The sequence below is a fragment of the Saccostrea cucullata genome, unplaced genomic scaffold, assembly GCF_032062105.1.
Source record: "Saccostrea cucullata isolate Sc308-1 unplaced genomic scaffold, CSIRO_AGI_Scuc_v1 ctg806, whole genome shotgun sequence".
NCBI classification, from domain to species: Eukaryota; Metazoa; Mollusca; class Bivalvia; order Ostreida; family Ostreidae; genus Saccostrea; species Saccostrea cuccullata.
The window spans coordinates 70,618-142,706 of record NW_026919417.1 but is presented as its reverse complement, the minus strand read 5'-3'; the positions used below and the strand labels follow the sequence as shown (position 1 = coordinate 142,706).

Below are 72,089 nucleotides of genomic sequence, written 5' to 3'. Positions count from 1 at the left end.
ATTTTCATCTTGACTTCTTTGCAATTCTCAGAAAAATCTAAACTTGTTTACAATTGTACATGTTGTATCTTGAAATACAAAAAAGTCTAGTATCAGATGAATTTGAGTTTACCGTCGAGATTTTACGAGCATAGACTGTATAAACAGATAAAGGGTATTAAAGGCACAATAAACCTTCTCCCCCAAAAGAAAAATAAACTAACATGATTGTAAAAACGAAACAAAACATCTTGTGATCTCGTGTTTCTTTTTTAAGGGGGGGGGGGTTAATAAAAATTAACCTGATTTTTCTTATGGAATGCTAAAAGTATCGTTCATTAAAAGGAAAAAAAACATAGTATTGTAATTAAATAAAAATCACTTATGTAATGCCATTTGTTGTCCTATGCAATTTTTCTTGTGCGATTTTTACAATACAACCATGGAAATGTGAAAACAAAATAACTGACGTTAACCGATAAAACACAGCGTCATGACAAAGAATTTGTATATTTTATTTGAAAAATTTCACTTATATTTAGTCTTTAAAAAACGACATGTTTTGTATCATTTGAAAGAGAAGAAAATTATTTATCAGGATCACTAAACAGCTCAAAATGTCAGCATTTAGATTTAAGGGTGGTTTTTGCTTGACGGTCATCATATATAATTAGAAACTTCATTGCAGCATTCATAATATATTATATAAATCGTGGAAATTTAAATGTTACCAACACTATAGATTGTACTGCCAAAACCAAAGTTCCGTGTCGCAGTAGATGTCCGAATTATTAAAGATCCCCCTGCTCAAATGACCTAGTACCCACTAAAGGCTAATATTAAAAAAAACTTGTGCTGGAAGGAGTGACGTCGTCATTTTATAAAACATTGTCGAAAATGGGACCCCCCCCCAAAAAAAAAAAAAATGGAAAACAAAACTAACACTAAAAATAGAATTTTAACTGATTTTTTTTTAAAGTAAGATAAAAAACATAATCGAAATTGACAATCCAGAAAAAGTAAATTGCTTATACTTTAATTCTTTTGATATATTTTTCAAGATCATTTAGGGGGCAACTTTGTTTCTCTTAATGACATATACTTCTCGAAACATTTTTACATGCTAAAATTTTCATTTTTTCCTTTAGCAACAAAAACAAGGGACTTTAAAATGACATCAAACATAAATGATTTTTACCAAAAGACTTTCCTAAGATAGTTGGATGGGGAGGAGGTGATGAAAGATAGATTTACTGTATATTGCTTAAAATCCTATTTTTCACTCATATGAATAAATTGTACGTTATGATGTGTTTTCAAAAGAAATTAATAAATGGAAGTGAGCACGTCACTATTTTGCATCAGAGCTATGGTTCTTCAAGATATATAATTAAGTTTAAATACAAATAACACATTTTGATGTAATCTAGCTTGCATAACATCTAGCTACTTATCTAGTTATGCTTGTTATCTTTTGAACATTGGACATAAAAATATCCTTAAACTCACTAGAGTCACGCAATAACACGTGGATATTTAAAACAAGTCTTAAATGCATTGTTCGACAAAGGGAACTTGTTTAATCATAAAATAAAGATTAACAGACAGTCACCCACTTGTAAAAAATAGGAGGGCACAATCAGTATTCTTACCACGAATTAATAATTTGAAATTGTGTTGCCGTGCGATACGTATCAGTTTCAAGATCTAACAAACATCTTGCTAGTGCAGCTGTAATTGGATACAACCGTGTCCCATTTTTCATAGTGGTGTAAATAAATATGTCCTTGATCAAATTCGAGATAAAGCAAGTCAGGGGTATTCAGTGCTTGGGTGCACTGAAAGAATAATGTTTAAATAAGGAGAAGTAACTGTTTCATACTTAGGTGTTTTGTTGATTTTCAGTTGTTCCCACTTTGCCGTACACGGCTTTTATTTAATCGAGCAAAGGGTTGTTGTTATCATTGTGTGGTTCATGTGTTATATATTTACAATTTAAGAAAAGTTTAGTTTCATTCCAACGTAAAATATATTTAAAATGTATACAGTATATAAATCACAGAAACACAAAAAAGCAAAGGTATTCATATTCTTTATTTTTAATAACTTTGATTATTTTTTTAAATTTTAGACTTTAGTTCATGGCGTTTAATTGAGAAATAAAATAAAAAAAAAAAAGATAGTTTGAGATTCTTTAAATAGGGAATTCGTTCAGAAATTTGAGGACGATCAGAATTTAAAAAAAATCTTCAAGGTAAAAAGGTATTTATAGAATTACGAAAATCATAAAACAAAGCCAAAAGTGTAGCTTATAAACTTATACAGAGAATTCAACTTGTAGGAATGAAGTACATTGAAAAGTTGGGCAAATGTCTTAGTTAAGGGTCACTAATACTGTAATGACAGTAATTTAAGAAAGCTGTTAGGTCAAGCAATATACATGTATCTGTTAAAGAGATATCAAATCCATACTTTTTACACTAACAGAGAAACAAACCTAGAGGCAGACAGTTATACAGACAGACGGTGGGTAAAGAGATCCTTATTGCTGTTCTGCTCTGCAGGCACACAGAAAGGAAGCCCTAAACATACAAAGAGCAACTACAAAGGTTGTCCCCAAAAATCGTAGACAATGTTCATAACTTTGTTAACATGCAACCAATACTGATCAAATCTGGCATAGACATAAAATATTCAATTTTCTTAAAAATTGTGAATTCTTAAATATATATCGTTCATAATTCTAATATTGGGACGATTTATATGAAGGCTAATATAGTCTGTCGCGCACGAGCAAAATCCGGCATAACTTACGCATATCACTATTACATTTGCTTTAATGTTTTTGGTTCTATGAAAAACATAGAACTCAAATTTAAATCAGTGAAACCAGAATCAAAATCTAAATAACATGTCAATTTTTTTTATATAATTAGCATTAGCAAAAACAATTTTTGTTAGAATTTTCAGAGTGTTGCTGGAATCGATTTGATGAAAATGACGCGTTATTCGCATAACCGGCGCACGGAGATGTAATTAATCGTTAGGGATTTGGTTTATATACGTACATCATAGACGGGAAAAGAGTACATAAGTGACTATACACACTAGATTCTACTGGAAAAGTTGTTTTTAAATGGTATGCGATTCAATGATAGTTTTTCTTCTATAACGAAAATAATTACAGCAGGATAGTTACAAGATGTAAAGTACGGTTTGTTTAATGAACGCAGTGGGGAACGTTCTGAGCCACGAACGACGTGTGCTCCTTGTCATGATAGGGAAATAACGTTCGTCAATTCATTGTTAAAATAATGGATTAACAATTAACTAATGAAAAACTTCAGTCGGCATTTGACTCAATGATAAATCATATTTGCTGACAAGATTATGATATCGACCATTGAACTTTCGAAATGATACCTTAAAACGAGACTGTTGAAATTCTTGTTTGTACGCTGTGTTTTTTTTTTCATAATTTACCTTGTTTTAGAAATCTTTCATGCGTAGAGCATGCCTTTGCGTATTGAATCAACTGAGATATATAAACTCAGTATGCAGGTTTATCGTATAGCTTGGCTGTTTGATTGCCATTATTTTTTTTTCAAGTAAGATATCCAAATATGAAAAGAAGTGTCAGACCCTGTTGTACCTTAAACTCTCCAGGATATATCGTTTCGAAATGAAATAAAGAAATCATCATTGTTATGGACAATACGTCGTCGATATATCTAAAATTAGAAAACAGTGCACTCAGTGTATAGTTAATATTAACATCTATTTAAAACATAAAATAGATGCATTTATTTTATGAGAAAAAAAGTCGGATTTGATGTAGGATATGCAGACTTCAAAATTACGATCTGGTTTGGGCTTCCTTTTATGCCGGGGTTGCTGAACAGGAAAGAGGTCATAGATTAATCAAGAGCTTAGATTGTTAAAAATACTCAGGATTAGCTGTTAAGAAATGTTAATTTTGAAGATTTTTGCAATTTTACACACATTCGATACAATTTTTATATCAACGAAAAATATTTTGATGTTATAACAAATGATGATTTTGAATTGTCGTCTACTGCAAAAACACATGGTAATGTTTGGAAATGGCTGGCTCATGGATTGTATAAAAGTTACTAATTCTGTAGTCAATATATATGTATGACGTCGAAACCATTGGGCGAGTGCAGTTATTTAACACCCTTTTTTATAACTCGATACTCTTTCTAGATATTGATACTATAATAGGTAAATATCCTGTGATGATACAATTTAAGTCCAATAGTTTGCGTTTATTGCCTATGCTAGGTAACTTCAGTATATGCAAATACATTTAAAATAAATAAATAAAATTAAAAAGAAATGTATATATTACTCCCCTAGTGTCAGGATATAAATTCGAACCTCAGAATTTTTCCACAAAAACGGGAGTACCCGAGCCGTTTTGGTGTTTAATTTATACATCACATACAAGCTATGTTTACGACAGAAGTTTTGTGTCATATAAATTGTAAATTGTATTTTTTTTTCAAGTAAGTTATAGCAGTTATATCGAAGAAGCCCTGATGTTATGCACCCCAAAGAATGTTTAGAATTTTCACATCATGACATGATTCATAAAAAGTTTGAACATTGTAAAGTTGTTCACATGACTGATAAAAAAGTCCTTTGAATATATGCAGATTTAAATCCAAATTTTCTCCCATTTGTGTATGTCTATAAGCTCGCTGTGCTCTCTATTATGAGTATCAAAAAAAGTTATAATTAGTTATGTATAAATTCCTGATTATTCATGTCAGAGTTGTTTGAAAGTCATTAATGCATTATTAATAGGTAAAAAATAATTTAGTTGTTAAGTTTATATTTTGCACGAGAAATGCCCCCAAAAAGGTGGAATGCAACAACAATGTTGGTACTGCTACTAAAGAGAGCAACTTCCCCTTCTGTGTCCAGTCAGATGACAGTGATGATGCATCAACTAATCATCAAACATTGATGTGCATGCAAGACCCATTGCCTCAGGCTTTTTCAACCGAATCTTTAATGGGACAGGTATCAGGAAATGATTTGACATCAATTAAAGGGGCTTCTGTAGCAGGCAGACATGTGTGTATTGTATATCTGCATGAAATATAACAATGGAAATCCCATAGCATCATGTCCCTCACAAAAAGTATCAAAATATTAAAAGGATTACCCTGATCAAAATACAGCCCAATTTATAAAGAAGCATTATGTTTTTAAGGGTATTAAATTACAATATTGGTCAACTTCCTTTCCCATTAAATATTCATAAGTTACCAGTTTGTAAAATTCCTAAATCTATGCAGGTAAAGAGGATAATTGCTCAATTCTGATATCCTGAATCAAATAGCATATGACAAGATTTCATTATTAGCTATAGAGAGCTGTGTACAGTATTTTAGTTGTAGTTGGACAACCTAGTAGCCATTATTTCTGTGATAGGAAAAGAGGCTGAGCTCTTTCACCAAAAGTTGAAAACAGAAAACTGCTTGCAGATTAATCAATACTTAAACATACTGTTGATTTTGATTTGTTTGGTTCTCAGTAAATAGGTTTTAATATATACACAGAAAATTGTTACTAAGACGCTCTGCAATAAGATGTTAAATATAGGAGACATTTACTACAATTTTTCATTGGTTAACAGAACAACAAACTGTTTTTACACATTTCAGATCACAACATAGATGTGACTTTATTTTTACTGGGAAAAGGGTAAAAGAATATATATCGCCTATTGTAAAATGAAAAATATGCCATAGAGTGATACATGTATTATGTCCCATTAGAGAAAGATAAAATTGCAGGCCCTACAACAAGAATCACATATGTAGGATCTGAAATATACTCTGGTAAATAATTGTCATACAAGATTCACAGCCCAAAGTTCCTTTGTTAAAAAAAATATGGTGAAGGAAATGTTGCAGAAAGAGGTTACCCTTTTAAGAGTTACAATTAATCAATAGTTAGATAGTCAAATTTCTGCAGTAAGGCAATTAAATCATTCTTGGCAATAGGAGAATTTTCGATGCATGAGTGGTACGTCCAAACCTTAGGTCTTATCACTTCATTTCAATATCAACAGGCATGAAAAGTGACTGGGCAGTTCTTGCAAAATTTCAATGGTATACATGTATCACATTTTAATACACATTCATAACATTTCAGTGGTGAGTGTTATTGTCAAACTTACAAATCAAGAAGGACTATGGATTTATTAAGATTATGTGTTAAAATTATGATCAGTTATTCTATAATGTTAATTTTGAAGGTAATCAGATTCCAGGTATTTTCAAAAGTAGGCGCAATTTCTAAAAAACTGTAGAGGCGTTTCAGGAACCTGGCACCAATGACAAAATGAGACTTCACAAATCTTACCAAGGACTTTGTGAGAATGAACAAAGGTTTAAGTAAAAAGATTAATGGAGGTATCTTTGACCACAAATACCAAATTTTTGTACTATCACTTCAAAAGTGTAATTACTTCGTTAATTAGGAACAGGGTGGTCTCCATTTTTAAGTGACATAGTGCAGCAAATTACATTATTGTCATGTTCATGGTCTTCATATTCATCTGATAGGCCATACAATGTACATGTATGTTGCTGCCATTAGTTTTCACTGTAAGTTCAAAATCTTCAGAGTAAGTCACTAGTTCAGTTCATTTATTCACTCAAAACTCTCTAACTGTATGGTACATGAGGATAATGTAAAAAAAACAGTATATAAGTACAGGTCAGAGGTACAGGTAGCAAAGTTTAAAAAAATGCAGTACATTCAAGTACACAATGGAATTTGCTGGCCACATGTTTAGTTTTTGACACATTTCAGCCAAATGATTATTAAAATTGTGCAAGTTGTACCCATATAAGGTACATATTATTTATGTATATGAATATAACCTTTCTTATGCTTCCTTTACATTAATTAGTCTTTTTGCTTGGATATGATTTGTAGTAAACATTGCTTTTACACCCAGAAATGATGATCATTGCAGTTTTAATTAAGATTGCAGACACCAAAACTGAATCTAGCCAAGGTATAATGCTCTTGAATCTAAAGTCTGTTCAACAGGGTAAGTGATTAACTAGGTAAGGATTCAATGTTGTACAGTAATATATAAATAGATGTCCTCTTAGGTGAATGTTTAAGTATTTGTCTCTTAAGTGTGGATAAAAATTGAAAAATTGTTGTGTCACTCTGGGTGAAAGCCTATTATTCGGTATCATTTTACTTTTCTGGAAAAATAAAAAAAATATAGGGATTGGGGAAATTTAAAACACGTTCCTTTAGAATAGGGGTAGCCACTGCTCTTTCAAAAACAAGGGGGGCAGGTAGATGAAAATCTCAAAGGTACGAATAATACAGCCAGTGTCCACTTGCTAAATTCTAAATCCCCAATTAATTTGCAATAAAAAAAAACACAGTGATGTTAGTTTGTTTATTGTTCTAATCTGAACTATATATATAGATTACTGACTTCCATAAAATGAAACGGTTTGTTTGAAGAGTATATTAATGTCACCAAAATGTACTAATACAGTATTCACTGTGGAGGAAATGTTCCACATAGGATAACGGGGATAAAACGCAGTATAAGCTAATAAAAGAAATAAAAAGGACAAAGTCCTAATTACATGTACAGCATTTCCCAAATTCAAATTTGTATGGTCACAGGTATTCCTTGTTCAGAATGTAAGTATGCTCAATATAATTAAGCAATGCCAATGGAGAGATCCTGTGAGATGTTGCTAAACATGACCATGTTTTGTGTGTTTGTCAGAATTTTACAGAATATGTCCTCCTTTTGGTTCTAAGATGGTGTACACCTTTCCAGAAGGGGGTATACTTCCGGATAATGTTAGAATCAGTCCATCTGGAAGGAAATAAGTAGGAAAGTTCAGTATTGTCGTGGGTCAGTTGAGTTTGTGCTCCCTTGTGGGGTGACTGCAGACGTTAAGTCGTTCGCAGCCATTTGGAGTATGCGCACACTAAAGTCAACTTATATTTTAACTACATACTATTAATGGGAAATAATTGTTGACTATAAGTTGACACTGATCGAGTGAACATATTATGCAGATGGAAAATACATTGCTGTCTGACTGGCTTTGAAAAATTGGAGAAAAACTGCATTTTGTATTCAAATATTTATTGCAGATTGTGTATGTAAACAGGGACCTATATACTTAGTATATACTTAGTATATAGGTCCCTGATGTAAATTAGTGAAGATTAACTATTTAACCTTCTGCGGATTACCAGGGATGGTCAATTTCTTTATATTTGCTGAATTTGATTACGCAACTAGGTTAAGGGCAACCCAAATGTAGATCAGTGTAGGCAGAGCCCCAGGAATTTGATTATGACGTCACAGTGAAATTGTACAAATTAATCTCGGCGAATAAATAATAATTTCCTTTTTCATATACTCTTACATACTTTGATTACTCATAATTATTGTAAATAGAAATCAATATGTGACTTATCTTGTCATTTTAACACTATTTGAATGTAAAATCAAAGTCAACTTGATCTTGCTGTGCTTACAGATATGACGTCATAGGCCAGTTTGACACGCAGTTTCTTTGTACTTGAGACGCAGATAAAGCTATTAGTGGAACTGAAAATATGCAAATTAAAACTAAATAATCATGATCTGACTATAATTGATTCACATTTTTGAATGCATTAATCAATAGTTCACAGTCTTATTTAATTGTTATTAGGTCTCTTATAAAGCCGCAGCCATGCACTTTTATATTAGGAACGTACTACAATCACAAGTACTACCCCTCCTAAATCTCAAAAGTTCAACGATATCCGCTTGATTATAAATTATGATATTTTATACACATGTAGCTATTGACCCTACTATTTTGAAAAGTGCTGGGAGTAAGTTGTGTGCTGTTGATTTTTTCCGTAATTTTACATTTCTTCAATGCATATAGTGTAAATGCACATTGTTTATCAACAGTCGGCTAAATTTTATATAATTCCTGGGCATGGAGAAGTTGCACTTTTTGGGTTAAGGAATTTGTCCTAAAAAAAGTGCAATCTATTTCATAGTGAAAAATTATTATATCCTTGAACTTTTACGATCTTTTTATCCCTACATTTTTTTCTAATTTTAATCATGACACGTGACAAACAGCTGATGTTCGCGAAGTCGCTTTGGTCAAACTCGGTTGAGACCCCATACATACATATGCATTAGTATAATTGTCATCAGATTAAAACTCATGTTTATAATAAAATATCTACATTATATTGATTTTTTCGGAATATTTTAAGACATATTTCCTATGGGCGGCCTTAACCTAGCTGCATAATGATACATTGGTTTGTTGTTGATGCTGAAGTGGGTCTGCCAATGTCGGGTTGATTTGGGACGACCCACGAATAAATGCCACGACAATATTCAACACATACAAATAAATAATCATTATTGTTTGTTGGTGTTGAATTTTCTCTATATAAATAATTATTTGAAAAAGGGTGAGACTTACAAGAAATATTAACTCTGAAAAGGTATTTTCGACTTCATTTAATATCATTACATGTAATAACGACAACCATTTAAAATAAACAAGGAACCGTACTTTAAAATACCATACTACCAAAATATCAATATACATTAGTGATCCATTTATGATAAACTGTATTTTTATCCCAAAAATACATACATTCCGAAGTTAAACCTGTTTACTATATATATAGCTAGTATTTATAAATCAAAATTCACGACAAGTACAGAAATAACAACAATTTCCATATCAACAACTGATGTGGATTTGAATTGGTTAAAAGTAGTAATATTTCAAAGAGATTCTAGAGAAGAATTACAAAGAAGGGCAAATTTACATCAAAAAGACACAAAACCATGTGATGTTGATCTTATATTTGGTATAAAAAGAGAACTGATTGAGACCCAATGCGTAAAAAATGGATAGTATCAGTTAACTTGTTAACAATTCTGATGTTTAAGAATTTTCCTCAAACATTACTCATCTAAAACAAACTGTTGAAAAAAATAAAACTAGGTTCTTTTGTTGACTTTAAGAAAAGTTTCAGATAGATTTTTTTTTTTTAAATAAAGGTTCTTCAATTTAATGTCCTGTTATTTTTACTGTCAAGATTTATAAACATACATATGTCCTTTTTTGCTGATGAAACCATTTTTTACTTAGTATTGATTTAAGGTTTAAATAATGATATTATTCAAAATTATATTATGAATAAGTAGACGGATAATTTTATGAAGACAAATTTCAGACAAAAATGATTTTTTTAAAAATCTGACGAGGAAAGAATTAAAGGCAGGAAAAAATTGTAATGACTTAAACATTCTTTAATCTTTCAACAAAAATTATTAAGTTAATTTGACATGAAATTGAATAATTGCTTAGCTCCAATTAATATTAAACCTTCTTGAAATGTGCCATGTATAAAGCATGATTTTTTGTACGTAAATGTGTATTTTTTTCAAATCTTATGTAAGAAATTAATATGAATCGTCGAACAGTTAAGAAATGTATTAAGAATTCCATAAAATCCATGGAATGAAGGACATATAATAATGGTTGAACACGATTAGCGGGCATGGTACGAGGAAACTTAACTCTTGCATATTTGAGGCAATGTTCAGTTGTTCCCACTTTAGCGTATGAGCTTTTTTAATTTTTTCATCCTCAACTGATGAAAAAAACATCCCCAATCTCTGAACCTAGAGAATAAAATTTTCCGATTGGGTAAATTCTAATTAAGAGCCAAAAATCTCACTCAAATATTTGTTGCTTAGACCTGCTGTTACTAGTACAATCACTCTATGGAGATACATGTAACCTATTTATCTAACTTTAACCCTTCTCCACTTTTACTCACTGAAAGTGGAGGATATCAATATTCGTCTGATTACCATGACTTTCCGACCGCTAATTTGTTTTGTGCAATTAATAAACTATTGATGGATTCCATAATATATAACGCCTGAAAGTTTCTCCACTGAAGACTTATTGAAATGAAATATAACCAATTATATTAGATTTAACTGTTTTTCACCTTTCAAATCTCATGCAATTATTAAATATATATGAAATAATGAACAAATTAACAGGACATGAGTACAATCATGTAATAATTGAATTATCTCCAACTCGGAATATAAAGGTCTGTGAAAGCAAAAATACAAAGCTCGCAGTTTCAGACCTATACCAAAATGCCCCAAACATCCACTTTCCTAACAAATAAATATTTTGCTAAAATGCATTTCTAGTGTATAACTTTTTTATCCAATGAAGGGCGTGTATTTTTTGAGTTTGTTCTTGCTCAATTTTTGTATCAAATAAAAATAAATATTACATTAACACCATTGTTATTACCAATATTCAATAGAAATACCTTTCAGAAAAATGCTGAACGTAACCTTACAAAGCTTTTTAAAATTTACTGCATTTTATCGGTTGACCTACTTTTAATTCTACAAAGGCGTCAAAACAATCTGTCATACTATGGATTTAGAAATAAGGCTGGCTAGGGCATTTAAATCGGGGTCCTTGTGTACATTGGTATGACTAAGAAAAAGAACGCTTGCAAACTTAAGTATAAGGTTGATAGTCAGTTGCTTCCACTTTACCTTATACATGTGATTTCCTTCCCTGATAAAAATATAGTATTCATAAAAATGTTTTGGATAAGCTATTCATGAAATAAACATTGATATGGAAGGCATGTAAAATTTTTCATTAGGAGTTTGTACATTAAGTTTGTAGACCGTGCACATCATTACTAGAAATACCTGTATAAAGTGTATTTCTTTACATCTACACATGTGATTATAGTCCATTTCCATAGGTATAAAGCATATACTACTGAAGTTGGAAGAATCTGTCACTTTAATACCCTTTTGTAGCCTACAATGAATTGAAATTTTGATTTAAATTGTTTTCTTTAAAGAAACCATGATCAATACTTAATGTAGAAGCATTCTGTATCTTTGAGTGAGGGCAATGGGAAAATGCAAGAAGGTTAGTACGTTTGGATGCTACTACACGACAAAACAATCTCAAAACCAAACCAAAATATGCATGCAAACTTCTTATTTATATAGGCTTTTCTGTTAGAAAAGATAGGTGAGCTAGAATATGATAACTTAACCACATTTGTTGATATTTAGGGGGAGGGGTTTTGTTCCGAATGGCTAATCTATGATCAATAAAAATCAGCAACAGCATAACTCATTTAAGATTTAATGTTCAGCAGTTCAATTTTATTTCAATATATAAGTGAAAATAAGAAGATTTATTAATACCAATAGGGACCGATTAAGCCATGCAAGTAAAAAAGAACACATACTTGAAAAATTCAAAATTAATAGCAGCAACATGTCGACATTTAAAGAGTAGAAACTATTAAAGGAAGGAAATGATGATCATAGCCGCTGAGAATTGATTGTCATTGTGTATAATTATTTTCTATTTAGTTAAATTATTATATTTTTACTATATTTGGCAAAAATCTAAATAAAAATCATCTATATCATGTTCATTCAATCATTAACTGATTCTTGTCATAAACACAGTTCATGTCACACATTCTACAAGCCTTCTCATTTCTTGTAAATTTGGTTACATGTAGCTGTACTTCTCTGTTTACATTTTTTTTCATATCTTCCGCTTTCAATTCTGAGATTATATGAATCTATTTTAAATTAACATATAATTTTTCTTTGTTCAAATAGAATTTCAAAACATCTATTTATGTAGTAATATGTTTTTTGGTTTTGTTTTCTTTAAGTTATTAGTTTCATTGTTTTACATGTAGACCTAACAGACATCTGTAATATTTGAGTACATGAACCAACTATTTAAATTACAACTGGCCAGGATCATACATCCTGTACTTTCTTTGTATCCGTTGTAAAATAAAAAATCAATTCTAAGGCATGTTTTACAGTTTGTACCAGCAAGAGGTATTTGCTATAATGGTGGATTAAATATTGGTTAAATATACGTTCGACAATTTGTTTTTGCAATTAATAAAGTATAGATGATGAGATCCATAATATATTTTGTATAAAGACTTAAAGTTTCTCCACTGAAAAATTATTTCATTGAATTATAGCCATTTATATTAGATTTAAGTGTTTTTCATCTTTCAAATCTCATACAATTATGAAATATATGCATAATGAAGACATTATCAGGACTTGAGTACAATTATATCATTATTAAAAGATCTCCTACTTGAAGTTGAAAGGTCTGTGAAAGCAAAAATACAAAGCTGCCAGCTTTAAGAGCTACCAAAATGCCCCAAACATACACTTTCCTAACAAATAAATATTCATGCAAGCTTAAAATATAATGTTGATAGTCAGTTACTTCCACTTTACCTCACACATTTGATTTCTTTTTCTTATAAATTTATAATAATCATAAAAATTATTGGTATATGCTATTCACAAAATGAAAATTGTTGGGGAAACATGTAAACTTTGGGAAAACTGCACTTTACCGGTACGTACAAATTACATGGAAATAGCACGTGCTCTCTCTCTATAAGAGAGTCACGCGTTAGCGAGATGATTTCGCTGAAACGGCAATAAAATGCAAAAATAACCCATTTTTTTAATTCCTCGTCATTTTTTATGTTAATAAACTTCGTTTAATTAACGAAGTTATTAATTAAAAATGAAAGCATGTTCAAAACAAACCATTCACTTTCATTCTGTCGGCCACATTCCAAAGTCGTGACGTTGTTAAGCACGTGACTTATTTCAGTGCTGTGATTGGTCAGGGTAGGTGACGTGAAATAGAAAGTTTGACTTCCACTCTTTATGATTGTAAACAGTGATTCAACGTGCACCTTGTTTACGATGATTTGCATTGTGTTTTCTATGAATTGATATTTTTAATTGACTGACTGCAACATTCTAGAATTTTTGGAATTTTTAGCGATAAATGTGCATGATCCTTAGTTTATGGAAATGTTAAATAAGTGGGGGGGGAGGGGGGCAAAACTTGTAAACATGCGGTGAGGAAGTTCTTGTTTCGAGAAACAGCAATCGACAGTATAAGAAAAAGAAACGTAAGAGGCACATCTTAGATTTCTGGAAAAAGAACTGCAGTTAATCTAACATACTCCTGGATTTACGAACTAAAAAATCTGGAGATTTCAATTTGCAAAACACTGGATACTTGATAATCATTGAGACTACATGGAATGCAGTTAGGAAATCTCTACTAAAACAAGAATGCATTAGGATTGTAGCTATAATTAAAAATTGACGTTTATCTCCTTTATCACCCATAAAAAAACGTATTTACAATACATTGCAAAAAAGACACAATAGTTCTACATGTATGTACCATGATGTACGGTGACACGTATGGCTCTGAGTCTTAGCGAAGATTTATTTCGACAAAGGTAAGTTTATTTTATTCATTGTTTATACGTATTGCCCCCCCCCCCCCACCAAAAAAAACCCGCTTAAAAAAGTGAAAAGCCATTTAGATATCTGTTTTCTGGCTTCGAGAGTTTCTTACAAAACAAAATGGCGTCACCCATCATAGTTGATACGTTGCTAAGTTTTTACGCCGCGCACTCTCACGCGCGGATCTAGAATCAAAATGGCGACCGTACCGGTAAAGTGCGTTCTATCCTAAACTTTAGTGTACATAAAGAATTTGTACATTTAGTTCGTAGAGTGTGCACATCATCACCAGAACTACCTGGATAAAGTGTATTTCTTTATATCTGTGATTATAATCCATTTACGTAGGTATAAAGCATGATCTACTGAAGTTGGAAGAATCATTCACAATAAGACTCTTTTGTAGCCTACAATGAATTAAAATTTCGAATCTTATTGTTTTCTATAAAGTAATCATGATGAAAAATTTTTAAATGGTGAAGGATTTTATGTTTTTGTCTGATATTATGTGGCAAAGCGATCATACTATTGGCCCTTCCTAACACTAGGGCAATGGTAACACGCAAGAAGGTGAGTACATGTCGATTCTGCTACACGACAAAACTATTTCCAACTCAAACCAAGATTTGTGTGCAAGCTTCTTTTTTATACAGGTTTATCTAGGTGAGCTAGAAGTGTGTATAGTAACCATTTGGTGATGTTTAAGGGGAGGGGTTTTGTTCCGAATTGTAAAAATATTATCACTTCAAATCGGCGACAGCATAAGTCATTTACTAAGATTTAATATTCGCAGTCCAGTGTCATACAATATTTAGGTCAAAAATATACGGAAGCGTAAATGGCTCTACACTTGTTGTGTTATAATTTTGTATATTGTCTTATATTTTATCGACTTATCAACATATAAAGTGTTATACCTCCTTATTTATGCCCATATTTTGAATTGTATTGAGGTGTATTTACATAATTGAAGGCAACTTCTTATGTTCAATAGATTTTATTGCTTTAACTTTTATCGACTGAAATATAATACTAATTTTCAAATATCGATCTAAACAAAATATTTATTCATGTCAATATAGTATTGTCGATTTGAAGAAATAGATATGAAGTTATATCGATAAAGATATATGAATATTTTCGAGAAGAAGTCAGAAAAAGATGTTTTTGAATTAACTTGGCGGGGGCGGGAATTCTAATTACTCTTCACTTCACTTCGGAAGCTTATGTACGATGTATTTGCTATTGTGTACGATTATAGGCTGAAACAAAATTAAAAAAAAATATTTGAAATATGGAGATGGAGAGACATCAACAGTTAAATTATATGCATTGTCATAGGAAATTATTGTACCCATCATTTTGAAGAGGGAATATGATATATTCTATCATGTTCACCGCTTATATCTCTTGAGTTCAATGGGGATTGTAAATCGCTAATGAAGCGAAAATAGAAAGTATCGGGTAACACTATTATGAAAGTAACACTGATTATATATGTACTTTGTAAATATTTGATGTTTCACTCTGTGATATACATAGGATCTGACACATGAATGCGAACCTCCACAGTCTTTAAACCTCCCAGCTTCCCCCCCCCTTGCATAAAAATATGATAACACCAGAACTAACTTCGTATTGCTTTAAGATTTCAGCCAATCTGTATAAGCTTAGTCACAAAGTTTAAAGGAGAAAAGTGTAGTGTCAGCCAAAATAAATTGATAACAAAAAAAAAAAAAAAACCACACCCAAGGGATTTTATAATCTAACTGCGAGAATATTCTTAAATTTGGAGACATATCAGTGGATCTCTGCTGTACTCAGTTTTGGGGTTTTTTTTATAGGTGGATGGGGGGCACAAAGATACTCTTGTCTCCCCTCTTCAAAAGTGGTGATCGGTGCAATAGCCCACTATGGATCTATAACTTTTATTGTGTCTCCATCTCCCCTTTTCAATATACAATTTAATTTGATTCAGCCTTTAATCGTACATGCTGACATGACGCATAAGCTTTCACTGAATTCCGAGTGAAGTGAAGGTTCATTAGAATTCCCGCCCCCGCCAAAATAATTCAAAAACACTTTATTCTGACTTCTTTATCGCAAATATTCATAAATTAAAATTGATATAACTATATCTTTATTTTATCATATCAACAATATTATATCGATATGATTAAATATTTTGTTTTAATCAATATCTGAAAATCAATATATTATTTCAGTCGATAAAACTTAAAGCAATAAAATCTATTGAACAAAAGAAGTTGCCTTCTATCATGTTAAGAAATCCTAGAGCAATTTAAAATATGTACATAAATAAGGAAGTATAACACTTTATATGTTGATAAGTCGATAAAATATAAGACAATATACAAAGTTATAACACAACAAGTGTAGAACCATTTACGCTTCCGTAAAAATAAGATAAGACTTAATAACACCAATAGGGAAACATTAGGGCATACAAGTAAAAAAAGAATACATACAGGAAAAAAAAATCAAAATTGATAGAAGCAGCATGTCGATATTTAAAGAAGATAAACTATTAAAAGAAGATAATGATGATTGTAGCAGTTGAGGATTGATTATCATTAATTGTTTTCTATAACAGTTTTACTGTACTATATTTGACAATAATCTAAAAATCATATATATCATGTTTATTCAATCAGTAACTGAATATGTTCCTCTATACAGTTCAAAACCTAACCCTAACCCTCATGTCACACATTCTACAAACTTTCTCATTTCTTGTAAGTTTGGTTACATGTGGCCGTCCTTCTGTGTTTACTTTTTTCCATATCTTCCACTTTCCATTCTGAGATTATATGAATGTATTTTAAATTAACATATGTGAATCTATTCTAAATTTATGTATTAAAAATTTTTCTTTTCAAATAGAAAAAAATAAATACATTTTAATTTCAATACATTTTTTAAAATAGTAATATGCTGTAAATGTCGGTTGTTTCTTTAAAGTCATTCGTTTCATTGATCATGATTTATATCTAGACTAAAATATGCTTATTTTCTAACAGACATCTGTACCATTTATGTACATGTACCAACTATTTACATTACAACTGGCCAGGATCATACATCCTGTACTTTCTTTGTATGCGTTGTAAAATAAGAATTCAATTCTTCGGCATGTTTTTCAGTTTGTACCAGCAAGAGATAATTGTTTTAATGACGAATTAGAATATGGGTTGCCTACCCAGCTTTTATAGATCTGCAATATTGGTACTTTTCCACTGACCTTTTGATAAATTTAAAAAAAAGTTCATATGGAGAGTTCGTTCTCCCAATGTTTATATGTACCATATAGGCATTTGATAATATGATGAATTTGATCTTGAACAACGTAATATAATCGATGAAATCATTATCTAATGACGAAAGTTTATTTTTTCGATTCCTATCAGTAAAAAGTATTTTTCAGGATAATAAAAAGAAACCCACATCGAACCATATACAAAAATACTAATAATTATATATTCATAAAGCTCAAAAGTAATGAAAAACATGTTGTATGTTTCTCAAGACCACTGCAAATTTAAAGTAGTTTAATTTTAAATAATTAGGCCACATCCTGTTGATGGGAAGAGAAATACTTGATACCAAATGTGCAAACTTCAGATTTATGCCACATAAATAATAATATACTTCGAATTTGGTATACATTTCCGCATTCAGTGCTGATGTTTTATATTTAAAAAGAAATATGGATGATACTGCATATCTATATTGTTTTTGTCAGAGGCAGCACTATTTCACCCATATCCGTACTGTATCGAGTCACAAAATCCCCAAAATAGCATTTCATTGAAATCTTTATTTTATGGCATGTTCACACTCGGTTTCGGCTTTCAAATACTACTAAGAGAACATTGTATATATATCAGATAACATTTAGTAATATTTAAAAAAATGGAGTAATTAAAAATTAATCTAATACATATCTGGTTAATATACCAGACAGACCGGACGTATTTCATAGCGGTTCAACAACCTTGTCCCTTTAACCATGACCTAGGAGATATCCCTTCTTATGAAAAAAACATTAACCTTAGCCATAACTTTTGAACAGTAACGGCTAGGGCTTTCATTTTTCCCATATGTTATCCTTGTGAAAAGATCATTAATTGGACACTTAGAATTTACTATCCTTTGACAAATTCTTATTTGTGAAAATTATTATTGTGTAAATTCTTATTTGTTCAAATCATGGCACCTGGCGGTAAGACTGGGCCACAAAATGGAATCAAAGTTAAACGAAGAAATACATAGGAAAAATTTTCAAAAGTCTTCAAAAGAACCACTAGGGCAGAAATTTAAAAAAAAATATGTGGAAGCATCCTTGGATAGTGTAGATTCTAAATTGTTCAAATAATGGCCCACGGGAGTAGTGTGGGTCCATAGTAGGGAATCAAAGTTTAACATAGAAATATATAGGTAAAACAACTTTTAAAAATCTTCATCTCAAGAACCACTGGACCAGAAAAGCTAAAACTTATGTGGAAGCATCCTGAGATAGTTTAAAATTTAAATTGTCCAAATAATGATATGTTGGGAAGGGTTTGGTCACAATAGGCATTTCAAGAGTGCAATCTGGTAAATAACAGATGTTCATCACTTCTCGAGTGAGCGATGTGGCCCTTGGGCATTTGCTGTTTATTTCTATCACCGTTTAAATGTATTACTATTTATTTGTATCACACTCCTGCAAATTAGTTCTTTCCACTATTCTCTTTAGAGTTTTATTGATGTAATATCTTTTTTTTAAATTTTCGCAGGTTTTTTTTCGGAAATTACGTCGGAGATTAGAAGGCTTTGTAGCATCTGTTGCATAAGTGGGACTTCAGACGACCAGATTTTTTCTCTGATATAGGACAGGGGATGAACAGATGCGTCGAATTCGCGTGACTACACTTTAGGCATACCCTTAAATGTGTAAGGACTGACATCTGGTCGGCATAAAATATAGATGGGAATCTGAGGGTTTCGTGTGGAGACTTCACTCTCAATCAGAGTAGATGTAGTATCTAGGAATACATTTTTCGAATTAGATATGTCTACTGTAAATCTGATAGACTGATGAAGGATGTTGGCAAACTTAATGAATATCTCGAGGTTCTCGCAACATTCAACCTACTTCATCTCTATATCGTCAATGAAACACAACCAGCTAAGGGTCTTAAATAGTGCTTGAAATAACAAGTTACGTTTTAGTCTTCCCATGATACAATTGGCATAAGCGGTGCTATTTTTGTACCCATAGCAATGCCATTAAGTAATGTTCTCCATTAAAAATGAAATTGTTAAACTTGAAAACATTTTCAAGGAGCTTGGCAAGGGACTCGGTACGCAGCACTGTTAAGGCTTACTATAAGAAATCAACGGAAAATAAAAGTGCAAAAAAGGGGAATTATTTAAATTGAATTTGTTTTTATTCAGAAATTCTATTATCACAGAACTTAAATACTTATGGAAATAGCATAGTATAACATACTCTGTACTGTGTAGAGTTTGGTCCCATCGATGGACAGTCATGTGATAAACGCATCAGCAGGTACGCGGAATGTAGGTCAATAACAAATTTCAATATCGCAAGGGCATACCCTAATTGAAATTAAAAATTCAAGCTATTAATTGTTTTTCTGTACTTTGTAGTTTCTGAAAAGTGCTGCTGCTTTGAATAGAATTCGCGTTTTAATACTTAAATGTTTAAGTAAATAGGCCAATGTCGAAATATGTTAGAATTTTACCAAATATTTTGTGTACTTATAAAATCACGGCCTCGATTTAAAGAAAGCAGCAGCACTTTTCAAGTTAAGGAATATATCCTTTATCTATATTTAAAAAATGGTTGAGATCTATGCAGTGTATGCCCTTGCAAAAGTACGATTTTATGGGGCACATCGATGTAAAATATACGTAACCTGTACATAAAACAGGACATAATTAATAAAATACATTCTCTTTGTAGTTAATTAACAATCGTACTAAACAAAGGCTATACCTTGGTATTAATCGATTATTTAAAATCTGTAAATAATAATCCGTTTAATAATAAAACACATTTTTCATTGATAAACAATTTCTCAATTTGCCTCTCACAGCACACGAAGTACGTCATTTTTACCAGTATGACGTCATGTTTACAAGTTCATCGCAATGAGTGCTTAGTTTTTAACCAGCTACAAGAGATTTAACTAGCAACTTTTTTTAATGCATTGATAAGTTATAATGTTGTTAATTATGATAACACTGTTCAGCGTTGCAAATTATTTCATTTACACGTATTATGAGAACTACAAAAATGTCATATTTCTGTGTGACGTCATAGTATACTTTTCCCGTATAAATTAGGCCCCGCCCCCTTATTCAAGCCTTAACAATGCTGCGTAGAAGGAATGTGTATGGATCTACTATTCCAGACTTCTCTACAGGCATCGATACGCTCATCGTGCGGAATGTTAGTGTGAGCAGATGTGACGTCCATAGTCACGAGGTGGATATGATCTGGGAGGCCAGTAGAGAGCGTCTATTTGATGTAGTCTGTGGTTTACTTGAGATAGAGGGCAAATCATCTATGTGTGGACGGAGATGTAAATTAATGTATTCAGTGATTTTCTTCGTGGGATGTCCAATTGTGCTAACTATAGGGCGACCTGGCATGCCTTTTTTGTGTATCTTAGGAAGGAGATAAATTGTTCTGGTCTACAGTCAGTAGGATTTAGCGTCTCATAGACTTTGATACTAATCTCGTTTTTCTTCAACATTTCGTCTAGAGTTCAAATAATAGCGGTGGGGAATTCTTTATCAGGGTCAGAGTCCAGTTTCTTGTAGAGACGTTTGTCCGAGAGTTGTCTATGGGCCTCCACCATGTATGTCTCTTTATCCAGTACTACAACTGTACAGCCTTTGTCTGCTTTCTTGATTACAATGTCATCCCGATTCTTTAATGATTGTCAGACTTAACGGTGTCAATATACGACTCAAGGGCGCCGCCTTTGCCCGGTGCAGGTTCCAAATCACTCTTTTGCCTATAGAGTTTGTGTTCATCCTAAATCGTGTTCATCTGGCTGGAATGAGTCATGAATTAACGTTAACCGCGGAGTCTTTTCTAGAAAAGTGCTCCTTCAAACGAAGTTTCCGAAGGAATGCTCGGGTGTCCTCTCTGACTTGATTCTTGTCGACTTCATGTGGCGTGGGCAGAAACTAAACCCCTTGGAAAGAAGCGAGGTCTCCGATTCGGAGAGAGGAGCACTAGATTATTTTAGCACTGGACGGACGTCTGGATATTGTAAAGGTCCGTTCCTCGAGATTTTCTTTATGCGTTTGCAGCGTCTCGAGTGTGTTTTGTTAAATCTCACCTCTGGTCAGTTGTTCCTAGCCAGTCTGTGGAACACTGTCTCGGAGAAATTTCTTTGAGTCTTGTTAACTTTATTTGTTAGGACCATGTTATATGTATCAATAATCTTATGGGCTTCATCAAGATCGGTCGGGGACATGATATCATTTAGGGATGATTCTAAGGACGTGATCTAACTCTCCGATTGCCCAAACTTTTGGATATCCCAAGAAAGACCTCAATTGTTTAGAACATCTCTTTGTAATTACGTCCCAGAGTTCTTTAAAGCGTTTGGAGATTAGCCCTATGTTAGTCGGAACACTTATCTGGAAACCTGTTGGTATAATGTCACACTCTAAGTAGGTCTGTAAATTCTATACTAGGTGTTCAATTTTTATTGATTTTTGGTGTTCTTTCGTCAGAAGTTTGAATGTTTAGATATCTTTAATACACATATTTGAAACGAAATAAACGTCTAAGTGCCTAAACAATATGACTACTTTTTAGCTCTACTGGTCAGATACCAGAAGAGCTTATGCGATAGTAATGCGTCCGTTGGCCGTCCGTCTGTCTGTCCGTCTGTCTGTAAACAATTTTTCAAAATGCTACTCCTCAATGAACGGTGTTGCTATGGTTACTAAAAATAGAAATGTCGGTGAAATTCTTTCAAAATGCTCCTCCTCCTGAAGTTTCGGTCTGATATTAATGTAACTTGACACACAAGTAGACTACACTTAATTACATAATTCTGTGTATCGGATGAACTATGTTGCCTTGGTTACTAAAAAATAGAGATTTTGGTGAAATTCTTTCAAAATGCTGCATCTTCTACAGATTTGGTCTGATTTCAATACAACTTGGCACACAACTAGACTACACTAAGATGCATATTTTTAATATCGATGATCAGTGTTGCCATGGTTACTTAAAATAGAAATTTCTGTGAAATTCTTTCAAAACGCTACGTCTCCTACAGTTTTGGTCTGATTCAAGTATATTATATAAACTTGGAACAATAAGACTACACTTAGATATATAATTCGTGTATCGGTTTTTGATTACAATGAACGGTGATGCAGTGATTACTAAAAATAGAAATTTCTGTGAATTTCTATCAAAATGTTACTCCAAATACAGTTTTAGTCTGATTATAATATAATGTGGCATGCAAGTAGACTACACTAAGAATATATACAGACTGAATCAAGGATCATTGTTCTATTTATTGCTGTTGTAAAATTTCAATTCCCATCTGCTTAAGTAGTTTTCTCTTCCGTTGCAATATGTACAAACCAGTAGAGCTTCAGTCTCGACAGAGACTTATGGTTTAAAATTTAGCTGTATGAAGTCAAAAGATTGAAGTCAAAGAACGATTGATCTAATTTTTACGTATGAATAATTATTATTGTCCCCACTTTACTGAAGATTCTTAATGAAAAAAATATATTTTTTTAAATTTTACTGAAAATTAACGATGTTAATTTGGGTCTGACAGTTCGTGACTGTCTGTCATACAATAGATTTTCTTTCAATTAACAAACTATTGATGAGTTTAATATTTTCATTTTACACTTTGAATGACAAGTAAAAGCAAATAACAACCCGACTACACAAATTTGTAATTGTCTTGACAAAAATAGTGTTACTGTTTTCCTACATTACAATTACAATGTTCCTGAGTACGTTTTTGTTAATATTAAATGATCCCTCAACTGGAGTTAAAAGGTAGATGCGAAAAAATTAGATTTCTAAGCCTTCGAATTCAGTCTCAAATTTTCATCCAATGCATGTTATGTACCGTTTTAATGTTCATACTCAAGTTTTGTATCACATAAATGTACATAATTTAGCAACTTTACTATTCTCTGTTTTATTTTTTTAAATCTTTGTAATAAGAGATTTTTCATCAATCACTTTGACAAAGCATTATGAATCTGCAATTTTGTACATTTTCTAAAGAATTAATTGTTAATGCAAATATATAATGGAATTCAAGCACTACCATTCGATTTAGAAATATGCTGACCTTGACCCTGAAAAGCTCTAACGATGTTTTACAGCATTTCATCGGTTGACAAACTTTAAATTTTACAAAGGTTTCAAATCAACCTGTCAAACTATGGAACTAGATATAATTCAGGTAAGGTAATTTAAATTTAGGGTCGATGGGTACATTGAAAATGAGTATTAAATCTGTATAATCAAGAAAAGTTAACTCTTGCAAGCTTTAAGTGTAGCATCGACGATTAATTGCTTCTTTTTTTCCTCACATACTTCCCTGATAAAATGAAAAATGGAATAAAAAAATGATTAAAATAATACAGATATGCTACTTTAACTCCTCCATGGCACCTGATCTAACCTATAATATTTAAGAAGTCCGTGTTTGCTCTGCTTCTTTTTTTCAAATTGTTTTATGGAATTTTGATCTTGAATACTGTTTGTTATCTGCATATGATTCATTCCTACATATTTCAATATAAATCATTTTCCATTGTTTTTCCACTCTAACATGTGGTTCAGTGGTTTGTGAGAAGGAAATAGGGAATGTTCTATATTTTTTAATGTTAAAGTTACATTGCGTCTCGTGGTACCACTTTTCCCTTGGGGGCCATGATTTGAACAATTTGGAAACCCCTCTACCCCAGGAAGCTTCCTTATAATTTCCAAGGACTAAAATGTTTCGTAGAAGAAAGGTTGAGTGACCCAACCACATTTTCACCTTTTCTTGATTATCTTCCCTTGACCAATCTCTTTAGCAATTTGGAATCAATTCTGCCAAGGGCTGCTTTGTACCAATTCTTGCCTAAGGGATCCTGAGAAGTTAGACGACGGACAGCATCTGAACTGAAATGCTCACTTGAGGTTTCAGTTCAGTTGAATTTAAAAAGGATATGAATAAAGTAATAGGAGTCAGAGTTTCTACTACAATTCCGGATGTGTCATATAACTCTTGTTGCCGATATCTACAAAGCAAAGGACTAATTCTTCAGTTATCACTGTCAATAATGAGGAATGTGGCAATTGTCTTATTAATTTATCAAATTTATTAAATTTATTAAACTGCCATGCGAAATCAAACTGAAATGTTAGCTGAGAAAATGCATATTGTAAAAGTCTTCATTGGAAGTCGCAGAATCCCGTAGTAGACAAATGAATAAATTAATATCCAGTATTCGCTACTTTTACAATGCACGCCGCCATGTTATTTAACCGGTAAACTGCATTTACATCTATTTCTTACGCATTAACTACTCAGGGTAAACAGTTTTTGTCTTTGCATAGAAACATATATGTTAATGCATCGATGGATATGAACCTTAAAACCACAATTGAGATCATAGTGAAATCTTTAAACAGATACCTAATTCCATATTTATCCTAAGTTAACTAGGATTTGTTGCTACAAAAATTAGCTTTTAATCAAATAATTACGAAAAGCATATAGTAATGGAGATTAATTTTACTTGGCAAATTAGTTTAATGAAAATAATCAATTGTATATATAGAAAAAAAAGTTCACAGAATAATTCATTGTATAATGAATGATTTTATCCAAGCAATATGCAAAAATTGATAATTTTGACCGAGTATCTTAAGAAATATTTAAAACCTTCGTGTTTTTCTGGGACATCTATACTAACACTAAAGGGATTGTTCCATTATATGTTTTTCATTTATCGTAATTTACTATCAGTTTGCAAAGAAGACTTCATGCTTTTTCTAAAAGCTACAGAGTATGATTTCTTTGTTGAACCTTATCAATTATCCTTTACTAGTTTTTGGTGGTTTTTTTTCTGAAACAAAAGGACAGACATTAAGTGGAAGAGCAATGGTGATCAATTTTCACTTTATAATGTTATTGCAACTAATTGATTTAAATTTTATTTCACATACTTGTTATATTATTAACAAGTAGTATTTTTGTTCGAAATGCATGCAATTTTGAGCAAATTGTCTATTACATTTTGTACAGTTTAGTGTTGTCTCATCTATCTCAACAAAATATTCATAATCGGTTTGTACTTCTAAAAATTTGTATGTTGTTGAGTCTTTTTAATGAAGCTGGTATCTTTTAGAAAAGACGGGAAAACTAATGGTGAAAATTCCAATGTACTTGTAATGTGAATATTGATTATGATAGAGTACATGCGTACTGTGTTTACGTCGACCTTCAACTGCGCATACTCAGAAATTTTAAGGTGACGTTGGCCATACTGAACATATCAACATTGAGGTATTTTCTATATTTTTTCACCCCTTTGCCCCCAGTTCGAACACTTTCTTTTAAATTTTAATTGATTAGTATAGATTTAGCTGGTTAAAAAAGTTAGATTTCTGTTGACTTCTATTTTAAGTCAGAACTACTTTCGTTTTCATTGAAAAATATTTGGTAAAATTCTCTTCCTCTTTCTTTCTTATTTGTATTTGGATATAACTTTTTTACAATGCTGGAGACGAAAGGAAAAAAAAAAGATAAAGATTACATGTAGAAAAAATTCTGTACAAACAAAATGATTAGATAACATGAAATTTTATACCTTCTTTGTTCATATTGTTTATTCCGAATTTCCGTACTCGAAATAAAGCTAGAGGAGAAAAAGAGGGAAAATGTAAAGATTACCTCTTGAAGAAACTTCCAGATTTTTTCCTGTTATAATCAAAATGGCATGCGTGATCAATTCAGCAGATTTAAAGCTGTTTGCATGTTACCTACTCTTTTTCAACTTTCGTTTTGAAGTATAGTATTTAGATGGTTATAAAAGAGAAAACAATTAGAAATAGAAATATTTAAATCAACCCTCATATGTATACGAGTACATAACTCAAGATCATATATGAACAAGGAGTTCTAAAACAGGTATAATAATATTATACTTGTTTTTTAAAAATATATTTTCTTTAGCAAATCTTCAAAGATAAATGACCAAGTTAAATATGCTGCTCCTACGTTCTTAAATTACAATTAAATGGTAATTAAATAAATCTCAAACTAAAAGCTATTTTAAAGATCTTTTGTGTGTCTTTTGATTTATTCACCTTGCTGTTGATCTATTTCACAAACAAAAAAATCATTTGTCACAAAAAATTCTTACCTTAAATGTTACAAAACTGTATCTGAATTTCTAAACTATACACATGATACATGTATTAACAAGGTACGGAATTCAAAATTCCTAAAAAAAATTCCAAAATGCGAAATTCCTATAAAAAGTTCAAGGTGTGTATATATTTCATCATTTTCATGCCCCCGTAAACGACGTTTCGGGGTATATAGTTTTTATCGTGTCCGTCCGTTTCTAAAGTTTTTACATTTCGGACTATTAGTACTCAAAAACCACTGAACAAATTTCAACCAAACTTGCCATAAAGTATCTCTTGGTGATTGGCATTCATGTTTGTTATAAGGAAGGGCTACACCCTTTTCCAAGGGGAGATTATTAATAATAAGGGAAAATTAATGACAACTTCTACAAACCTTCTTCTGAAGAACCTCTGGGCCAGGAAAGATAAAAATTAGGTAGAAACATTCTCAAGTAGTGTAGAATCGAGTTTATTCAACTCATGACCTCGGGGGTAGCAGGGGGCACAATAGGGAATCAAAGTTTAACATAGGAATATATAGGAAAAAGCTTTAAAAATTTTCTACTCTAGATCCACTGAGCAAGGAAAAAAAACTTAGATGGAAGCATCCTCAAGTAGTGTAGAATCCAAATTTGTCAAATCATGATCGACTTTTCAAAGTAGAACTGATTTTTGCTATTTTTTAACCAATATACTCAGGTGAGTGATGTGGTCCATGGGTCTCTTTTTCAATTGCTTTTACATTTGCAGCATTTATAAACATTTTGTTGACTTGATGTTGATCCTCCATCAATGTCCGTGAATAGTTTTTTTGCATTTAGTATTTTTAAATTAGAGGCAACAGCATTACATGTAGTTTGGGGAAAACTAATTTAAATTGTGTGTTTAATGTGGTTTTTAAAAGGTTGTTTATGAGACAGAAGGCTTGTTTGTAAGTGTTTTTAAGAGAGTGTGTTGAAGTTTGAAGAAATTTATGAAGCAATGGACCAAATTTTACTTCTCATGAGCATTTTGATTTTTTTTCTCCTTTCAGATATGTTAAAAAGAAAATGGATATCAAGATCATGTGCATATACATCACAGTACTTTTGCAAAAGGTATGCAATTACTGCAATTTTGTGAAACATACACACTCATACCTTCTCTCTCTCTCTCTCTCTCTCTCTCTCTCTCTCTCTCTCTCTCTCTCTCTATATATATATATATATATATATATATATATAAGGGGTTATCAAAAGTTCGTGGACTGATGCTATAAAATAAGTACTATGTTGTGTGAGCTTACAAAATTTATAAGGAACATAAAGCAACAAAAAATAAAGAAATCTTAAAAATTTTAGCTCGATACGTTCATTATTTCCCAAATTATTATAAAATAAAAACGACATTATTTGATCACCCGGCGCCGTCGCTGTTTAATTTTATGACGTCCGACAACGTCATTATTATCAATATCGGCTTCTTCTACATGAGATTCTCTAAACTGAGTAAGTAATTTAATCCCTCTTGTTTTTATGTCTTTCCAATGTCATGAACACCGACTTTCAATGCATATATTAATGCAAATGGTTTCATACATTGGGAGACTTTCTCGCTTGATTGTGCCAGCATATTTTGATTTTTGGAGTTCTATATGGCTAAAAAACATGATCAACGCCATTATTTGACGTGATTGATTTTTCAACCCTGACTACAAATCGACATTAACTGTGCATCCCTTTTCTCTCTACACTTTTTTGGCATTATAAACAAGTAATGTGGATGCAATTTATATCTCCGTAGCCAGTTTAAAATTTCCTAAGTGTATACAAGTTTTTCCAGGGGCAAAACTTTATAAATTGTTGGAAAAGGAAACCCCTCCGCCCTTTTGACGTCATTTTCAAGGCAATATTTGTTTGGATACTCCATGTAAAATTTACCATAAAATTTCATAGAACTTCCAGAATGAGGTAAACATTTAATATTCTATGTCCTAACATATACCTGAACAAACGGGATTTTTGGATGTCAAATGTTCATATCAAAATAGTTTTTCTTATTTACACTTGGATCGGAAAAAACGTCGTTTTCGAGGTTGCGCTGCATGGACCTCCCATTGCTTACAAAGCATTACGTATTTATTAAAAAAAAATTATGATTTGGGATTTATTCTATACGTAGAAAAGATTATGATAACTAGATTTTTTAAATTCATTGATGTAGCTAAAGCGGTTTTAATTTTATGGCGCTAGTCCATGAACTTTTTGTTAGACCCTCGTATATATATATATATAAACATACATAAGTTCGCGGACAAGTTCTATTGTGAGCGCGCTTTTTAATGTCTTATTGAAATTAAAAATTGCACAGTTGAAGCTCAAAAAGATTTCTGATATTTTACCTGTCGATACAGTATTCACGAAACGTCACTTGGCAAAATTTTGAATTAAATTCGAGAGTATATAACTGTAATAACAATTTATGAATAATGCACGCGTAAAAACTAAGCCAAGAATGTGAACGTCATTTAACGTAATGGAGACCGGGCTACTAAAAAGTATGTGTGCAGACAGGAAAACGTCTAGAAAGAGATTAAAATGCTTCTAGATGCTGCTGCAAAATTGCCCACGCGCACAAAAGACAAACATATTCAAAAGGTGGAAGCTTTATAAGAATGAAAGGATTAACATTTTCAATGATCAACTAACCTGCTATATCCCAATACCCCTCTTGTTGCACTGGCATTGCGCTTATGGAGTTTTTGCATTGTTTTCGTACGTGATAGCCTAACTGCGCTGACATATATTTGAAGATCTCACTAATATCCTAAACAACACAAAATGCGTTGTACATGTAGGAGAAAAGTGACATGTCTTGATAAAGATAGATAAATTCTAAGTTAAAAAAAGAAAAGTCTATAGATTGAATGATATTTAAAATTTAAAAAAAAGCTTAACGAGTTTGAAATCTGATAAGATTGTCACGTCAGTTAACGTCAAGTGATTGCTCCGTGAATCCTATGACTATAAAGTAAAAATCTTCGTAAATTTTAATAAATGGACCCGATTTTTTACATACTTATAAATAAAACATATAGGAATTTCATCATGACATAGGTCATGCTTCACTTTAAACAATAGATTATATGTATCCTTAATCCAACGCGTCCGCGAACTTTTCTAACAACCCTCGTAAGGTTGTGCCCCTGAGCATGTCATTGCTTATAAAAACATAAACAATATATCAATGTTGTTTTTGGAGACTAGGTCTTCCAAAAATTTATTTGAATTACCATGAGTACCAATTGCACCCCATTATAAACAAACTTTTTTTGTATTCATGTGAAGCAGAATTTGTGCAACATGTGCGTGAAAAGAAAAAAAAAACACTTGCTATGGCCTTCAACTCGACACGTACAGTCCCTGAAACGTTCTACTTTCCCACTTGAACGGTGATCGAACGCTGAACAAATCGTGAACGAACAGTGAACAAAGGCAGAGCGAATGAATGAACGATATGCGAAAGCTGAACGCAACTTGGTGAACGATGTGTGAACGGTGAACGGTTAGTGAACGCAGAACTCGATTGGAGCGCGAACGCGAGCGCAAAGTGAACGTTGAACGAGCAGTGAACGCAACATGAACAATTTATTCGGAATGCCTCCGATTTTTTACTTGTATTGAAATTATTCTACTATTCTATATTTCTTATTTCAGGTGCTAGAATATAAATAGATAAATAAATAAATAATAAAAACAATTTTTTTCTGCACATACCTACGTTTTAAATCGATATCTTAATAATATGATATTAATTGTCGTAAAACATGTGTATTTGTTAACGAACTCGTGTAGTTTAGATATAAAACTAATCTGCTTATTTAGTGAATATGCTTATTCTTTTAGCTAATAAAATAATGTGGACTTTAGAAGATAAAACTACTACTTATAGAATGAATGAATTACATTGCACCCGAAAAAAACCATACATGTATTTCTGTGCCAAGACGGGTAAAATAACGTATTTTGTACGAGAGAGAGAGAGAGAGAGAGAGAGAGAGAGAGAGAGAGAGAGAGAGAGAGAGAGAGAGACCCTCCAGTTTCAGGGCACCGTGTAATTCATGGACTGGAGTCTTGGAGTGGAGTTATGGAGTGGAGTTTGGAGTCAATTTTTGGAGTCAAGCAAAATTGCGTTTGTTAATAGAAATAGAGATCAGAAGAAACTAGTTTTTTCACCTAAAGGATAAACATTAATGGAACACACGTCTGTTTGTCCATAGATAACACCTTATCTTGAACTATGGGATGAATAGACATATTAATAAGTAGTCAAGACAATTAAAAACACACATATTACCTCATGACATAACCTTTGATAGGTTTTTTAATAATATTTCTTACTTTCATATATGGTGATATTTGAACCATGAGGAATAAGTTTTTGATATTTAGCATATTCATTTTTTGTTAAAATAATTTTTTTACGTATTGCGTATCATTTAAATTTGGCTGTAGATATTATATGAATAAATGAAATAATAGTTATTACATTTTTTAATTTATCGTCTTATTATCCCTCTGCGCCTTTTCTTTTCATGCCCTCGTAATAGAAGATTCCAAGAGGGTATTTAGTTTTTGCCTTGTCCATCTATCTGTCTTTTAGTCTGTTTATCAGCACAAACTTTAATCCTATCCAAAGCTTTTGAGTGGGTAGGGCTTAATCCCTGTTGAGATTCTGTTAGAGTAGATATCTGGACTGACGCCGTCGCAGAGTCCCTGGACAACTGTGAATAATTCGTGTCTGGAGATTAAGTCCCAACTTCGGTCGACTATAGCAAGAATTATTTACCTAGATCACACTGCCGTTCGCTTCAGTTAAGTCATTTAGTTGTTTATTTGACTCTCTGTCACTATTATTTCTACATAGCTTACCGTTTAGGCATGTAAATCCCAGCATAAAAATATTCAATGAAATCTGCTTTCAAAATATGGCTCCCGTGACGAAATTGTTTACCTTCGCGAATAAAAGAGTGTCGTATAGTTTGTTTTTACCCTATGTGATGTTCAATAGCCACAGTAAATTTGGTTCAGAGTCACATAGTACTAATGCTTTCATGCTTTTCAGGTGTATTCCTTATGACAAGACCTTTATTTTGTATGACAATATTTGACCTGTTGACATTGACCTTAACGTTTGACCCACTTAAAAATACATTGACCTAGACTACTTGAGAAACTTCAACCCTCGCCATAAGCTGCCATACAGGGGCATCAGTGTTTCATAATTATATCTTGTTGATAAATTATGATAATTACAAAGAATATTTTTAAACATCTGCTACCATTGAATAATTCTGTGCTTTTCCTTAATGATAAAAGTCATTGAACTGTTCACCGAATATAAACTAATATTTCCATTTCTATTTTTTTTCTCTGTGATAACCCTTTTACAGATATCGGAGTTAATTTCTTGACAATTCTACCGGAATGTAAATTAGGCAGGTCGATAGGTCAGGAGGTAAGAAGGCATGCAAATCTCGTGCGCATCTGTCTCTGTGCTTGACGCTAAGGAGGCCAAATATGCATGTAAATCTCGTGCGGCTTCCTCTGTGTCTGGTGTCAGTGGGCGAGGACTATTGAAATCCACATGGGAGTCCTTGTGTCATTTAAATCTATCTCTACATTTTTAAGTCTAAATCTATAATTTTATTTCACTATGAAATGGAAATATAAGGAATCACTGTCTAGTTACGAAAGTATGCCAGGGACATCAACAATAGTGGGAAACATGGGATAATTCTAGCATAACGGGCTTCGCCCGTTATGCAAATTATCCCATGTTTCCCACTATTGTTGATGCCCTGGAATACTCTCTTAACTAGACAGTGATTCTTGAATTAAATACCTAAATAACGGGACCGCTATAATACTTGTATGTTACTTTTTGGAGGAAAACACTAGTCCTCTATTCATTTTCAGTTTCCCTCAAAAATGTTTGTACTTTATATGATGACTTGGCGCTCAAGGTGATTAAATGGGTCTGTTGCAATCGCAATGCACTGCCTGCTCTTGTATAATTAACTCTTGACAGATTCTGATAAACTAGGTTTGTGGGACATACAGTGGCAGTATCAAATTCCTAAAGAGTCTCTTATAGGTATTAATTTCATTTTATTCATTAAGTCATCATTTCAGTTTCATTTAATTAGGTAAAACTGTTTCACAATGCCATTTCTGAAAAAAAAAAATCTGCATAATTATGTGTAAAGAAAATCCCAGACTCCAAAAATTGACTCCAAACTCCACTCCAAACTCCACTCCATAACTCCACTCCAAGACTCCAGTCCATGAATTACACGGTGCCCATTCTCAGATATCTGTTGTATCAAATAAAACTCCGTATTATTTTACCTAAATAATCAAAGCAGTAAAAGTAATCAAATTTTTAAGATTAACAAATCCATTTGACAATAATCATCGGTTTTTATTTTCCGTCTTCAAATTCACACGGTTCGCAGGAAGTCCACATGCTGAGCTTGTCCTGTCAATCAAATTCATTCGACACAGTGAGGGTGTGTAAATCTCGTTTCACCCAGCATGCTTAAGGCATAGAGTCACTAAATATTACCAGGAAGTTAAAATATTTTCCCTACCTTTACTAGATCTGATATTTGCATTCCTGCAGAAATAAATAAATAACTAATGGGAATATATACTTGGAAAGATTAAGGTTTGTGTTTGATATTCGTTTTACAAAACTAGTTTTCTTGTGTTACAATACACATTAAGTATTATGTTCTTTATATACGAACTACGAATTTGATTTCGGGAGAAAAGGCCCGGAGGGGGGGGGGGAAATCTTAAGTATACCGAATAGCAAACAAATATTTAGATACGATAAATGAAGGAAATTACCCTCACTAATAATATACTTAACGTACAGTACAAAAAATTCTAATGTATTACATTTTAAACAGTTGGTCTTTTCTAAATTTTAAAATCACGCTATTAATTTAATTATCACTAGAGATAATTGATTAACTGAATATCTGCAGTACTGTTCATAATTCTCAGACCGACGTGTTGTTCTAATATTTTTCCGTGCATTTCTTTCAAAAAAAGTGTTAGAAATATATTTTTTTGTTTATTCTTGTCTTGTAAAAGACATGGATTATTATACATCTATGGATATTTACATTCGCTATGTTTTTCTACTCAGCCAACTGTGAAATTGATTTGAAAACCATTTTCGTGTTTAGTCACGCGTAGAAATATACACGGAGAAACGTGCGTTAACGTGACGTTACAATAAGACTGCAGCAACGTTATTAAAAATGCAACAATACAGGACAGGGGGAAATTCATACATTGTGTATATTTAAGTTGCTTCCAAACATGTAAAATGTAAATATAAGGAATGTTTTTAAGTTTTGTGTGAAATATTGGTGTGAGAATCACACAGACTTGCACGTAGGCATATTTTTCATGAAGCGCTACCAAAAACATTCCTTAAATGGTTTGTCGTCTTTTGCATTACAACAAAATGATGCCGTGAGTGAAACATTTGTACGTTGCCCTTTTCTTAATATTTCAGCCTCGTTCTAAGCACATGAAGGTACTTAATGTATTATTTTCCAGGGAAATTTCATGGATAAAGTAGCAGCCAAGTTATAATAATTTAACGAAATATACATATCGTAAATAATTTTTGAAATAAAATACTTTTTCTTCAAACACGCTATCTTAGTTATTTAATTAAAGAACTTGTAAATCCTTACCATCAAAAAGATTAGTCCTTTAACTTAGGATTTCCGAATGACAATGAAGACTGAACGATAAGTGAACGGTGAACGCAAAGTTAATGGATCGAAGAGCGAACGGTGAACGTTTTGTGAACGGTGAACACAAGCGTACGGTGAACGATGAACGCAAAACTGTGACCGGAGAGCGAACGGTGAACGCAACGCTGAACGAACGGTGAGCGAACGGACAAATGGGAAAGTAGAACGTTTCAGGGACTGTTTACGGAGTTCATGTATTTTTGCATACGGAGTTCATGTATATCATTTGATTCTGTACACAAGAGCAAGCTTTATGTACAAACAAGTTTTATAAGGAGGTAAATTATTGACAAACAAGTTGATGAAACAAGAATATCAGCAGTTTCGTTTAAAGTCATAATTTGGTAAGTTCTGTAGTCGATATAATGACCTTGTCGGCAAATACAATTTATCATTGAGTCAAATGCTGACAGAAGTTTTTCATACTAATTTTTATTATTTATACACTTTTATACATGTACAATTTTAAATCATTTTTAACTAGTAAAATTTGTACTAGCTACCAACTTCCACCTAGAGATTTGTTTATAGTGTAAATTACTTTTTTATAATATGCGAATAAAATATGCTCTGCCCATAGGCTAAATTGACGCTGAACATTTCCGTTATTTCACGATCATGACGAGAAGCAAACGGCGGGTTTGGCAGGTAAGCATGGGATACTCGCTCAACTATGGCACGTAATCCCACCTCTGATGTTTTGGAGGTCACTGCTCCTATTTTGTATTGTTTTATATATTCTTGATCTTGAATACTGTTTGAAATCTCCATATGTTTGATATGAATGAATCATTTTTTAACGATATAACTAATAAGTAAAAGAGAAAACAGGTTCGAATCGATCGTCCAACGACGAGACCGGTCCTTCGGATGAGACCGTATAAACTGGGGTCCCGTGCTGCAGTAGGTGTTGGGACGAAAAAAATTCCTCACTGTTTAATGAACCTGAGTGTTGAGTATGAACAAAATATACAGCACTCCACCGTCAAGTGTCAGTGTCTCAATATGAGTATAAAATTTCGAGAGGGACGTTAAACAACATACATTCAATCAATCAAAAGAGAGAGAAAAATCATTATATCCGAAAAAAACCCTCTGCAACTAAAGAAGTTCCTCACGTAATGTTTTGTGTAGGCAATGTTAACGTTAGCTTTTAAAATACAGTACCGACCGGACACAACCTAACACCATAGCGAACCCTAGCGGACCCCGGGTTCGCTTCACGGGTTCGCTCGGGGTCCGCTTCGGGTTCGCTTTCAGAAATTTTGGGACCGCTCCGGGTGCGCTTTGGGTGCGCTCCGGGTTCGCTCCGCGTTCGCTCGGGGTCAGCTCTGGGTCCGCTAGAGCGAACCCGGTGTTCGCTTCCTGGGACCGCTTTACGCACTGATGCGTGAAGCGGACCCCGCTTTAATCTCACCGCCAGTAAGCCCCGCCCCTTGTATATTCCAATAGAGTAATGGTATTGTGGATTGATCATTGTTGTTTATGCGACGATGCGGACATGTACACTTTACATGTAAACAGTGACATTATGAAGAACATTCATAAATTTTTTAAAATTAAACTGCTTATTCGACGTAGATTTACATGTACATGAATAATTGGTTTCCTTGATTTCTCTATCCCGAGAAATTCAAACTAATCTAACAGCGAATTATACAAGGCATTTTTTTTCTTAAGTTATAATTAACGAGAAAACAAAAAAGAAAAGGAAGAAAAGAGTGTTGAATTGATTTTCAGTGTATCGAATGGTGTACAAGGGAAACTGACGAAAGAAATTTAAACTGAATACCTTTTAAATTCATGCTTTATATAGTTTAAAAATACATTTGTTATTCCTTACGTTTTGCTAAATCGTAGTTTGAATGTTAACTAAACACGTGAATTATGATATCGCATCTATAAATTACATGTAAGCTTTTGTACATCTGATATATTTAGAGTTCATTTATAGTAGTTACACATTAAAAGTTCGTAATAAATATTTACCGGACATTTTCTAAAAAAAAATTACACTGTATATTAGAGCTTTTTCACGGTCAAAATTTTGGAGCGAGAATGATTTTTATCAGAATAAAGAAAAAGGCAAATAATAATTGTTCTCCCGACCCGATAAGAATATATTAATATATGCCCCCTATTTCACACACACATTGTCTTTAAAAAAATCTAATTATTTAATTATTTTATTTATGATTTCACAATGTACGTGTTATATTAAATTATTCAAAAGAATGAATCGTTTAAACGTCCACGTTTGGCCCCCCAAATATTTACAAAAAATAACTTTCAGATTTTCTACATAATTTTGCTCCAATCTTTCCATTAAACATTGTAGTTTATTAATTTCAATTTTAAACCTTCCTTTCATAAACTGTAATTAGGTATTTTTCTGATTAATATAGCAGGGGTACTTTGTTTACATCAATTTCTCATAGACTTTTGGCCACACCCCCATTTTGTAAGCCCATTTTTTATATGAGCGCATTGATGTTTCAATTTGCCATTTTTATGGTCAACGTAAAAAGTAATACTAATCATTTACATCCATGAAAGAATTTGAAACAATCGTGCGCTCATGTTTTATTTTCCCAAAAACCTCAAAATCACGGGTACTTGTCTCTATAGTAAAGCTACCTTGTTTACAAATTTCAACCCGTCTTTGACCTCATGAATAACAAAGCATTGAACACGTGATTTAAATCTATTCAATTTAATGCTTTGAGCACACCATTTCGACATCGTGTCTAGAGTGTCTGCGAGTTATCCATTGTCAAATCTTATTCCATTGGCTAAAAACCCTTCTATTTGAAAATATTTTCGAAAAGTGCATACTTGATATATCTATATGCTAGGTTGAATTCTTTTATTTACCTGTTATTGTACTGTTATTGGAAATTAACTCGCGGAGTTAATTTTCGCTTTATTCGCGGAAAAAGAAATTCCGCAAATTCAACATACAGTGAATAATTCTTAAAAAGTTTTATAAGGATAAATTGAAATTTTATTATTTTCTGTGATTAAATGTAGACTGTCCGCATAATTATGCGAGTGTCTGGATCAATTACAAACACGTAGTTGTTGCTGTTTTGAAAGCTTATTAATTGTTTAATTCATTTCTATAGCTTACGATTAATTTTGCCATCTAGTAGAAGTGCGATGTAATTATTTAATAAAACATGTTTGTTTAATTTCACCGGTGCGTATCACTCAGTCATTACCTCTAATCAAGGCATTTATTTGGTAAACAGGGTAATGACAATTAATTAATTTCAATTATATGATTAAACGTTCAACATTTTTACTACGGTATAATTTTCTTCTGATTTGGACCCGGAAATAAACAAAAAATAAATGCGTAGCATTATTTTGACTTCAAATCGGGATCAGTCCGGTGTTTCGTTATTATTCAATCGGGATCAAAATCGACACAATATATAGACTTTACTTTTCTGTCTGATATGTGCGATATACAGCTCATATACATTAGAGGCTTTCGTAATATTCTAAAGAGACGGGAAATAACACTTCACACAATATATACCTACAGAAAAATGCTTGCAAGTATTGTTTAAGAAATTTATGGTTTTTCCTTTTCCGCGAATTCAAACGACCGCGATTTGCTGAAAATTGAACAAATCGCGATCTTTTCCGACCGCGATTTTAACCTGCTATACAGTATTGAACGTTATTTTTGCCAATTTCTGTATGTTTCTTTTTCTTTCGGTAAGTATTTATCGATCTACTACAGGGACCTATAGCATACATCTGGTAATTAATCACTGCTTATATTTATTAAAAATAATTAAAAATTCTCTTTAGGTATCGTTGATTCCGCTTTTTACTATGTTTATATATTAGACACGTGCGTCTGTTTCAAGAAAACTCTCACTTAAACTGCTGGAAGATATTAAAGTTATACAGTCCTTTTTCTGTTAAAACCGTCATTATACAGTGTTATAATCGGAAAGCACTTAACTAGTATACACCATGCCTAAAAGTATAAACTGTGTTGTTTGTAAAAAGCGCACAAATAAATCTAATCGAAGAACCTTCAAGGGAAAGATGAACGAAGTGAATTAGCGCGTATTGCGAGAGGAAAGGTCACGGGAGATGACCACGTCTGCACAAAATGCACCCTCCATATGAATAGGGGGAAGCTTCAGACTTCTAGGAGCAATGTTGACGTTAAAACATTTTACAACGGCACAAAGTCACACAAATATTGTGCTATTTGCAGATCCCGTGAAAAGTCAATGAAAACGGTTTCTAATACCCCATTCATACGACATGATTTGCATACCTCAGTTTATTTTACTCATATGTAAATTTACTCACATGTGCAATTTTGGTCGTATGAACTGATTTGCTCACATGTAAATTCTGCACAGTTGAGTAAATTTACACCTAGTCAGGACTAGGTGCAAATTAACTTTTGCATACATGTTGTCGTAAATTTTTAGTTCAAGTGTGTAAATTTTGTCGTATGAACACGCAGCAAATTTACTTACCGGTATGTATGTATTTGGTTGTTAATGTATTGTTGTCTATATAATATCAGTCTTTGAACATGGTGGCTAGAAATCAAAACATAAAAAAACTGGATTTTTTATGGTCAACTTTCCTGTACACCAATGACAGCTGAAAGTAACTTGAGTTTTATAAGGGTACTGCTTTGCAGTCTTTAAAGGATACACCGGGTTGTGCTAGCAAAGTTCTTTCCACAAATGGCTTTTTCAACTCTGAAAACAAGGATCCACACTATATCTCCAGTCTCCTCTGAGATAAATTTGAATTTGCAAAAACGTGCGCATCTTGCACCCTTCCTGGCAAACCTATGTTCAAGCCTCAAATTTATGAAAATATAATTGTGATCGCAAAAACATGACTGTGCACTGTATAATTAATAAGTATACCGTTACTACTAGTATTCAAGTTGTCTTCATGGGAATGCTCCGGGGCTGTTATAGGAATAGGCATTGCATCAATCACCCAGTACCATTTTAGATTGACTTTCTTCTACCTTTTTTTGTTTTAAACCAAGGCAAGCTACTGACATATAAATTCATGCTACAGGAATTTCAACAAACATGTTGAAATTAAGCATTTTTAAGTATTCTCGTTCCTTGGCACCCTGATCCCACTATTCATTCCTAGGGGATTCGTGTTTATTTCCTATTCACATATTTTGTTTTGTTTGATTCTTTTTTTTAAATCGATTGCCTATTTCATTGTCCTGGAAAAACATATAATATTCAAGCAGAAACTTTATAATGACCTCGCAAACTTGATATACTGTAGATTTAAAAACACCAAAAAGATTCCCAGTCGTACTTTACTCTGCTAAAGACGCCATACAGTAGATGGCAACAGTCGTCGTTTCTGAACTCTCAACGGCTCTTCTAAAGTCTTTAGAACTGAGGCCAAAGCATTGTCAAACTTTAAACTATGATTTCAATTAATTTTCCTTTTTCCATTTGAAATTTTTCCTAGAAGTTATTAAGTTAATTCGCTTTTTTCCATACCAAAAATAAATGGATCGGATTTCCCACTACTTTCTTTGAGGAACATTGAAGAGTTAGTCTTATACCCAAATAGTAAGGAAATGTCCTTTTTCTATAAGGTTCCACATTTCTGAATCTGTGGATCACCTTATTTTATATGAAAAAATAAGGATTTACTTACAGTACATAAATCTCGTCTGAACGCATAACAAATTAACTTTTACTAATGTGTGTATATATACTCATAAGTAAATTTGCACACATAAGCAAAGTTTCGTCGTATGAATGGGGTATAAGAAAGACACTCTGCGCACAGGTATTTCTTAAACATAATGTTATATTGCACAAAAAAGCACGTGTATGCCCCTCTCACTTGTCCAATGAACGCATGATGATTACAAATCAACATTATCCTGGCTTGCTATCAAAATTGAACCGCATACATATATTTGTTGGAACACTAAGATTTTTTGCAAAATTATATGTTATTGATAATCAATTCTACATGTAAAAAAACTTTAATGAAATTATTATCACTTTAGAATTAAAATACTCGTAATTATCCCTTGAGAAATAAGCTAGGTTACTGTAAAAACTTAATAAATACTTACCTAGTCCTAAAAATACCATCTTTTGTAAGACATTATGTTTACAGAAACCATGTCATTGTGTTTATATTTTATTTCAACGAATTTCAAAAATAAATATTTTATTGATATACTCGTTTAAAAGCTAAGCAGTGAAAACCAAACCTAAACCTGCCAAAATTATTACATATTGTCGGACCCAATCCCGAAAAAAAAGTGAGGGGGTTTTAAGATTGTTTAGTTATTTAATAAGATATCACTTAAAAAACGATATTAAGTATACGTCGAACACTCCACAATATATTCACTCTATTCGCACGCTTGATTGACGCTCCGCCTCCTTATTCAAATAATACAATGACCTACATAGCCGCAATGGCGAAGTTGAGATTTGGCACTGATGTATGCAATTTCATTTGTTTGATATTACGTATATATTGAGAGTCTCTCTATCAAAAAAGATTTTGAACTGTTTGTATTCATACCATAATTGTACATTTTAGCTAAAATATGTCAATGTTCTGATTTGAAAAGGCAAAAATCCGTGTTTAAAAAGGGGCCAGATCGCAATGTTATGAAGAGTCATTCTTTACATCAAAATTATTGATCTTCGTAATCTTCTTGGGCATGAAAAAATGCGTGTATATAAAACTCTTCCTTCTAGATGCACAGATTAAAGTCATTCCGCCCTAATGGTATTAACAAACTGAATGATTTCACCAGAATGAACGTGAATTAGACTTAACTAGATTATTCTTTCAATTTAGTGTAACTTTACAGTTAGTTTACGTTACCATCTTTCGAACAACCCACATAACTACGCCTTTATTAATTATTTTTTTCCAATAATTAGTCCTAAAACATTTCAAAATTTATAATAGATCATAATTCATATGTTAAAATATCCCTTCTATATTATATTTCTCTGATTATTCTTTGTCAAGTATAGTTACGCGTTTTGAGAGAATGAAACAGTGTACGATTTACTAAATGTCGTGATTAATTAGCGTAATTAATTCCTTCAATTATGTAAATCGCACTTCACCTGAGTTTACCCCGATAAACCAGACGTACTTTATAGCGGTTCGGATTTCTTTCTTTCTTTAATAATGTTTATATAAATTTCCAATTCAACTTGAGATGATGAAATTTTACAATAATTGTCGAAAACCAACTATATTTCTTTTCTCCGCTTTTTGTCAGTAAAAATTGTAATATCTATTGATTTCCATTTTTATGCATTGACTGATGTATTTATCCAATTTATTTAATTAATTGCTTTGATAAAAAAGAAATTAAATATTATATAAATATAAAATACAACCCGGAGAATTAAAATAAATAGTTATTTAATTATATTTTAATTAGCACAATAGATTAACACAGCACATTCACACGTTTTACTTGTATGTGAAGTGTTTGGATTTATGTCGACCTAAATCAACACGTTCGATCTTATATCCCAATCGACAGATCAATATGCTATTTTGATTGGTTGATGCGCTGATTGGTTAATCCTAATCCTGATTGACAGCTCTGTAAAGAAATACCGAACACGCGTTCGCTCTCTGGGACAGCTACTGAATTTGGGGTTCGCTCTCTGGGTCTGCTTCGGGTTCGCTCGGTGTCCGCTACGGGTTCGCTTTGGGTGCGCTCCGGGTTCGCTCGGGGTCAGCCCTAGCGGACCCCGAGCGAACCCGGAGCAGACCCAGAGAGCGAACCCGGGGTCCGCTCCGGGTTCGCTTTCTGTTAGGTTGTGTCCGGTCGGTACTGTAGTTTAATTGGCAATGTTTAATTTAATTGAATCAATTATAAAAGCTAAAATAATATTCACAGTTTTTTGTATAGAGGTACAGAAAAAAATATGCTTAATTCTTGGACTAGAACCTAATAAACATTTTGTTTTATTTTACTTTCAGAGTTTTATAGTTTTTGGGAGTCGGTGTGCAATTTCCGAAGAAACAAAGACGATTGTTAATTCCTGTCCTTCAAATAAAAGAGAGCTCGAAAAGTCGGAGGGAAAAATGAATTGCTGGAAATATAGAGAAAACAACACATGTAGCAAAGATATTCCCGACAATATGTTTTACCATTGCTTAATAAATGAATTTGGGAACAAAACCATCGAAGTTTGTGCACCAAGAATTAGAATCTTAGGTAAGTTTCACTTATTAATTTGTTTTTCTTAAAATAAAAGGCAAAAAAAGCTGTGCTGCAGGGTTCTCCATGAGCAGTTTTACTGAGTTGCTACCGACACAGTAAAATTTTCTCCGACACATGCAGCAACGATTCGAATGTTATGCCTGCGACACAGTAAAAATTTTGCCGACAAAGTAAATTATCTGTGATAATAAGATAATCCAAACATTAAAGTTATTTCTAACTGAAACTTTGATCAAACAATTCTACTGTAAATCAATTCTATAAGGTAAAAAACTTAATTACTAGGGCTTCACCCTTCACAATCAATTATCTCCTGGACCCTCGTCGGACTTTACGCATGAAGGATCAAAGCCAAAAAAAAAAATTGTTTTCACACTTCTATGTAACGGTTTTTTTTGGTAAATGCCTTAAAATAGATTGTTTAATTAAAAATCATTAAATATGACTTTTCAATAGAAGCAAAGCTCTAGAATTATGTTAGTACTGTTAGTCAAACATTACATCGTACCGGAGTCATTTAATTGATGTAAATCAATTGCCTAAAATTTTCAACATGTTCAAGGAACTCAAAAGAATTTCACTAATTCCGAAGTTTCTTTTTTTCTAATTCAGTAATTCTATAAGGAAAAACACTAACAAATAATCACAGCAAATATACTTTCAAAATGTTAAGTAGCTCGACTGTATCGACCAGAATTTCCTCTGCTTTTCAGCACATGTGTTTTTACTTTTATTAATATTTACGCCATACTATTTGGTTAACGATTCAACATTTTTTTTAAAGTATGTGCATGTATTCTTTTGTAATTATAATGAATAGTGATTAAGTTGCAACCTTGATTGCAAAAATATCGCACAATGTTTAATGCTTCGCGTAAACTCTGCAACACAGTAAAATTGTAAATCATGGAGAAGCTTGGTGCTGGGTATGTGGAACATTCTAACAAGTCTGTTTGAAGCACATGATTGATTGATTGTATATTGTTTAACGTCCCTCTCGAGAATTTTTCACTCATATGGAGACGTCACCATATGCCGGTGAAGGGCTTCAAATTTTGACCTTAACTCGGCACTCAGGGCCATTGAGCAGTGAGGGATCGTTATCGTGCCAACAATGAAGCACATGAATAAAAGTTTAATTTCTTATTTTCATTTAGAGTTTAAAAGTTTTCATTCTTGTAGGTTGTTTTAATTAAGGTATTCATTGTATAATGAACGGATAACAATTTTAAATCATTTTGAACTAGTAAACAAGATGTTTTTGTAAAACACAGATGCCCCGTGTGGAAACATAGCAATGGTAAAGGTTTATGGAATGCAGATCAAATATTTGGGTCCCAAAAGTACTTGGCCTGTTCAAAAGAAATACAAAATTGAAATATAACTTCCTAGAACCACATGTTCAAAGATTATGACTAAGGTTAACGTTTTTAAAGGTCGTTCAAATTCCGGTGTCAAGTTCAAAGGGTCAAGGTTGTAGGTTTCTAAGAATATGCATTGTCTCAAAGATTACATATGGGAAGTATGAATACTCTTCAAAAGTTATGACGAAGGTTAAAGTTTGTAAAAAGTGGGTTAAATTCCAAGGTCAAGGACAAAGAATCAAAGCTGTTTATAACCAATGAAAGGTCCTTTATCAAGAATTACATATTTGAAGGATGAAAATAAAACCCTAGCTCTTACCATTCAAAAGGTAAATCAAAAGTTAAAGCTTTCTTCGTAAATATCGAATCTCCAAGGTCAAGACCAAAAGGTCGAAATTGTTGATTTCAAATGAAAGGTCTTTCCACAAGAAATTGATATTTAGAATATTAAATGCCTAGTATTTAGCGTTTGAAAATTAAGTTCAAAGTAAAGGTTTTTTTAGAACTTGGTTCAGTTTTTGTGCAAAAATGTAAAAAAAATACACAAACTTCAAGGTCAAAGAGTCAAGGTTGTTGATAAGAAATAGAGGTCTTCTCACACGAATTAAATATATGAAGTATTAAAGCCGTAGTTCTAACCCTTCAAAATTATGATCAAGGTTGTATTTTAAAAGTAGGTCAAACTCCAAGGTCAAGGTCAAAGGGTAAAAGTTCTTGGTATCCAATAAAACGTCTTCTCATAAGAACTACATATGTGAAGATTAAACCTCTGCCTTTATTGTTCAAAAGTTATAGCAAGGGTTAAAGTTTTTTAATAAGTACGGAAATCTTCGAGGTCAATGTCAAGAGGTCAAAATTGTTGAAAAATTAAAAGGTTTTTTCACAAACTATATATATATCTGAAATACACAAGTCCTAGTATTTACTGTTCAAAAGAAATTTTAAGTAAATGTGGGTCAAACTCCAAGGTCAAGAGGTCTAATTTGGTGGAACCCAAACAAAGGTCTTGTCAAAGCCTTATATATAATATATTTTTGAATTGATCAATCCACACACTAGATATTCGCATTCAGAAATCTGAAATGTGTCCAAGATGGCGGAGGTCTCCGAAAAATCCGACATTAAGCAAGTCAGCTGATCGTTAATATGAATGAAACTTCTACCAAAAAGATCTATGAAATGTAAAGAATTTTTTTAGATTGCTACATCGCAATTACGTTGCATTGAGTATAGTTTTAAATGAGGTTTCCTCAAACGTCTATTGAAATTGCTTTTGTGTGCATCTCAAAGTAGAATACATATGTACAACATGACTATAACTGGAAATACGACGAATAAAATCTTTTGTTTTGCACCAGGGAAAACTTATCCTAAGCCATGGTTATAAGTAATAGCTTTTCAAGAAACTTGCCTAACTTAATATTCACTATGTTTCTGAAGTATTACTTGTTCTTTGTTTACTTTTCCACGCATGCTTGTGACATATTAAATGAATAGAAAAGACATAAAGAAGAAAAATATTTTTTTGAAAGATTGTTTATTAAAGGTTATATAACTAAACATAAATAGTATAGATTCCTTGACAGTCAGAGGGCGAGTGACTTTTTAAACATTCCCGTCTTTTCATGAACGTGTAACTCATCTCCACATGGCGACAATTGTGCAGAAGTATTTTACATTGGCATGTCTGCATGTGGAGTTGCATGGAATAAAAAGTTGAACACATATCGAAAAAGGAAAGAAAACAGTATCATCTGTTCTTCACTAATATATTATCTATCCTAAAAATTACTGTTAAAACTCAAGTAACAAATTCCGATGTGATCATCTTGAGCAAAGTTTGGTAAGCTGGCTCTCATTTTATAAATCCAAACTGAATAAAAAAAATTGTTATGTATGTTGGAATCAAAATAAGCATTATCGCGATATTCGAATGTTAAATTTGAAGCGGGTTCCCAAAGGTGTAATGGGTACCGCAATGGATTTTCACGCTGGCGACTCGGGTTCAATCCCCCGTGTGTCCGATTTTTAAAAGCACTTTTTCAGTTTGATATTAAGTTGGTCATTTTCCTGAATCGGAGGGAAGACCTCTCGTTGCTCGCAACGAGTTTCGTTTTTAGTTGTTGATTATTATTATGTGCTGACTGTTGTTTAAGAAATAAGGTATCATTTTTTTTTTAGTTTTATAAGGATGTAAAAGGGGTTAATCAAATCCTATAAAGCCCGAAGGGCTATATGGAAGATTTCATCATGTGCCAACCCGTTTTTTCATCTCCATAAAAACAAAAAAAATGATATTCGGGTTTTTGAGATTTGAACACGTGACCAACCCGTTTTATACCCAATAAAACTTTAAAAAATGATACCTAATTTCTTATATTTACTTTTTGTTACTGATTGATTAAAAAAAGAAAGGTACTGAAGTTTTAAATTCTTCAGAGATTTTTTTTTTTCTTAAGCTCAACAGTATAATTTGAATGTGTTGAAATCGTCTATCACTCATGACGTCACTATGAAATTACGTAGATCGCTTATGACTAAACATTCAATATATGGTCACATGACGAACGTGTTTTACAGAAATGTAAAAACACCTTGTTCAAATTTTTTTATATAAGGGAACATTTTTACTGATGTAAATATTACGGTATAAAAACGGCAATATTTTCTCCATGCCAAATGTTTCATAACCTCTTACATTGGTCTACCCTATTATGAGGTGTCCTTGTGCAACATGTACATCATATTTTTTTTCTTTAATTTTGATTGTTTCATGCTTTAGGTACATTTTGTATAATGTACAGATGGTTTTAGAGAATATTAGTTGAGTGAATGGGTTAGAATTAAAAAAAAACTATTGTAGAAGATTTACCGTATTTTGTTTGTTTTTCATCGTAAGTGTTAAATAATTGAAACTAGGTTTTTTTTTAATATAATATTCAAAGTACATCCCTGAAACGTCCTAATTCCCCATTTTTCCGTTCGTTCATCGTTCGTTCAGCGTGCGTTCACCGTTCACAAAACGTTCACCGTTCGCTCTTCGTTCCGCTTACTTTGCATTCGCCTTGCGTTCACCGTTCACTTATCGTTCAGTCTTCATTGTCATACGGAACTCCGACGTGAAAGGATTTATCTTTTTGATGGTAAGGATTTACACGTTTTTTAATTAAATAACTTTGATATCGTGTTTGAAGAATAATTATTTCATTGCAAATATTATCTATGATATATATATTTCTATTATAATAACTCAGGTGTTTTATTCATGAAATTTCCCTGGAAAATATTACATTAAGTACCTACATGTATGTATAACGATGCTAAAATATCAAATTTAAAAAAAAGGCGATGTACAAATGTTTCACGAACGGCAACAATTTGTTGTAATGTTAAAAACGACAAATCATTAATGGATGAATAATAATTAATCCAAGTCTTTTACAAGACAAGAACACAAAAAAAAAATTATTTCTAGCTACAGTTGCTAGTACAGTACAGTAGCTCAACGTATTTTGAACTACACGTAGGTCTGAGAATTATGAATAGTGATGCAAATATTCAGTTAATTAAATATCTTTAGAGCTAATTAAATTGAAACTGCGATGTTCAATTTTAGAAAAGACTAACTGTTGAAAATAGTCTATTATTAGAGAAGGAAAATTCCTTCTTTCACCGTACCTAAATATATGTTAGCCATTCAGTATACTTACCCCCCCCCCCCTCCCGGTGCCTTTTCTCCCGAAATTAAATTCTTAGTGAGTATTTTCAGTATATTTTAATTACTATATTTAATGTGTATTGTATTACAAGAAAATTAGTCTAAAAAGCAACATCAAACAGTCATTAAACAATAGTATTTTAGAATACTCTTGTGCCGACAGTAGTATTTTAAATTGGCAGGAAATATGTTTCAAATTCAATTTAAAACTTAAGCCTTCCAAGTATCCATTCCTACTTTTTCTTTTTTCCTGCAGAAATGCAAAAATCAGATCTAGAAATGATAGGAAAAAATATTAAAACTTCTGGGAAATACCGAGTGACTCTTTGCCTTCGGCATGTTCGGTGCAACGCGATTTCCACACCTCCACTGTGTCGCATGATTTTGATTGACAGCACGTGGAATTCTTATGAACCGTGTAAACTTGATGAAGGAAAATAAAAGCCGATGATTACTGTCAAGTGGATTTGTTAATCTAAAAAAAATTGTTTACCTTTACTGCATGGAATATTTAGAAAAATAATAAGAATTTTTATTTGATACAACAGATATCTGAGAATTGAGGGGTATATTTTTCTCCCTCTCTCTCATTCTCTCTCTCTCTCTCTCTTAGATTTCTGTGTTCAATAAAATCTATGACGGGACATTCCTTATTTAGTTTTGAAAATTTAACCTAGATCTATTACAAATAACTTGAATGCCTCTTTCTATCATCTTGACCGAGTTTAATCAAGGCCAGAAAATGTCTACAGATACATGTAGAAGTTACTTAGAATAATCATCATAAAAGAATACAAAAGGCACAAAAATATAGAATATTTTGCATTAGAATTTTAATCTCGCAATATCTCGTTAGTCGCAGGAATTCGTAAGTCAACTTTAATTAATTATATCTCTAAAACTATCGCATATTTGAGATCAAATCTTTTAATTATCTGTCAAAAAAATCCTTCAATATTTGCTTTTAGCACGTATATTATACTCTTTATCTTAGTTGTAATTTTAAAATACGAGTGTTTTTTATGCAATACGTCAACAGACAATTGTGAATTTAAATAAATCTGTTATTTTACTCAGAATCGCCTTGGCGCGGAAATACATGTATGGTTGTTTCAACCGCGTTCAATGTAATTAATTCATTCTATAGGTAGAAGTTTTAGCTTCTGGAGTCCACATTATTTTGTAAGTCAGAAGGATAAGTATTTACTATACAAAAATATTATTTTTTTATATTTAAACTTCACGCGTTCAGACACAAATACGCATGGTTTACGGCAATTAAATTGTGTTAAAAAATATCGATATAAATCATAGGTACATAAATGTTTTATTATTTATTTGTTTATGTATTTATTTGTCTAATTTATTTATCTATTTATTTAACTATTGTTTAATTTCATTAAAGCACCTGAAATTAGAATTATAGAATAATATCAATGCAAGGAAAAGATCGGGGGAATTCCGAATACTCAGTAAATCGTTCATCTTGCGTTCACTGTTCGTTCACCGTTTATTTTGCGCTCGCGTTTGCGCTCCGTTCGCGTTCTGCGTTCACCGCTCAAATATCATTCACCCAGTTACGTTCACCGTTCGCACACCGTTAACTCACTGTTCGCTATTTGTCGTTCACCATTCAGCTGGAAAAGTAGAACGTTTCAGGACTGTACAATGCTATAGATGACGACGTCTGTGGCGTAATCGGTAGGTCATCGGACAGACTATCTCGGGGTCATGAGTTTGCTCCCCTGTATAGACTTTGTCGAATTTTCTTCAGAAATGGAAGCCGTGCACTTTTCAGCCTAGTATGCTTACGATACATAAATCCTTCGAACACTCTGTGAGAATAGTTGGGTATTGATTAAATAGAGTCAAACTGACAAGAAGCATATTTAAGTTCGATGTATGTGTCTTAATTATTTTCTCAAATGAGAAAGTGCATATGTTTTGTGCAGTTATTTTATAAATTTTTAGAAGATTAAGAACATTTTTCTAAATACTATACATCGTTTATTCAAAATTGAATAGGATGGGCCCTTGCCCCGACGATGCTTCATTACCTTGAATAGAAAAAGAACATAGGATGACGTCATTATATGCACTAGCTTTAACATGTTGTGTTTACTTAGTTTGTATAAGGAAATAAATTAAAACTTTCTCTGTAAAAAAAATACACATTTTTTTGTTTAAAATCTCTATTAACTCATTTGCATACAAACGCCTAATCCTATCCTTAAATCACTTTGAATGCGTAGGCCCGAGAATTGACATGCATACATGGTACTTCATTCTTTACATGGTACTTCATTCTTTACATGGTACTTCATTCTTTACTTGGTACTTCATTCTTTACTTGGAGTTATGTACAATCAGTTGTTAGTATCAAAAAATGCATATATCCAATATTCAAAGAAATACTTAAGAATTGCTTACTTTGTGGGCTCAATGTGGTCGAAGAAGAAACTTCCTAATGTAGAATACTAGTATATTTTATATATTTCAGAGATGATTACGTTGGCCTCTTCAAACAACGAATCATCTAGAATCTAATTCCCACAAAAATAAATGATTACACAGTTTCACAGATAGAACATTTAGAAATCTAATACTTGTTTTTGATTGTTTTGAACTTATTTTATTGTATAATTTATACAAAGGGAATGATTACAAGTTCTTACAACATAAAAAAACCTTAAATACTTATATATTGATCTTATTTCCTTTTTATAGGATTTTGTGCCGAGTTTAATGAAGAGGCTGGAGTGATCCAAGAAAATCTTTTTCTGGGATGTACCACATTTAAAAGCAACCCGTGTAAGAAAAACTACTATTCCAATGAAGCCTTCATGTGTATGTACAAACAGCAATATTTTTATATATTTAATATAATATCGTATTTGAGCCTTTCTCAGATTTCTGTATTATTTATGTTCTAATCGTATTAAGTGCATATTACTAAAATTACTTAAAATGTTTAATTACTAACTGAATTTTTGACAGAAAAATGTAAAAGTCTATATGTAAAAAAAAAATCACATAATTTAATTGTTTAGTAAAGTTCAATTTTTTTCACATTTCCATGTTGCACGTTACATTATTATTATTTTTATTTGCAGACGAAGACTGTTATAACTATACAAAGAATGCAAAAATCTTTGAGACAGGAAAACAAATTTTAAGTGTGTCACTGTCACCCTACACCATTCCGGGAACCGCAAAAACTTTGTTTGACAAGCGTGTGTCGAATCTATATGTAGTGTGAGTATCAAGATTCTTGTATATAAGGTAGAGTTGGCTAGGGTGAATACTTTTTAAGTGACATTGGAACAGTTTTTTTTCATTGAGGAAAAGACGTCAACACCTTTCAGCTTATATGCTGCATTTTATTTTTCTCTTATGAAAACTTTTGCAGCAGTTGTTTTCATTTCTTAGCAGCATATTTTAACCACCCTTCTTGTATTTTGCAGACATCTTGGTGATATCTTGAATAAGATCAAATCTCACAATATTGTTTTCCATATTTGTTAAAATTAATAACATGTATAAATACAATCCCATGAATCATTTACACTTTACACCCTACATGCACAATGTATAGGGGGAAATTCGCTTTTCTAAATAGACGGACAGGACCTTATCGAAATTTATGACAATGAGGTAAAAGACACGACCTTGACAAACTTTATTTCATCGAAATGCATCTTTTCCCTAACTAGCATTTTTATTGAATATTAGAAAAATAAATAAACCTTGTTAAACATGTCATGGTAAAAATTGATCTAAACAATATATCCAATCATAGACTTTCTTTACAACCAAAGATTTCCATCAGTTAGGGTAGTGCCAGGTATTGACTTTAATGTTTTTTTCCATTATGAAAATTAGATTATCGGATTAAATTAAATTAAATAGTTATGGAGTAGCTAAGCGAGATTATCCTCGCTCTAAATCTAATTTCCAGTTATCCATACCGTAATTCTTTTTGTTTCTACAGCTTTATCTTTTTTTTAACTTTTGTATACATGTGCGTATACATGCAATTGTGGAGCGGAATGTTGAGAAAAAAATCACTTGGTGAGACAAGCACGAAGTTTGGCATGAAGGTCACTTGCCCATTCAAGTTTCAGTCATTCTCACATGAGCCACGTGACTGTCAAAATAGTGTTAACGTTATATCTTATATTGTATAAAATAATCATACTTCTTTTTAAACACTTTAACAATCTTTGAAATATTTAATGCAAAGTTGGAGTATGGAAGAACTGAAATACATGTTATTGGATTTTATAATACCCATAAGATCAAATCTTCAGAGCAGCTACTGCTTTATAGAGAGGAGCAAGATATTTCTTACTTTAGGCATTTGACGTGTCATTGGCTCCAAATTTGTCCAGTGTGGCACCTACAGGATTGCTCATGAAAATTTCTTAAGATTTGTCTTAAGACGCGTCATAAAATATTTCTTAAGACATATCTTAGAAAGATCTTGAGATAGGTCTTAGGGTATGAAACAAATGCATCTTAGGAATAGCTTGTGGGTATTTTCTATTTTTTTGTAAAATAAGCACTACACGACGTTCCTATTTTAACTTTCCATTATATACATGTGAGAAGGGTGGGGGTTCTGGTGTCCTTTGGGTAAGTTCCCCCTGATTTTTTAAAAGCATGTTGTTAATAACCTCCATCACGCCCCGGTCGCACACATGTACACACACGGAAAACGTAGAACCCTGGCAATAAGTGAAAAAAGCCAAAAACGAGAAAATGTTTGGTAAGATTATAAAAAAGAATGTCAGATTTAGAAACTTTAACCGTTTTTTATAATCCTTATTTATAAAAAAAAGTTCTGAGTAAGTATATTCTTTATTTTCAATGGATGTTACATTCCAATTTTTTAGACCAGCGAGCTAAAAAAAAATGCAGCTAATGTAAACAGTTTACTGCACTTTTTAAGCTCACATGGTTTTTCGAACAAAATGATGTCACATTCTCCTTACAATATTAATAAAACTTAACAGAATCGAATATGAATACGAGATATTACACTAATATGCATCAAATATCTCATGGCAAAGGTACATGGTCCTAAAAATAACAAATTCAAGTTTTCAAAGTCGATGTTTTAAAAGGGACTTTATTAAAATATCAGATGATGTTACATCTGTATAATTCCACCATATGTTTAACAAATTTAATTGATTGACCTTTCCTTGATACTGTACTTTGCACTTTTGCGATGCTCATTTGATTTTGTCGAAATGTGGCGCCGAAAAATGACAATTCTGTCTAAGGAAAGTTTGCCAAAAGATAAGACAATAAAGCAATGTTTATCTCTTAAAGTAGTAAATTGTTACTATAAAATAGGAAATTATTTTACATTTACGCTCTGAACGTCTAAATTTTGAGATGCAGCTTATCTTTCATGAAGCTAGATTTCACAAAGTAACTCTGAGACAATGTCAGCTTTTTATCATGGAAAACAGTGAAACAGATGAAAGCTACTGTTGTAATATTGTGCTTTAAAGTCATGTTAATGTAGTATAACGGGTGGGGGGGGGGTTAGTCCTCTCTCTACTCTAATACTGCTACTGGGACCGCTTTCTCTCACTATCTAGGGGTTGTCTTATCTTTCGTGGAAAGACTTGCGTTACACAGCTCAACCTCAGCTCAAGGGGGGGGGGGGGGGGGCAAGCATGGCACAGTGGTTCAAAATTCAATAGACTTAAATCTTATTTTACAACACCTAATTATATCCCTTTAATCAATGAACTCAGATAATACACCACTGCCCAAAACCTAAACCTTCTTTTATTAACCCATGCTGACTAAGTTACACTAACTTTATAAATACACGAAATCTCTCAGTTTTTTTTTCTCCATTTGTCAAGCTCGTTTCAACATAGACCCAAGGAAGTCACTAAAATTCTCCAATACTTATTTATCTTAATACTCAGTTCTGAATCTCTTATATCCCACAATTTCCATCTTATTGGAAAATCACACTTTGATAAAACCTTGTAAATCTCTGTACTTGAAATGAGACAAAATACAGTTTTACATTTTATTATAAGAATTATCTCGTAAATAAACAATCAACAAATTCTAACCTCTGTCTCAGTCTGTCTATGTCACCTATTAGTCCTAACTTATCAGTCTAAAACCGACTTCAATGCAACTCACAAAACTACTAACTCTCAAAACTTCCTCCCAGTCCTCCTGGATGAAAGCAAGTAAGGGAAGATAACGACGAAAAGTATTTCGAGCGCGATTGAAATTAAGCAACATACATGTAACTGGATATAAGGTTTGAATGATTTTAAAATAAAAATAAATAAGGAATGTGTTTTATATTGCAGTATATTTATAGCAATTATGAACTGTCAGCACTTTATTCTATACAAATCATGAAATACCAACTACGCCTCCGATCCCGATGAAAAAAAAAATCACAACAGAAAAACACGTCAGTAGGTTAAAAAAATATTTCAAAATATTAACACATTAATAAAGGTGTAATTTTCACGTGACCGTTGTAAACATTTCCCTTAATTTTTAGTCAGCGGGCAACTTTGAGCAAGCAGAAGAACGTGTGAAAAAAAAATCTTGTGTCGTACAAGTAAGACGTGTATTTAAAAAAAAGAATTATTTACATTTAATCAAATTATATATACGGTAAAACTATTATAGAATAATTTCACCAAATATCTGTAGAAAAATATTTTTACTGATAAAGGCAATGTCACACACCAGATAAAGGCCTGTCATGCGAAACACGAACACCCAAGTGGTGCGTATTTGCAAATGCACGGACACAATCTAAAAGGCCAATCCCGCTGATATTGGAGTTGTCGTTCGTTTCCTCCCCCTAGCGGTCAGTCGAAATGCTACCACCAGTTTACAACAAGACAATAAACCGCTTATAATTAACTGAAAACAAGTTAAACTTTAGGAAAACATGATTCAATCCATAAATCTATGGTTCATATACTACAGAAGACCAATTAAAGTCCCTGAAACTCTAAGTAATCTAAAATAATACCACAACTTTACTACGGTTATGATCAGCTGATGTCTACGTAACTCAAAACATATGCATGTGCACAAACTATTTCAACTCATAAAAATCACTTAAACTTGTCAATAATCACCAATCAATTACATGCAAAGCATAAATTAATACATATTCCTGCAATGCCAAGTAACTTTAACACACATACAAATTCATCTCAACTCTCCTACAATGTCAACAATAATCAGGTCCAATAACTCTGTATCAATCAATAACTCTGTATATATCAATATGTCAAATCACTGGACCGTTACAATATAGTATATACAGAAGTTACATCAACTGCACTACTTCCATGTCTAGTTAAGGCAAAAAACTTCTCGAAAAAGACAATATACAAGGACGGCTACATTTCATGAAAAACCATAAAAAACATTTTGAAACTATCACAATCTATCAGGCAAGGACTTATCAAGAACTTATCAAAATCGTTAATTTGTGTAAATTATTTCTCAAGTAAATGATAAATAAGAATTAAATAATACATCTTTTTCAGATATATTGTGATGCCTTGTTACACAATTTGCATTCTAACAATGTGACGTTAATTTGTGCGAAAACCATGAGGGTTCAAAAGAGAGCGGATCTTCATAAATGACAAGTACACTTTTTTCGTTGCTATTTGTATTGCTGGATAAGAAAATTAGGAAAGAAATAAGGCAAAACATCATTTCTTGACGTTGTTGGTCCCAAGTTGATGGACAAATTCCCTTCTCTCTCTCTCTCTTTCTCTCTTTCCCTGGGAAGAAAAGAGGAAGTCAAACTTATGAATTTTCTTTAAATTTTTCCTATGGTGATTCTTGGTGACCTTTGTAATTAACACCAGCTACTACCAAAATGAAACAGGTTGGTACAATATAGAAGTATTAAATTCTAAACTTGAGTTTACGTATTTCAAAGGTACCATCTTGTGATTGCATCCTCCTACCCTCCTCCCAATTAAAAGAACAATTACTAATATATTTTTTTTTATCTATTTCTGAAAGGCTTAAATAAATCTTCTTCAAAATTATAACCTTTATATACATGAATGACCGTAGGAAACGGGGGACCAGGGGGAAGGGGGTAGTGCCTCTAAAAATTTTGACAATATAAAGAATGCAATAGGAAACATAGCTACTACATGTTTGTGCCCCTAAATGAAACGTTGATAGTTCCCCCAACTGAAAAGGTATGGCTTTGCCCTCCACCCCTCCATTCGAAATTGATTCCTACGGGCCTGACATAAATTTAAATTAATGTGTGCATTTTATTTGCTACTCTCTCTACTTACATTTGTACGGGCAGATTCATACATTTACAGGGTAAAATGTTTTTAAATAGATTGAGTTCATAAAAGAAATTAATAATTTTCAAAAATATTTGATTTATTAACGGTAGCAAATACTTCTTAGTTGATTACCCGAAACCAGCGATTCTTCAAATACCCTTATATGTGTTTTAAGATAAGCCCGCTGTCGTCTTAAAGTTAGGACAGCTTTGTTACAACGCACTTTGAAATATTACGCACTTTGAAAAAAAATTCAAAGTGCGTTAAATTTGGGACCAAGCTAACGCACTTTGAAAAAAATATTTTTTTTTCAAAGTGCGTTAATATCGACCATATTAACGCACTTTGAAAAAAAATGTAAAGATTGATCAATATTCCTACAAATAATCGGTGTGATAAATAACAGATCCTGGTTGGATAACTTTTTTATGATAAAGTCACTTCACGACCTGAGATATTGACGTTTTAAATATTTGAGGTTTTGATAAAATAATAGGGAAAAGTTTCTTGAAGAAATGACAATTGTTTAAGAAAATTAATTCGTTTTTTTTTTTAAATCTAGTCTTTGATAAGTAGATGTAAAGGTGTGAGGGGAGCACTAAAAGTTGACAGCTTTAAGCAACTTAGCATTTATCATAATAAAAAGGGCGCAATTTGATTGTTCAAAACTATGAAAATTCTTTCTCTCTCATACGTTTTAATGTGCTTAAAAGTTTCTAGTTTTCATCTGTTTAAATTTAATCATTTAATTTTGAAAGTTTTCAACGTCATACCAGTTAGGTAAATACATAATTATATGAATGTTTTGAGTATAGCATAGACATCGAGACTGGGCGAAGGGCCAGGGGAGGAGGGGGGGGGGCTAAGCCCCCCAATTATTTTGGAAAGATATATATACATCGTATACGCATTGAAAATGCAGCTTACCCTTTTTGGGTTTATTGCTCCCCTCCCTCGTTTGTTACTGATACCTATGTATTGGAAAGATAAAAATTTGGACAGAGGGATCTTATACCCATCTTCTCCTCTTTTTGACGGGAGTAAATCAATTCTTTTTTGAGGTTAGGGTTAGGGTTAGTTTTTTTGAAAGATAAATAACAAATAAAATCTTTCTATTACTAAAAATGATTTACTTTTTTTTTGAAAGTGCGTTAAGTGTGTCCATGGTAAAAGATTTTGATGTAGACTCTTAACGCACTTTGAAAAATTTTTCAAAATGCGTTGAGTTGATCCCAAATTTAACGCACTTTGGAAAAAAATATTTTCAAAGTGCGTTATTTTTTCAAAGTGCATTGGCACATAGCTTCGATTGTCTTATTTTGGACTAAGGTATGTCTGAAGTTCGTCTTCAGATATGTCATAGTCCTAACAAAAGCTTCATAAGTATATCCGCTGGTATCCGTCATGCTTTTCTATTATTATTTAAAAGGTGAAGGTAAAGTAAGTGACTCATATTATCTGTTTCAATACTCGCATCAAACAAGTTTTGTTATCAGATAATTCATTAAGGGGACCCTGTTAAGGGTAAAGATGTCCCGAAAGACGATTTTCATGTTAATCTTTAATATTTCCAATTCTGTCGTTCTCTGATGTTACTTTACTAAGTATTTGTCTTTTTTGCTCAATTAATCTTGAATGCTTACACCAATACCCTCTTTCGTTTTGTTTGTGATACTACCCAAATCTGAATATTCAATGACCTCTTTTATATACTGTAGACTTACTTGTTTTCCACAGGGTCATAATTCTGCGGAATCTCAATTTCTGTTTAATCCGCTGGTAGAAAATTACGCGGATTTCTTAAACTGTCTCTATAATCTTTACATTTATATAAGTACGCTTTAACAAATTTTTCGGAAAGTTTGTGACCGCGTACATAGCGTAAAATAATTCCACACGGAAAAAAGTACTTCTACAGTAATCTTCTTTGAATGTTACATTTTCTCTTTTTATGCCCCCGTAATCGAAGATTCGGGGGTATATAGTTTTTATCGTGTCCGTCCGTCCGTCTAGCTGTCTGTCTGTCTTTTTGTCTGTTTGTCCACAGAAAACCTTAATCCATAGCCTTTGATGTAGTGGAGGTATGACTTTAATATTTCACATGTGTACTCTGTATGACAAGCTCTTTCTTTGGGTACCACCAAATTTGATCTTTTGACCTTGACCTTGGAGCATGACCCGGTTTTACACAAAAATTCCTAAACTTTAGCCATAACTCTTAAAGGGTAGACACTAAGACTTGTCCCAAAACATATGTTACCATTTTAATCATCTATAACTATATTAAACCACAAGCATTCACAAAGATATTTAGTCAGCATCTTGTGTACTAGCATACATTTTATCTGACAATTTTTCATGAAATTCTTTTAAAAATTCTGGTGATTATGATGTCCAAATGACGTCATAATATTTTTAATATGAAACCTTCTTGTGAACAGCTGATAGAAATTATCAAACTTTAATATGGGTTTAAATCCACTCCTTAAGTCATTAGAACCATGAGAAAACAACTTAAGTCATTAGAACCATGAGAAAACAACATCCTGTAATGAAAGTGCCCAACAGAATGCTAATTTACAGTTTTGTGAGGAAGTTTGGAGTAAAAGGCACCATAAATGACACTTGACTTAGTTCTGGTATTAGAAGATCACTGTGGTAAAGACCGTTCATTGGTTACCAACAACTATGATCTTTACCTTGGAGATTTTCTTACTTTTACTTTAACCTTGGCCACGACTTTTGAACGTCGAGGGTTAGGGCTTTCACACTTCACATACATGCATTCATACCATACCAAGAGCTGTGACCCATTGAACTTGACCTTAGAGTTTGACTGCCTTTTTTTAAAACAAACTTTAACAATAATTTTCAAAGGGTTAGGGATATGGCTTTCATACTTCACATATTTAATCCTTGTGACATGACCTTTCATTTGATACCAGGAACTTTGGCACTCTGACCAAGGTCAGATATCATTTCAAGACGAGACTGAAAAACGATGAAAATAACAAGATAATACAAAAAAAAATTCCTTTTTATAATTACTATATATAGAAATTTTATGTGTATTTTATTCAGGAAGTCATGCATAGGGTTCATGTATTGCAGTCCTCTTTTAAAGGACGGTAATGTGTTCAGTAATTAAATAACTATTGATATTCATAGTGGGTTAACACACTGCCCAGTGGAATAAGAAAGGACAAATTTAATAATACTACTGCGTCAAATTATTCAAGTATTTGTTTTTCCCAATTAAAAAAAAGTACAATTTAATGAAATGATGTGTACTTTATTACATTCTTAAAAGGTATTGAGAGTAATTAATACACTATAATATTAAATAGAATAGACAGGGTGTCGGATTGCACAGTGTTAAAAACATGGAAAATAGTGAAATGGGAAAGAAATTTAACGTCGGAATTCACAGTGTGTCGGATTATTTAGGTGTCGGATTAGACAGTTTTCACTGTATTTGAAAGTATTTTATTTTATTTTAAGTATTTGTATTTTGCAAGGTCAAGGGGTACTGTCTGCATGCGAAAGAAGAGATTTTTTGAGTGACAATAATTCTCTTTATTGGTACTATTTACATGTATAACGTACTTGACCATTACCGCAGGACGTTGTGTGCCACTTTTACCCGAGTTGACATATAAATTGCAAAATACATTGTGTCTTTTATGTCTTTATTATTAAAAGTTACCAGTCGTTACGTTATAATTTTCCTCTTACATTATTGGCTTTTGCATTGTCTACCTTGTCATTTAACTGTTGGTTAAAATTATTCCAGAAAGGTGTTAAAACAGCAGTGGGTAAAAAAAAGTATTTCGCTAATCATGATAATGAATTCTTTTTTTTAAACCTACGCTAACCATATCGAAATCATTAATTATATATATTATAACAGTTCTTATTCTTTCAGGAGCTTGGTTGAAACCATTGTTGGTGACGTTGTGATCATGATTACCATTGTAACTGCCGTGTCTTTCATGTATTGTAAATTGTAAGTACATGACTATATAAACTAAACTACTAACATTCATATTCATACCAATCAATAAGTGTATGACATATATATATAAACTGTATGAAATTACATAATTATATTACATTTTTAGTGGTACAATACATTTTTGCATTGACAGTAAATTGCTTTCCGTCAAAGCTATACGTTCATCACTCCATGATATATTGACAAGTCCCACAACGTGCATTGTGGCAACGCACTTTGAAAAAATTACGCACTTTGAAAAAAAATTTCATAGTGCGTTAAAATTGGGACAAAATCAACGCACTTTGAAAAGAAAAATTCAAAGTGCGTTAAATTTTAGACACACTCAACGCACTTTAAAAAATTGTTTTTAAAGTGCGTTACAGTCCCTGAAACGTTCTACTTTCCCACCTGAACGGTGATCGAACGGTGAACGAACACAGAGCGAACAGTGAGTAAACGATGTGCAAACGCTGAACGCAACTTGGTGAACGATGTGTAAACGGTGAACACATAAGGCGAACGGAGCGCGAACGCGAGTGCAAAGTGAACGGTGAACGAACGGTGAACGCAAGATGAACGATTTATTCGGAATGCCTCAGATCTTTTCCTTGCATTAAAATTATTCTGTATTTCTTATTTCAGTTGCTTTAATATAAATACCCAGTAGATGAAATAATAAATAAATAAATAATAAAAACATTTTTTTCTGTTTAATATGCACCTTTGATTTTAATCGATAGTTTTATAACACGATTTTAATTGCCGTAAAAGATGTGTATTTGTTACCGAACGTGTGTAGTTTATATATTAAATTAATTTACATGTATTTATATGTATAGTAAATATCTTTTCACTAAAAAATAATATGGACATTAGAAGATAAAACTACTACTTGTAGAATGAATTAATTACATTGTATGTGGTTGAATCAACCATACATGTATTTCCGTGCTAAGGTGACTATGAGTAAAATAACGGATTTTTTTTTTCGAATTCACAATTGTCTGCTGACGTATTTCATAAAACCTCTCGAATTTTTAAAATTCTAATACAAAATATTTTTATTTATGTGTCTTTTGTATTCTTTTATGATGATTATTTTAGCTTACTTCTACATGTACATGTATATGTAGACATTTCCCGGCCGTGATGATACTCGGCAAGATGATGGAAATAAAGAGGCATTCAAACGTTTGATATAGATTAAATTTTCAAAACTAAATAAGTAATGTGCTGTCACAGTTTTTATTAAACAGAGAAATGTACGAGAGAGAGAGAGAGAGAGAGAGAGAGAGAGAGAGAGAGAGAGAGAGAGAGAGAGAAAGAGAGAGAGAGAGAGATCTGTTGTATTAAATAAAATTCTTATTATTTTTCCTAAATATTCCAAGCAGTAAAGGTAATCAATTTTTTTTTAGATCAGTAAATCCATTTGACAGTAATTATTGGCTTTTATTTTCCGTCATCAAGTTTACACGATTCACAGGAAGACCACGTGTTTGTCCTGCCAATCAATATCATGCGACACAGCGGAGGTGTGGAAATCGCGTTTCACCGAACATGCCGAAGGTAGTCACTTAATGTTTCCAAGAAGATTTGATATTTTTCCCTATCATTTCTAGATCTGATTTTTGCATTCCTGCAGAAAAATAATAAATAATGGAAATATATACCTGGAAGGATTAAGTTTTAAATTGAGTTTGAAACATATTCCCTGCTAATTTAAAACACTACTGTCGGCACAAGTGTATTCTAAAGTACTATTGTTAAATGACTCTTTGGTGTTGGTTTTAAGACTGATTTTCTTGAGGTACAATACACATTAAGTAGGTTAAATACTGAAAATACTCACAAAGAATATTTAATTTTTCGGGAGAAAAGGCACCGGGGGGGGGGGGCTTATACTGCACGGCAAACATTTATTTAGTACGGTGAAGAAAGGCATTTCCTTCTCTAATAATAAATTATTTTTAACAGTTGGTCTTTTTCTAAAATTTAAAGTCACGCTATCAATTTAATTAGCTCTAAAGATATTTAATGAAGTGAATATTTGCAGAATTGTTCATAAATCTCAGACCTACGTGTAGTATAAAATACGTGTTACTGTAGAAATATTTTTTTTGTGTATTCTTGTCTTGTAAAAGTTTTGGATTAATTACTATACATTCCTTAATGATTTGTCGTCATTAACATTGCAACAAATTGTTGCCGTGCGCGGAGCATTTGTACACTGCCCTTTTTTTAGATTTAATATTTTAGCATCGTTCTATACTCATGTAGGTACTAAATGTATCATTTTCCAAGGAAATTACATGAATAACGTTACAGCTGAATAATGATAACAGAAATATTAATATCATATATCTTTTTTTTGCAATGAAATAATTATTCTTCAAACACGATATCTAAGTTATTTAATAAATAAACATGTAAATCTTTACCATCAAAAAGATAAGTCCTTTCACTTCGGAGTTCTGAATGACAATGAAGACTGAACGATAAGTGAACGGTGAATGCAAGGTGAACGCAAAGTAAACGGAACGTAGAGCGAAAGGTGAAGGGTGAACGCGAGTGCACGGTGAACGGTGAACGCATTACTGTGAACGGAGAGCGAACGGTGAACGCACGCTGAACGAACGGAAAATGGGAAAGTAGAACGTTTCAGAAACTTTAAGAGTGTACATAAGCATTTTTTACCATGGGGACATTAAACGCACTTTGAAAAAAATGAATACTAAAAAAAAAAAATTCTAGACTTATAGATTTTAGTAATTGAGAGAATCAATTTGTAATAATTATATCTTTCGAAAAACTGTTTAATTTACATGAACTCGTTTAACCTTTTTGAGAACAAGGACAAAACGAGTAGAAGATCTTTCAGCGCAACTCTCTTTTTTTCTTACATTGTACAAAGCCGTCGGTAGCAAATTGAGTGTAGACCCACCAATCCACCCCCAAAGGTACCGTAAGCCCAAAATTTTGATGCTTACATTATGTATATTTTTGCAAAACATTCGTGTGACTACCCCCGCCCCATCAAGTACTGATGCCTTTGCTACATCCAAATATATGTATTTGCATGACTGGTATAACGTTGAAAACTTTCAATAAATTTGGGGTTACATAAAATGCATGCAAACTAAAAAACGTTGAAAATTTTCAATAAATATAAGTTTACATAAAATACATGCAAACTGAAAAACATTAAGTACAGTAAAACATTTAAGAGAGAAAGAATTTTCAAAATATGGAAAAATCAAAATCGCTCACTGTTACATTCTGAAGTGACCTAATCATTGAAGAGTTATCAGACATTTTCAATTATTTATCATACCTAAGATTTGCAAGAATATTGACCAAGCAATACACATTTTTTCAAAGTGCGTTTGAACAGAAATTTTAGTTTTTCAAACTGTGTTGATTTGGTCCCAAATTTAACGCACTTTGAAAAAAAATATCAAAGTGCGGAATTTTTTAAAGTGCGTTGTAATAGTGCGTCCTCATAATTTTGCCCTGTTCACACGGAAAGTTTAATTCGAATTACGTAAAGTTACTGCAAATTAGCTTCGCTTCGCGTTCACACGGAGAATTTAATGCGAATTAGTTTAATTCGAATTAGTTTACTGCGCATTAAATTACTTCGCATTAGCTCCGTGTGAACGCCAAGCGAAGCTAATTCGAATTAAATTTTGAGGCATGCGTAATGGCAAAATAAGGTCAAATGCCACATGTCCGTGGTCAAATTGAAGTATTTGTGCTATTTTTTGAGTGAAAAAGTAAGGAAAATTGTGTTAATCACTAAAATGTGTGTACAGACACTGTAACATTATATCAAATGCATCTGCTCCTGCATAAGATGACGTGATTTGCAAATGACGTCATAATAGAATTACTGACGCCTGGTCGTAGAAGTAGAATAAAATTCGCATTAGTTTACTTCGCATTAGCTGTCGTGTGAACGCAATTTAATTCGCATTATTTTGATTCGCATTAGTTTACTTCGCATTAATTTACTGCGAATTAAACTCGTCGTGTGAACAGGGCATTAGAAACTTTGTAAATATTTTTCAAATGGAACGTCATAAGGATAGATAAAGTTTAAAGAAAATGAAAACGCGAGATTAAAGAAGTCACGTGCGGGACGGGACAAATAAAGACAGAAGAGGGGGTATAGAACCTGAAAATTTGCAAAATCAATAGAATGTACACGTAAATATAAGAATTAACAGTAAGTTTTTTTGCATCATGACGATGATCAATCCATTGGCTTGCGTGAAAATTTTGTGCATAAAAATTCAGTTATTTAGAGTTTGTACATATTATCACGCATGCTAATCGATTGATCACACCATGAAACCAACAAAGTTTATACAGTTATTCATTAATCATACAGACCCTGAGACGTGCTACTACCCCACACGCTCGCTGCACGAACAGTACACGAACGCTACACGGTTTGCAAGAAACGCTGCACGGTTTACACGAAACGCTACATGGTTTGCACACAATGGAAAGCGCACGAAAGTTACACGCTTTTTTGGGGTAGCAGCACGTCTCAGGGTCTGTACATAGAATATATAAAAGATATAATGAAATAGAAAGTCGTTGTTACTTGAAACAATTAATAAACGATTGATTGATCGATATTGTCATAGACGCCGAGTCGGGAAAACGATGCTGGCTTTCTTTGATTGTTTTATATGTGTTTGTTTGTGTTGTAACGTCCCTCATGTGAATATTTCACTCATGTGAATATGCTTTTTATATATGTAATATTTGATCTCCACAGAAATAAGTATATCAAATGAAATGATTTAAACACTATTATTATAAACCATTTTGCTGAATAGTTCAAACTTGAACATTTTTTGATTTAAATGCTAGCAAATAATGCTAATATTTACTGTTTTACAGGGACAGAAAATTGAATGAAAGGAAAACAAAGGTAGACATTTAAAACGAATAACTGAGTATACACATATATTTGACAAAGCTAAAAACTTAAAACATATCTCATTACTTGTAAGTTTCAAATGCATATATTTCATTTCCTTCAAAGTAATTTGCGTGAAACTATAGGGCATTTAAAATATGTAGAAAATTTAAGTTTTTTTCTCCCTTAACTGCAAAAGAACTACACTCACATTAGTGATGTGTTTTGGTAGGTATATATACATGAAAACCTTAGAAAAATGAGCACTCAACAATATAATGAATTCTGTGATTTCAAAATTTTAAGTCTACTGTTTTGAGCTTCAAGGTATGTCAATTGTTATTTAATATCTATATCAAGTACATTTTGAGATGCATATTTCGATAATTTCATGACGTCCCCTATAAAATGTGTCTCTAGATCTCTAGGTATCTGGATGCAACTGGACTAATAAAAATAGCTAGCATTAGAGGTACCTGTATATATCTTAAAGAATAAAGTTTTTAATTCATCTTATAATATAAACGTATCGTATGTTATGCACAAATATTATGCATTTGATCAGAAATAAAAGAACATTCACATGACTGTGAGATGTTACCAAGGTTTTGTTCAAAACTTTACAAATACACCTGTAGTAACAAAACAATTGAACTGCTGATATTTCTACAGCAATATCGACAATCCTTGGAATATTATGATCTGTTGTAAAATTAAACAGGGAGCAATTTTGTTTGCAGCAATTGTAAGGCTTCTTAAAGCGCTAGCTTTACATGCGTTCAAAACAATAATTTGCATACAATTTTGCAAATTTTCTTCTCAAGATCAGGAAAGCCATAATTAGTCGTATTTATATAAATCATCCTATGGTAGTGTAGATTTAGGTTTGTTCAAATCCAGACAATCTTGGTTGGTTGGGACCTCAAAAGAGTTCATACTTTAAGTAGAATAGTCACTTTTAATCAATGATGCAATTAACCACTAATGCATTAAATTTTTTTAATACTGAACTAATTCTTGCTTATATTTTTTTTTCCTAGGCATAGAACACAGGGGTCCGTTTTACAAAAGAACTTACGACTAAGACCAAAAACTGTAAAATTCTGCAAAATAATTCTCTGAGAAATTTTTGGTGTATAAATATCTTACCACATTCCTATTAAAAGGGTTGAAATAATTTTCAATATAATGTTAATTAAAAAGTTATGTGAATAATCGACGTTGGTCTTAAGTCGTAAGTCCTTTTGTAAATCGGCCCCAGGTGAGAAGTGTGATTCGTTGGCCTCTTGTTCGTATTAGTTATGAAAACAGTCACACATAATACTTTTTTTTTTCAAATATCCGATGCTAAGATTCCAAAATACGATTAAATTAAATGATAGGAAGATAATGAATAGATTTAATATCAAAGTCCATAAAACAATAAAAAAATAGGAGTGGAGCAAACATAGCCCTCCGAAACAACAGAGGTGGGATCAGATGCCATGATGGAGTGAGCATCCCCAGCCGCCCATCACACTCGCCGCGTGCTTCCTGTCATAATTATGAAATAACGGAACAATCTGTCGTTAATTCAGTGTATAAATAATGGACTAACAATTAGTATAAAAAACAACAGTCAGCATTTGACTCAATGATCATCGTATTTGCTGACGAGGTCTTTGTATTGTATAGAACTTACGAAAAAATGACTTTTAACGACGCTTCTGATTGTCTTGTTTCATCGACATGTTTGTCAATAGTTTACCTCGTTTTAGAAATTGTTCAGACGTAAAGCATGCTCTTGCATATCGAATCAACTGAGATATATAAACTTCGTCTGCAGGTGATGCAGATTTATTGCTGCATTAGTAAGGGAAGATGACGATAGAAAACTTAAATACATCACGTTTATCATAGAGCATGGTTGTTAGATTACGATTATAATCTTTTTCAAGTAAAAATATCCAAGTATGAAACAAATGTGTCAGACTCTATGGCATCTTTTATCTCATGTTCACCAGAATTTATCGTATCAGCATAGACATGGACATTAACTATCATTGTTCAATATAATTGATAATACGAGGGTATTTTAAAAAGTTTGTAGAAAATCTTTGGAAAATATCTTCATATTAGTAAAACAAAAAATGAAAACAACAAAACTGGTTCACGAAGCAGCGTCAAAATTGAGTTATTTACTAATTTTCATTTTATAAACTGTGTATGAAATTAAAATGTACAGTTATTTTTGGGAAACTATTTCAACGATGTCTTTGACACCACAATGCTGGTTAAACGTTTTCCGTAGGTTAGCTTACATGAGTCCTATTTACTGAAATGGAATATGAAACTTAAAAATTATACGAAAAGAATGTTTTATTTAAGAAAGTGACTTAATCTTTGATTTTGTAATAATAATAATACGACGAGGAGCATAGTATAAGTATTTCTTTGAATGACCGTTGTAAATTGTCGATTTACCTGAATGTCGAGTTGAAGACCACAGGTAGGATTTTATTTTTTTCACGCATAAAATTTTGAACAAATTCTGCTTCATTTTACACTAGTTCTGTAACAAGTAATATGTACATGTATATTGAAATAAGGTGAAATGTTTATGGCAGCCCCCCCCCCCCCCCCTCATCATGACAGCTCAAGTTGTAGGGAGTTCAAAGGAGTAAAGGCAGAGACAAAACGTTTTTTTTTCTACATGAAACCTTAATGTACCTGCGTTAGTCTTAATTTGTATGATGTGCATTTATATACGTTGTCTTCAACAAACGAATTGTATATTGTATATGCATAATTTGTAAGATATAGTTACGATGAACTTAGAAAGACTTTCTTACAAAAGCATTTATTTGTATTAAACAGGATAAAAACTACAAATGTTACTGCAATTCATGCCAGGTACCAGACGAGGCTTTGAAGTTGAAGAATATTCAGAAGCTAGAAAAGGATACCGGGGAAAAGGAAAACACTCTCTTTTTGAAACAGTCGACAGGTCTCTAGACAAACGTCTAATTTGTTTTTTTTTTTATGTATGACAAACTCACTTGCTTAAGGAAAAAAAGGATACAGACATAGAAATCATTTGTAGATTGTAAAATGATTATTTATGATATATGCAATTTCATAATATGCAATACTTAGGACAATCCATTGATGGTAAGAAATAAACGTTCAACTTATTTAAATAATATTTTTTTTTCAGATATACTTTGAATTTTCTAATACTTGTTGAGAAAATATATAAATTGATATTTTACATTCGCTTGTTTTTTTACACTTAAAGATTAAAAAAAACGTGCTATCAAATGATTTTTTTATTTCAAAAAATCAAAATCATAATTAATGAAGATAAGGAATCAACGGATCAAAACTGGCAAATGGAGTATGTATCAATTAACACTATTGGTGTTTTGGAGGTGCTGCGCATCTATGATATAAATTTTAGAATTATTTAATGCCTGAACAGTCAATAGACCAGAATATTTTTCCCAAGGTGCAAGGAACAGCTCTGATCAGTATCTTCTATTGCTCGAGGCCAACAACCTACAACATACAACATACATGTACATAGCTTCAGAATTGAACATTCACATGTAAATAAAATACATTTTAAGTTTTCTTCAGGGAAAATGCATGATTCAATTTTTAGGTCACCTGAGTCACTGAGGTGACCTATTGCTATCTGTTATCGTCCGGTGCCAATCGGTCGTAAATTTTTTCAGCTTCTTCTCTGGAACGGCTGAGCCAATTTCAATCAAATTTGGTATACAACATCTGAGTGTAAAGGGAAAAATATTGTAAAATTCATGGCCCCTACCCCCGTTGGGCCAGAGAGGTGGGGCCAAAACCACCAAAATTAATGCAATCTTTAAAAATTTTCTACTTTACTACTGGACATCTAGCAGACAAACTTTTGGCATGATGATAATAAGAATTGAGTCTACTACCAAGGTTGTGAAATTCGTGGCCCAAGGGTCAGGGGTTCTGGTGTTAAGTTGGGGCTATATACATGTAGATCATAAAATAGTAAAAGCGCATTATTTCTTTGAAAATCTTTTCTGCTTCTGGATATTAAATAAACTAAGTATATACTTATGATTAGCAAGATTGCCTCTTTCAAAATTGTGATTTTTATGGTCCCAGGGTCAGGGGTTCTGGCGTCAAGGTGAGGCTCTATTGATTATATAGTGAAAATGCATTAATTGTTTGAAATTCTTCTTCTCTGCTCATAGGTATTAAACAAACTAAGTAAGTCCATAGTTATGATGAGCATGAATGCCTCTTTCAAAATTGTGAATTTCATGGCCCCAGATTCAGGGGTTCCTGTGTTAGGGTGGGGCTCTATTGATTATATAGTGAAAATGTACTACTTTTTTTTTAAAATCTTCTTTTCCTGCTCCTAGGTATTAAATGAATTACCTAAGTACAAAGTATGATGAGCAAGAGTGCCTCTTTTAATATTTTGAACTTGATGGTCCCAGGGTCAAGGGTTCTTGTTTTAGGGTGGGGTACAATTGATAATAGTTAAAATACGTAATCTTTGAAAATCTTTTTCTCTGCTCCTGGGTATTAAGCAGAGGAACTACCTTTATAGCTATTATTAGTAAGGGCCCTTCTTCCAAAATTGTGAATTTCAAGGTCCCTGGTGGGTCAGGGGTGCCACAGAGGGGGGGGGGTCTACTTTTATACTGAAATGAATTAATTCTATGAAATCTGCTCCTGGTATTGTTATTTTTATTAGCATGGGTGCCTTTTCCAAAATTGTGACATGTGTGGACCTAAGGTCAGGGGTTCAAATGTGGTATGGGGCACTGCTGATTTTTGTTGAATATTACTGATCAGTTGAAATGCATTTTCCCCCTCTACTCTGCCTATGCGTATTAAGTAACCAGACTAAGCAATTGCCAACTGTATAGGAATGATGGGAAATGGTGCTTTTTCTTTTTTAAATTGTGAATGCCATGGTGTCTAGTTTAAAACATGAACCAAATTTAATCATTGGAAAGTTGTTGCATGATGCTCAGGTGACCTATAAGGCCCATGGATCTATTGTTACAAAAAAAAAATCAACAGAATGATTTAAATAAGTCAAGGAATAAATATTTTAAAAATATGTCAAAAAGATAATTGAATCAGTAGTTTTAAACATTTTCGCGTTAAAAAAAAATTAAGTGCCAAAATAAAACATGAAGATTCAGGAGATGACTTCACAATTAATGACCTCTGACCTACTGATATGACCTTGTTCTTAAAAGGTACAGAAAGGCTGCTAAATACAAGCCCTCTTCTATCTAAGGAACACAATTAATAAGTTACATTGAATTTAATATCAGGTCGATGCATACATGTAACTGTATTTTGCATTAAGACATTCTAAAATATAGGCGCCCAAAGTGATCACCATGCAGGATGTCTCTGATTTTTGCACAAAATATGATGAAAACATGCCAAAACTTATTATTAGTCCCCTACCAGTGAAACCGGAGGGAACTATAGGTTTCCTCTGCGTCTGTCTGTCCGTTCGTCAGTCTAGCTGTCCCGTCTGTCTGCCAATCTGTTCTACTTGGTTTTCCGCACTTTTTTCTAAACGCTTGTCAGATATTGAGCTGTGTTTTTATATGTGAGTATATCTTGATAAGTTACACATCAAATTTGAATTTCATTTCGCTTGATTGATTTTTGACAGAATTATGGCATTTTTAATTTTTCATAATGGTTTAAGATCGGGTTTGTGCTGCGCTAAATCCCGAAAGTCAACATGGTATATATGAAGCGACAAAAGACATAAATTTTGCATTCTGTAAAGTGACATCCTATAGATGATTGTATATTGTTTAACGTCCCTCTCGAGAATTTTTCACCCATATGGAGACGCCACCACTTGCCGGTGGAGGGCTACAAATTTTGTCCAATGCTTGGCACTCAGGGCCTTTGAGCAGTGAGGGATCTTTTTCGTGCCAACACCTACTGCGACACGGGGCCTCGGTTTATACTGTTTCATCCGAAGGACCGGTCTCCACGTCCCGCAGTGGGATTCGAACCCGCGACGTAAGGATTAACTCCTTACTTCGCGGCTCTAGAGCTCTAACCACTGCGCCACGCGGGCGACGACATTCTAAAGAAAAAAAGGGAACATGGTAGGGGACATGTATGCAACGCAGCACAGTTAGGGTTAAAGTAAGAAGGCGGGGCCTAATTTGTACGGGAAATGTTTACTATAACGTCACATATAATATAAGGTCTTCAAAATACCACAAAATATTTTTTTTTATTTCAAACAGCTGGATACCTGTATACTACATACTAACTCACTATTACGAGGGTTGTAAGAAAAGTTGGCGGACACATTGAATTACGGAAATTCTATTTTGTTCTGTGAAGTATGACCTATGTCTGAATAAATTCTTATATTTTGTTTATTGGTATGTAAAAAATCAAGTCGATATATAAAAATCTTGAAAATTTACAACGATTTGTACTATGAGGTCATGGGATTCACGGAGCAATCACTTGACGTAAGGCGACGTGACAACCAAATTTCAACCCGATAAGCTTTGTCGCAGTTCTATAAATCTTTCATTTCTTCAGATTTTCTTTATTTTTTCTACTTTAAAATTGAATATCTATATCAAGACATGTTACTTTTCTACTATAATATCTTTTGTACTGATTAAGATATTATTGAGATCTTTAAGAAAGTATATGCAGTTAATCGATCAGGTATTGAAACTATATAGGCGCAACGCAACGTCCATGCGATAAGGAGATATTGAAGTATCGATGCAGTTATTCATTCAAAAT

The 72,089-nt window shown here is 32.6% G+C and overlaps 1 protein-coding gene across 1 annotated transcript; it reads left to right on the top strand.

The window, feature by feature from the left end:
• Positions 1-25,977: 25,977 nt before the first annotated feature.
• Positions 25,978-68,492, top strand: LOC134231092 (uncharacterized). The gene is made up of 8 exons (XM_062713019.1): positions 25,978-26,028; positions 27,910-27,973; positions 42,706-42,943; positions 50,759-50,878; positions 51,145-51,286; positions 60,293-60,373; positions 65,276-65,306; positions 68,151-68,492. The coding sequence occupies exons 2-8, from the start codon at positions 27,926-27,928 to the stop codon at positions 68,286-68,288; spliced, it is 798 nt and encodes a 265-aa protein (XP_062569003.1). The 5' UTR covers positions 25,978-26,028; positions 27,910-27,925; the 3' UTR covers positions 68,289-68,492.
• The last annotated feature ends 3,597 nt before the right edge of the window (positions 68,493-72,089 follow it).

What these genes read in the sequence shown, in the direction of transcription:
- LOC134231092 (XM_062713019.1), top strand. Translation starts at nt 27,926, where the DNA reads ATGGATATCAAGATCATGTGCATATACATCACAGTACTTTTGCAAAAG. An exon ending in TCACAGTACTTTTGCAAAAG is followed by an intron (nt 27,974 to 42,705) that starts GTATGCAATTAC and finishes TTTTACTTTCAG; the next exon opens with AGTTTTATAGTTTTTGGGAG. An exon ending in TGAATGAAAGGAAAACAAAG is followed by an intron (nt 65,307 to 68,150) that starts GTAGACATTTAA and finishes TGTATTAAACAG; the next exon opens with GATAAAAACTACAAATGTTA.